Genomic DNA, 65649 nt, shown 5'->3' on the forward strand with positions numbered 1-65649 from the left:
GTCATCCACAAATAAATAAACAAATAAATAAATCTTTGTTACAAGCACAAATTAATGTACCTGTTTTTAAGGTACAGCCTAGAAAAATCCCATAGATAAAACTGATTCCCTATTGCTAAGAATTTTAAAATAAATACTGAATATTTTTCAGAAAAATATTTCTATTAACGACTCAGGTTCCCCACATAAAATGGTATTCGTTCAGAAAATACCTTTCGTTCGTTTACACCTTTCAAAAAGTGAAAGTAAGTCATGATGCTTTTTCCTTTAACTTGAAAAGGAATTTTTAAAACAAGTTAAAGAAAAATGCACCTGTTAGGTTGGTATAGAACTTTTCCTTCTCTTTCCTTCATATTTTTTCACTGTACCATGAGAGAGGCTATGTCATTTCAATTAGAAGTATAATGACCTGTCAGGCCCCTAAGACAGCAAGAACGGAGAAGAAAGGCAAGCAGGCACTGCCTCTTTGCCCTGTATAAAATGGATACTGGTTTTAGAGTTCCTTCTGCAAAGCAGACTTTGGAGTAAAATTTTGTTGTCTTGCTTTTCCCTGTGCAATATAAATGAAAGAGAGATTGATTCTGTCTTTTCCTAACACTTGTGCTTCCACAACCAGAGAGTGAAAGAGCCCCTGCAGGTAAGTATCCTCCTGAAACCACCTTGCTTCTGCTACCAAATTTTTCAGATATCTTTGTGTCAGGCTGCTGTCTTTTGCACTACCCTTATGCAAAAATACATAGATGCCACAGGATGAAGAAAACACTTTAAATTAGCCATACACTTTTATACCTCCTCAATCCTCATTTTCAACTGCAGTTTGACTATTTTTCTGAAAAATTTCCATGAATTTCAGGTAACTATAAAATGCCTGTGTGAACAGTTTTAGATGAATGGTTGAAGTTTAACATCATCAGAAGAAACTAAAACACAAGTCTTCCAATGAAAACTGTTAGAAATAAAATATAATATTGTAAAAAAAAAAACAAACCAAACACTTAAATGCTTCAATGGTTTAAAAGAAAATCAGTTGTCATCATTATGGTTTTTATTCTAAGCCTGAATACAACATCCAAAAACTCAGGATTTGAAAATTCTTTTATGTTTTGGTTTTTGAAATATTTTCTCATTTTCTTCATATGAGCTGGCCTAATTAGTCAATATTCAGTGTCATATATCCATAATAAAGACAACTATGATTACAAGCCAAATGACTCTTTTCTTTGTTAATTATTAGTCTTCAGCATCACAAAACTTATTGCTTATTACTGTTGCAAAAACCACAGCGGATATTCACAAGGCAAAGTGACTAACACAACAGTCACTGACGTGCAGTTAATGCTTCTATTACTGGCAACTGTTCTTGAATAAGATCCTATATCACACCCAAAGAACTGCCAATATTCATGTCCTGCCCACTGAACAGGGGCAGCACCAAGAGAAAATGAGAAAAAAGTTTTGAAATAGAAGCAATGATGATGAGAAAGATGATGTCATACAGGAACAGCAGCAGCAAACTTAGATGCCAGGTCCGTAGCCCTTCCATGTCTAAGAACTCATTTAGCTAAGCTAATTGTTGCTTCGTCATCAGCATACATAATCATTTTACATTTCAGCCTTCTTTACTGGAGTCAAACACCTGTCCAGAACTAATTATTTATTTGTATTATATTCCTGCCTGCAACTTCTGTCACAAGCTATGATGCCACTGTAAGAAAGACTTGAAAAGCACAGAGCATGATGGACCCCTCCTAGAACTTTACAAAAAAGTTTACAAGTTTCACAAGTAGGTGAAGCAGCAGATGGATACAGACTGCCAGGGGACTGCAAGGAAATAATGAGATGGCAATGATTACAGCACTGGGGAGCAGTGTTGTAGAATTCATGGGCGCATTGTAGGAAAGGGAAATTTAAGAAGAAACTTAAAGGAATCAGCTTTCTGATTGTTTCTCCAAGTTCTGTGAAAGGCAGCAGAGAGAATAGCTACTAGTTAAAGACAATCATCTCTTGGTTAATAGGCCTGAGGTTTCGGGCTGATCACAGGGGAGGTTAAATAGTGAGATAAAAGTAGGAGAATGACAAAAGAAATCTGCCATCTAAGGCTTCATGCAAAGGATTACAGGATAGGAAGGAATGACAAAATCAAAGTAGAAAACAAGATAAAATTTGTCAAGTCCTGAGATATGGAAGTACTGGAAATTAAGACACCTACTGATAAGAGTTTTACCTGTAGAACTGTCAAGTCAAGCATTAAAATTAAAGCAGCCTCAGCACAGCAAATGTGTATATAGAAGCCTGAGAAATCAGGTAAACACTTAATAGCATGGAGTCATAAAGAGAAAAATCTCAAAAACAGATTCATTACCCAAATTCACACCTCCAGCAGACCTCAGAATGCTGCCTTACACAATCTTTGCTTCACACAAAGCAGTCCCTGCTTTATGAACTTCTGACATCACTTTCCTCTGGCAACTTTTTGGATAGGGAGTGACATAAATCTGACAGCCTGCCTGGTTCTCTTACCACCTTTTGCAGGTGATGGGTCCCACTTGACTACATTGATTTCTAAGGTCTATAATGTGTTTCTGGATTTACCATCAAAAATTGATTTTATACTCTTAAGCAGTCATACCTTACAAATTACTGGGATAAGGATCCCAAAGAAATTTTCTAGGGTTGCTATCACCTCCCAAGTCTCATAAAACTTTCCACATATCCATGCCTCTTCCACTGCCTGCATTCTCTCAGACTGACCCGAAGAGAAAAGAAATGCAATTACCGCCTTTAAAATAAAGTGATTTGTTATTACATCTCTAAATTTTCTTGATTCTCTGAATTAAGCATAGTTGACTCTGAAATATCCAGGGAACAATATCATGATTTCTGAGAGCATTGGTTTAACTTCTGTATTATATTTGAAGTGGTAACTTTGATGGTAGTGTATAGCATAGCCTGAGGCTGGTAGTTAAATACAGTATACAGTAAGTGAAGAGAGTAAATTCCAATGGCAGTTTAGATTAGGCAACAAGGACTGTGTTGATTTGCAGCTGAAGAGTTTGGACTTCTGCCTTGGGGCTGCAGGCAGTTGCAAAAATCTCATGACTGCATAAATTTATAGGAAATTATTTTGTGATTGTCTCCAGCTGATATAGTAGCTTGGCAATAAATAGAAGGTTTTAGGAGCTTTAACAGCTAATGCAAAGTAGAACAGGAAAAGGCAGAATAATGACTTACATTTGAAAACGATCCTTGCAGCATAAGGCAATGATTCCTCTGACACACCAAAGTGACAGAATTTCAGAAATCTCTCTCAGTTTAGAAGTTTGGGCAGCATATTTTGCAAAATAAAAGTTTAGCTTAGTTTTTAAGAGTTTATTGCCTAATTAAAATTAAGGTTGCACCCCCTTACAGTGGAATCTTTCAGTATTTGTTCTGAAGAGAGAGGGGAGAACTTCCCCATGGTTTATAAGTAAGAGCTGGTTTAATTACTTGTGTAACAGTTCTGTCCCTCTGAGGCAGAGAAGCCACTCCAAACAAAGCAAGCAGCAACATCTCTAATTAGAGGACAGTGACAGTTCACCTTTAGCTGGAGCCAAAGCTTGGGATACTCTGTCAGAAATGTGAAACCACACACACACATGGATGAACACACAGTCTCCCTGGGGTCTGAAGTGGGCACTGCAAAATGCACAGAGCCTGACATCAGTGCCTGCTCAGCAGCAGCATCTGCCAGCAAAACCAACCAGTGAATCTGGGTTTTCTGTTTCGATGAACATGTCTTACTGTCTGTGATCTTAGCTGCATCATATGTGGCTTTGTGTCGGGAGGATCATTATAAAACAAAAGGGTATAAAATGCTGGCAGGTTCTCTGGGCTAATAATGATCTTATTACACATAAGATTTAGCACTTTGTAGCTTGTACTGCTCAGTAGAAGGTTGTGCAATGCTGTTAATCTGCAAATAATTAAGAGAAATTAACTTCATCTTTGTCATAAGATACAGTTTTATTAATATATATCTCCATTAGTAAGCTATCAAATAGTCATATTCACAAGCAAGTCACAAAATTTACACATTCTGGTGGAATTTGTTCACCAAGCCAATCCATATTTTTCTTGCAACACAAGAAGCAGTGAATGGACAAGGCAAGTGCATCAACATAAAAAGAAAATTGAGGACTTTATCAGTCTAAAATCAGTTTGAGAAAGTCTTAAGAAAACCAAAGATAAGTTAATTTCGTATTCCAAATTTTTGACCATCTGTTTTACAGAAAGGTGATGATGCTTTATAAATAAAATCTTAAGAACTACTTCTAAAATAGTTTTTTCTCTTCTTTGGAACAATTTCTAGTAAGGAAAGAATTAGGAAGTAATTTCTACCACTCATCATCATTAACCACATCCTGGATGCAATTTTCAGTGGTTAGAGTCTTTGAAGTTTTGATTTTGCAACAGTTTTTATGAGGGAGTTAATCAGACCTTTGTTACTTTGGTTTTAAAACATTCAATTATCTTTCATTTTTTTCCTACTTATCTCCTTCTGTGGAGGTCTGAATACTTACAGTGATATTGGCTGGGCAACAACAGCTGACAGGGTAAAGAATAATTTTTCTTTGCTTACAGCACTTCGCTGAGAGAGAATGCAAATTATTTTGTTAAAATAAAAATATAAATGGCAAACAGCATTTCAAAAGCTGTTTATTCAATAGCTTTAAAAGTTTGTGTCGTCTGAACTACTGCAGTCACCTGTAGGAAATTTGTGGCCTGGAGACTGAGACAAGAGGAAGGTAACTAGCAAACACTGAGAATGGAGGGACTGAAGGAGTTCTATATTGAAGAATGCCATTTCTGTTTCAGTCATGACAGGACAATAAAAGTCAGTGAAAATCTTTCCCTTGCCATCTGCCATGTTGCTAACCCCTTAGAGTTAACTACCCTTAGAGCAGTACTTCACACTAGTCCTTCGACATTTGGCTCTTTTCCAAGGTTGTGCTGTCATTCCTTCCTGAATCTGCATGAGTCTGCCACAGGATCTGTTTTTATAAATACACAGTTTAAAGCAATCACAGGCATGAGATGTAGTTAATACTTCAACTGTGAGTTAAGAGCTCAAAAAAACCTCAGTCTATACAGGTGTTTTGCAGGGACTATCATGAACTTGGCAGAGAGCAAAGATGATGCTCATAGTGGTACTGTGTTGCACATTCTTAGGGCTCCTAAGCATCAGGAAGCTGCATTCCTCTGCTCAGGGACCCAGTATTCTGTAACTTGGTGTGGAAAAACTTTGTGTGACTTTTGATGAAGCTAATGGAAACAACCTGAAATAAAACAGTGAACAGGACAGCAAGGGAGACGGGCCAGGCCTCGGTCACACAAGACAGACAAAGATAAAAGAGGTTGTAGGAAGAACAATCCAATACAAGGAATATGAACTGTATAAAAAAAAAAAAAAAAAGGAAGTATTAAGCTGTGGCACACTTTCCTGCAGGTCGCAAAAGCAATGCATGATAGCTTCACATTTTCTGATTTCTGGTCAACTTTTGAACTGCTTTTATTCTTCTAACATAGGAATTTAAAAGATTATTTATAGAGTATTGGTAGGCATGAAGTACTGTGGAAATTGATCCCCTGACAAGTAGCCTGCAGCCTGGCTAAGTATGCTACTCCAGGATTCTTTCTACACTGCAGAAATTATTTTGGCAATCCTATTTACAATTTCTGTCCCCATAATCTTTGTTCTAAACAAAGTACTTTTTATTGAACTTGAGTTGCTAATCTTTTTATATTTGTTACAGTAAAAAACAGTCATGAGGTTATTCTATATGAATATTATTCTGAAACCAGCTTCTTAAAAATATAACAATAGTCCCATCAGCTGTAGCATTGGTTCAAGTACATTAATTGCCAAAAAACATAACCAGATGCTTATTAGAGCCTTCTAGTCATTATCAGACATTAATTGCATTGATTCAGAAGCACTTTTCTCTTACGTAACATGACTTACACCATCAGTATAGGTGTGCTGAAACATCAGTTTTGAACAATGTGTTTCATGTTGTTGCTCTAAAAAAAGACCAAAAAAAGACCAAAAAAAGTGAGTCTTCAATAACTAAATGATAGACAGACTCTTAGATTTTTCATGTTCCCAAGTGGCAGAGGTTGAAGTTTCAGGCTACAGATGAAATATACATGATACATTCCTCAGCTAATTATTTGTCAGTATATTAATAAATCACACCAGTCCCTGCAAGGCTATCTAAATTTAGAAGGTTCATGAAATGCAATACATAATTAATACCCTTAGATTGGATGGCTTAAAGGCAAGTGATTTCCTGATCTCATATGAAGTAGAGAACATTTATCATTGTCCAAGTCTCGAATTGCCAGCATGCCTGCTTCTTGGGACTGTGTATAAATGTTTCTGTCATTTATTCTAGTTCATGAGGAGAAAACAGAAAATACATAACAAGCGGAGCTAGATTTTTTCCTTAAACTCATGAAAGTTGTGTTCATGAATGATATAGAAACAAAATTCAATATGTAAGGTAATTGCAATAAGGTTAAGGGTAATGAACTGACATTTGATCAGAATCATCAATGGGACATTTACCACTGATATCACAAGATTGTTGTCAGGTCACAAATATATGTGTGCAAATACCTGCATGCAAAATTCTCCAATCATTCAGGCATGTGTCTTCATGTTCTCCGATCTCTTCTCAAAATGTTCATCCATAGCATTCTGGAAAGATGGTCATCACACTGCACCTTTCTTGCCTTTCTGTGTCTCTCATAGGACTCTTTCCCTGGTCTCATTCCTTCTTCTTGTATGTTTTATTTCTGCATGTCATTAGTCAAGTGGGAGGAACCACAATGTATAGAATTCATTTTTCCCCAGATGTAAAGAAACTCAGTTCTTGCACTGTTTGCTAAATCTTGCTAGAGTGATAACTCTGCTATGGCTTTAACATAGGTAATTTATTCCACAAATATTCGTAGCTAAGTGATCAGAAGAAAACTTGTTCCTGTGCTTTTTTTTCCATTGGATCCTTACTTTTTACCTCATAAACCTAATATATGGGTACAAATAAAACCTAGATTTCAGGTAGGGAAAGACTCCTATTTGCTTGCTCCTTGCTGTCTTTACTTTGAAAGATCTTTTGCCACGTATGTACAAAATGGAATTATTCTTTCTATCACCTTCCTTCTGACATCTTCAATACCTGTTTGTTTCAGGACTTCAGGACTATAGTAAAACAAATGGTGGCTTCACTGTTTTCTGTTACTCGATGCCCCAGGGTGACTTTATGATGCTTGTATGCCCAAAAGTCTCTTGTGCTTAGGCTGGATATTGAGTTCTGTGCTTTTAAAGCTAGAGCTGAGAGCAAAGTGGGGAGAAGTGGTGGATTGTCTGAGGTGGCTGTGTTCAGAAACGTAGAGAGAAAAGCTTCAGCTTCAGCTCTCTCTCTCTCATGGACTGTGGTGTCTGCAGCACGGACAGACAGCAGGACAGAGCTCTCCTTTGCTTTTAGTTAGTTTTTAGCTAGCTGAGGCAGAGAAGTTCCCTGGACCGAGGTTTTTCTTTTTCTTGGAACTGATCAGCCTGCTCTGGACTGAAAACCCAGAGAACACCAGAAGCTCACACCTGAGGCCCACCGGGGCCCGGGACATGGCACTTTCCAGAGAAGGAAGGATTGACAAGAGACCGAGTGAGCCCCACGACAAGGACTTTCTGACTTTCCCATCTCTTCAGAACAGCGAGAGGTTCCATTGTCTAATGCTATTCATTTTTCCATGTTTTTGAGTACTTTGATAGTTAAATACACAGTTTTTTCCTTTTCTTTCAAGGGAGGTTTATGTTGCCCAAATCGGTGGGGTGAGGAGTATCTTGAATTTGCTTTGCACAGGGATCTCATTTGGAGGTTTCCTCCCAGATTTGCTCTAAACAAGCTTAGAAAGTGCTGCTTGAGGAATGTAGAGGCAAAGACTACAGAGGGAAACACTGACATGCTCTGTCAAAGACATCATCTTCAGTATCTCTGCCTGCTAACTTGCCCTTATTATGGGAGAAAAAATTATCATCCTGCCTCTTTTTCTACTCCAAGAAGATCCTTCTTTTACTATAATCTATAAGTCTAGCATTAATATTTAGAAAATAATGTTACCCTTATTTGGTATTGTTATACAAAAAGAATTGTTAGTTTGTTGTTATATTTATTAAATTTCATTAGCTTTATTGAAATGTAAAGGGTTGATTGAATGTGCAAATCTGAGATAAACATATTTGAATGGATTACTTGCTGCTTCCGCATAGATCTGCTAAATGGATATGTGATTTGTACATCCACCACTCCATAATAAACATTGAATAGCTTGTTATTTGAAATAAATGCTTGTAAATCTGGTCAGTATAGAAACAAAGGATAACTTATTAGAAGTGTGAGAATTACTTCTCCTCTTCTGAAAATAGCCATAAGTGTGAAGAAGTCTCTAATGCTGTTGCTTTTTGAGTGCAGAATTTCCTGTTATAATAATATTATAATCAGACGGAAACAATTACAGTAATCAGATCTTGAACTTTACATATTTCATTATAGCAAAAGGAAAAATTTTCCTTATAGAACTTGCAAGCAGATTCAAACGTATGTTTATAAAGTTATTTCATTTTTATAATTTAACAGTTATAAAAAACTCTATGCTCAAACAGGCCAGAAATTTTTTTTTCTATAGGAATATTTTGTATGAATGACATATCTCTTGCTCCAAATTGTTCTTGAACATAAAAGCCCTTGTACACTGATAAAATAGTGAAATTATTTTTTAATGAGTTCTTACATTTTCCAACATATTGAATTCAATTCCTATCTCTCTTCTATGGTTTAACTCTGGAGATTTTACTACAGAACTAAAGAAATGTTAAGAAACTAGATATTCATTAATACTTCCAGAGATATATCCTTAGAGGTATCATCATCTACACATGGAATGTCTTAAAATTACAAAAGTGCTGTATCTGAAGGTGATGGACTGAGTTCATTGATCTCTCCTCCTTTTTTGGCTGAAGGGTAAGAGCAGACACTTCAAATGTTCCAGTTTAAACCCAGGGGAAAAATAGAATGCTTGTTCTGTTATTTCCTTAAAAGTGGAAGATTTATTTTAAGAGAGATTGATGGTTAACACAGTAAGGAAAGGGCAATGATAATACCTAAAAATAATGTGAAAGAAAGGGTAATAGATTAAGATATTTTGTTTCAGATTTTTGTATGGAAGGAAAGCATGACAATCTTTTTAAATTTTTTACCTGTCCTTGTGTTTTCATTTTGTCTTGCTGTATTGCTTAGGATCATTCAGATCAGCACTAATACTCATGTATTGCTTAATAACACCCATAGACTATTTTTCCTATCCAGAACACATCTCCAAAACATGCAAGATCCTCAATCAACACAGAGACAATGCATCACGGAAATGCAGTCTCGACAGTGAACAAGTTCATAGGAAAATAAGATCATCTTTCATTCCAGCTTTATAATCTCTGAATAACAATGGATAATTGAAATTTGTTGTACTGCAGCTCCAACAAGTTTAAATACCTGATTTTTTTTTAAAAAAAAACCTCTGAAATTAAATACTTATATAATTTTTCTCAACACCAAATTTGAAGGACTGCTCTGTAAAAAATACACTACCTTTTAAACACTTGTTCTTTCTGCTGAAAAATCAATCTGACAGAAAGTCATAAGGAAGTCATAGAGGTCTTTTTTTAATCAAAATACACAATTTTTTTGTATCCACATTGTGGTAATAGTCACAGTCACACCCTGAGGCAGGGTTTCTCCTAGGACAGATCCTACATATGAGCTAGCATTTCAGTCATGTGGTGGCTACACTCTTATCAAGGTGGGGCCATACCAGTATGAATTAGCATATTCTGAAATGTTGATTTTGGCATATGTTAAATGGTTATAATTTTTTTTAATGAAATAAAAATATTACACAGGAAAAACATTAGTACCATTTATAAGCTGGAGAACACTTGCTTCCATTCTTCATGGGTAGAAACAGAAAAAGGGTTAGTAACAAAGAATTAAGATTAATTAATTTATTTAGTCACGTAACTCCAATAGGAAAAGAGATATGGACAGGGTGACTACTCTAATGAACATTGCAACTTTGTGAATGGCAAAGGGAATTCTATGTACTACCCCATTAAGTCAAGGTCAGAAAAAAAAATTGCTTCCTGCAAAAACTGGTTACAGACTACGTAAAATAGCTTGAATATTTTTAAGAAGATTTTAAAAAATAAACCAGTATGGAAGGATGCAGCAAATTTATTTTGTATTATTTTAATCCCTCCTTTCATGGTATGATTATTTTGTCATCCTGAGCTATCAATTTACTGAACATTCAGTCTTGAATACGGATTAAAGTATAATAAACTACTCAACACAAGCACCCTGTCTGAGGACCAGATTTGGATTTTGTATTCAGGACTGTGCAGCATAATGAGAAACAGAGATTCCTCCTCTAACCTGCTCCAGTTCTACCATCCTGCATCATATTGCTCAATTTCATCCATGGCTGAGAAAAGATGACAGTTACAAGTGCTTCACTGTGATGATCCTATGATATATTCTAAGTTACACTTGCAATAAAAATGATTATTTACTTTTCTTTCGGTCACTCCATAACTTCGCAATAGTGAAATCATATCCTGAGTTTTACATATAGCCTAAGTGATAGCTAAAATAGCTGAGACACTTAGGGAAATACAACACAATACAATACCTGTGAATGTATAGCTGTAAAATTATTACATTAAAGATACTAATTTTTTTTTAAAATTCAGTTTTTTATTGAATTGTGTGTGATATCTTTTTCTTATTATTTTTTATCTGTTCGATTTAGTTATAGTTTCAGACCCATAATCAATAGCAAGTGCCTTCCTGGAAAAAATGTCCTGCTATTGTTAGAATTTTTTGGAGGAAGAAAATACTCTCTCCCACAAATATTTTATTTAAATTTGTCTGGCTTTTGCTAATCTGAAATCAAGAACCTATTTGAACCTGGAGCCAAAATTAGGATGCGCTCACCAAGCGCGAGACCAAGCGCGGTGGCCCTCACCGCAGAAAACAATTTGTGTGTTTCCTGAGAAGACAGGAGGGAGAGACAGGACCCTCTCACAGCTCTTACCCACACAAGCAGCTAGCAGGGAATTTGTGAGGAAATACAGGTCCATACTAATGCAGTTCACAGGCTGCTGGGAAGGCTCCACACACGGGCTCTTCCAGACTGTGGCCATGGCTGCATCCCTGGCTGCTGCACACCATGTCGGTGAGAAAATCAAAGCTCACAGTAAAAAACACAGAATTTACTTTGTCAGACAGTTAGGAACTTGTCAGCAGAAACAAGTCACAACACATGAGCTGATTCCAGGTGGCCTCATGCCATTTCCAGGCACACGGAATTTTTCCAGATATTTGGACTAATATAGCTAAAAATCATTACCACAATGACAGCATTACTGTAACTAGGCTTTTCTGTATCTCCATTTTTATGGTATCTGTTGGATCAAATACACTGAAAAATCGATTTCTAAATGCCCTCAAGTGATACCAGGCAAATATCCTTATTTTGCTGGGAGAAAGAGAGGTACAACAGGGAACTTGCTTCTTTTATACAGTAATGTGACCAAATATATAAGCCAGAAACCTCACTGTTTGTCTGCCAGTCTGAAATGAGCACTTGAAGTGTTTATATCATGTTAATGGCAACTGAAGTAGCAGATTTTCATCCTTATCAGGGTGATTCCAGAAGAAACTATCCCATATAAACAAAAGTGATTGCTTAATAAATAAGAAAATGCTGTGTTTGCCTACAATTTCCCCTTCTCTATATTCTTAAAACCTTGTCAGAAGCCATACTAATTTTTGTGAAATAAATACTTCAGGGCTAGGCAATGAAGTCTCTCCAACAATGAAACCAAGAGATAAAACAGTAGGGAAATGCTCTACAAACTATTTCAATAATAACAGTTTAAGAATTTGAAATCACTTTTCGTTAAATCTGTCTCTAAGCAAAACTGTTACTCATTCATAGTTTGCAATCCCAAAAAACTGATAATAAAACTGGTGCCTTAGGACATATCAGAGCCAGTGCCAGCTGAGAAGCAACATAGTCTGTTTAATCCAGTACTGAAGCTGAGTTTTCAGCTGACTTGGAATACAAACAGATAAATCCTGTACCTGATTAGGATGTGGGTCATATCTATATAAAGTGCCATGTAAGATTGTCATCCTAGAATCTGTGATATAGACATATTCTTCCTGAGGTGTACTGTCCATCCTCTTACATCTTTTCTCAGATTTCTAATTTTTCCTAAACTTTCTAATCTTCCTCCCTGTTCCTTTCTAAATTCCTCCAAGTAAATGTTATATATGGTACATTATTTCTTTCTTATCACATCACAAAACTTATTTTATCCACACTTTCTCACCTAGTATTCTTTGCTTCAGGCTGAAAATCCTGTGCCCCTCCTGCCAACTGCAGCCTTGAAGCACACGGTCGCTTGCACATGCCTGCAGTGAGGCAGGAGGAAGCTATAAACAAAGAGGTTCATATTCAGACACCTTCAACAAATAAACCAGATATACAGAGACCGAAATTACACAGACAAGTGTTTCATGGGGCATAAATCTGTACCCACACAATAAAAGTTAAGGTTGAGTGCTCTTTAAAAATGTATTCAGAGTAAATCTGAAAGCTGGAAAACAGTAAGTGAATCCTTAATGTGTCATTAGAAATACTTTAAAACCTACAGAAATATGTACTGTTATCAGGAGCACTCAACATAGCTAACTTAATCTTTTTAGAGCTGTATCTTCACACTGTCTTCCTTTTTGCCCACCTATGTCTGCACAGATCTTTCCTGTAGGATTGCAAAAAGCACCACCATTCTGGAAAATGATAGGTGTCACTAAGCCCACACAGGTAGTATGTGTGCATAAATCCTAGAAACAGGTTTTCCCCTCTCATGGATTTAAGAAGTATCATGTACACACAGAATTAGAGACACTGATCACTGTTTAAAATGGAGTCTTAAAAAGCATAGCAAGCTGCTACAGGATAACTTATTAAAATAAATAATTCCATCGACGTTAACAAATTCCTATGTTATTGTCCATGTCTCTTTGAGTCTGGATTTGGTTTTGGGTTTTTTTTTCATTTTTTAAACTATAATTATAGACATTAATTTTAACATACATTTTTAATTAGCTATTAGGAAGACTTGACCATAGATGCAGACAGTTCTGCTACCAGAGCATGCAGGAACTGAATTCTATCTATATTCATATTAGATAGATGTGTACTTCCACATTGCAAAACCATGATTGGAATAACAAATTTAAATTATAGCCATATTTTGAACAAGATATCATCTGTGTTTTCAGATAAGCTGTTATTTCTCATAGTTCATTTCCTGTGATGATACTTAATCTAACCCAAGTACTTTAAAAGTAGCTTTTGTGATGGATACCCACTAGTAATTGAAATAGCAACCATTTAGTTTAAAAATGAGAATTTTAAGTTCATTATCTGTCCCCTGCAGAATATGCATGGATAATTTATTCCTATCCATAATTCACTTCTTGAACAACTCTCATTTGTACTATGAGAGACTATGAGAACCATTTGCCGTGCTTTTACTTAGACTTTGATACAAAATACCTAATTTCTGTCATAATCAATTACAGTCACTCTAGAAATTAGATCCTCCTTCCTTTTCTTTTCATGTGACTTCATTTATTCATGGAAAAAATTATTGTTCAGATCAATATTTGCTGAGTGGCACTTCTGTCTTTTTCAGTTCTCATTTTGAAGCTAAGCTTCTTACAGAATTTTTGTTGTTAAAAAAACACATTTAATGATCCTAATGATATTAATCTGTGTGTACAAGAATAGATGGATATAAAGGTATCTGCCTACAGAATTTAATAGCTTTCAATAAGATTAGGTACCCTGAATTTATGGATACATATTAAATACTCTAGGGTGGGAGAGAACTGTATACTTCTGCAAATCACAGGTGTTTCATTACAGTATGTATGCATAGAGTTGCTATATGTAACTTTTATTTCAAATTCTTGTACTACCAGGTTTTCAAGAACTGATTGAACAAAGCCCCAGGCAAACCAGGTCTCATTCCAGAGCTGGCTCTTTTACAAGCAGGCCTTGGAGACCTCTTGAGCACCCTTCCAGCTGGTACCAACCCCTGAGTGTATGGACTGAAAACAGAAGCTTGGAGCTTGCAGAATTTAGTGGAGGAAATTGCATAACCTCTTTTACACTGGAGGGCAGCATAAAAATTCCCTCCTGAACCTGAACTTTACAAATCTATGAATCTCAAGAGCTGGGTCTAAATTAGCACTTCAGTTCAGAGTACTGCAGTTTTGAACTTCATCTCAAGAACACATCACCTCTTAGAGTGCCTTAGCTTGGTTCACAGGCCAGTTTTAATTTATGCAAACTAGATTCCTTTAGGAGGAAACTGGAGAGGAAAAATCTGTAACAGGCATACACCAAATACAATCTAAGAAATAATGGGATCACTAGTGTTCCAATCAGAGTTCAGTGCTTCAAATGACTTCAAACTGTAGAGGGATGAAGTCATTTGAATCAGGGAATCAGACTAAATCTGCTAAAAATAATGTCCCAGAACAGAGAACAAGACACCACCAGCTAATTTGATCTGATGATATGTTTCTCCTTTGTACTTGCTGATGTAGACATAGCCAGTACAAGAAAAGTTAAGCTGCCTGGCAAATGCACAGCTGGAAATCAGTGCATCAAAAGAAAGAGAAATTAAAGGAATACTAATCACTTAGGTGAAGCCCATAGCAAAACTTCAAATTATTTGCCAAAGTTTAAAACTTCAGTTTTACAGAGTTTTAGGATATTCATTAATCTGCAGATTGGAAATGGGAATTAGTTCTCTATTTTCCCAGAACTGCAGCACAAGCTAATGAAAATTTTGGGTTTAATTTTGGGATCCTTTCTCTTTTGTATTTTCAGAAACTTCTCTAATATAACAAACACTGAAAGCAAACCAGTAAAAAAAATCTCAGTTCTACAGGGATAAAAATATGCAGATAAAAAAAGTCCCAACTATGGTTTCCATGCTATGCTGTTTAGGAGTATACTAGCCATCCATGTGACATTCCACGATAAAAAGAAATACTTAAGCCAGAACATGTACCAAGATTTGCCCTTATGTCTTATTTATTTCATTTTGTGTTAATGGAGAGTATTTCAAATTACTATTAAAGCATATAAGCACAGCATAACATATAAATGCATATAACATACAAATACAGCATGCTAAAAAATGTGAAATAGTAGAAAAGGAGGTGGAGCAGGGGGAAAGAAGATAGTATGTCCAGCTTGTTTCTTAGGAGCAATAAGCGATCTTTATAAAATTTCCAAAATTACGCACGTGCTATTTCAGTAGGTTAAATGGTGTCCCAATCAAATCTAAATCACTTTATATATCATATAAACATATGATACATGGCATATGCTTCTCTACCTTTATCTTGTCTAGAAGCCAACAAAAACACCATTAGTGACTCTGGAGTGGCTTCACTTAAAAGAATTTTTTGCATCTCCCTGTTGAATATTAATCCTCAGCAGAAATATACTTGTACTAGCTCTAGGATCAACTCACTTTCAATGATGTCATGAATGAACAAAAATTATAAAAAATTTTCCTGACCTTAATTTTTTCAGGTGGCTGAGGTTGGACTCAGTGACAGAAAGTGAATGGAACTTCCCATCCATCCCGTGTCTCAAACTAACACAGCCCACAGTCCATGAACAATTAAGCAATTTCTGTCAGTAGTCATTCTAACAGTTTTCACAGCAGCTTTTATAAAAACTGAGTTTTCTTTATTTACCTTAAAGCTAAGGAGAGACTGACACACAACTCAGAAACTTTGAGCAAAATTACAGTTCTCAGAAATTTACTTAATCTCCACTCAGTGATTTTTTTTTAATTCTAGCGTTTTCTATAATAAAAAAAAGCAAAACAACACCCAAAACAATTCCTTTAAAACTGTTTTTAAATATGAATAAAGCTTTTTCCAGTTTTCTGCATAGATTAGAGTTGTACCTAATCAATATAAGTCCCATTTCAGTAAAAATTTTAAGCTTCTGCATAGTCTTAAGCAAATCCTCACTGTCACTGAATTACTCTGCATACTTAAAGTAAAACATGCTGATGGTGTCTTGCTAAATCAAGACTGCTTTTTTTAGGGATTCGGTAGGGTCATGGCAGAGAAATTAGAGGTAGCATCTTATTTCTTGATGTAGACATCAGAAGAGGGAAGATGTGCAACCGAGAATGCAGAAACACATTAAATCATCAATAAATATAAATATTACTGATTTTTCATAATAATAATAATAATAGGAACCATCTTTATAGACCTATTATAAGATTCTTTTGTTCTGCTCTGATGACATAAAATTGTTTTTTAGTTCATTCACATTCCCCTTTCCTTCTACTGATCCATCCACAACACTAATGATGTGAATCATCACCGTACTGTTGATTAGTGGCATTGCATATTTTTGGTTAAGAGACAAATTAATGTAAGCCATCTTTGCTTTCTGCATGTAAATTAGATCCAGTTTGTTAAAAAAATAAGCTTAATATGCAAAAACTTTATGAGTATGCTAAAATTTGTAAGTCACTGCTTTACCATCCATGCACTGCTCCAAGACAACCTGTTTAGCCATTAAAAGACCCTCTGGGCCTGGCTGAAGCACTGTGAACTGAGTGTGTGAGCACTGAGGATAGAGTGAACTTCACACTCTTGAAGCTTATTCATCGTTATCTTCAATGAAAAATTTGTCAGTCAAAAATCCTTCCTCTTTCAGTTTGGTCAGTTTGCACTGACTGAAACATTTTTCAAATCTAGAATAGGCTGGACAGTAATTTCCACTATACAACTAAGTAGACTTTTTTGTTAGTTAAAGAAAAATATCTTTATTGATTTTTTATGATTTGTCAAAAATAATTTTGATAATATTTGTATTAAGAAAAGTTAAAATCAAATAAACAAGTCAAATAACAATCAAATAACAAGTCAAATAAAATAATTTCATTTCACTTCAACATTTTAGCTTATCGTGTTTGAAATCAAGTTTAGAAATTTCTTTAACCTAAACTACATTTTCTTAATTTTTTTAGTTTGATAAAATAACTGAAATCATCATTTGTTCACACAAAGTCCTTTATACATTGTTATGAAAATTTACATCCCATAATAGATATCTTTCATATGTATGTGATAGGTATTAATAGGATTGATAGCTCTGACAAGTTATTCAGCACAGATTTTTTTAACACTTTAAATATAAATATAAATTTATGTTTAATAAATAATATTAAATTAATAATAAATAAATAATATTAATATTTAATATATTTAATTCATTTGATATAAATTAAGGTAGTAAGGATCATGTATATGTAGAGTTTCAAAAATGTAAAGTTAAAGAAACCCAGAGACAGCAGTAAATGTATCTTGACTAAATAATTCCTCCATACTTTTATATTCTGCAGTCCTATAATACTCTACACTTCAAGTACAGATATACCCCAAATCCTCAAAATGCGGGTTGTGGTCTTACTGGACCAGAAGAACTCATTCACTCAGTAAAAAGGAAACAAAAAGAAAGCTTGTATAAAATACTTCATGCATACAGGTTCATCCTAAAATGAAGAAGCCAGTGACCTAATAAGTTCTTATTCACTTCCCCTCCCTTTTTGTTTAATGGATTTTTAATATCTGACATTGGAGAAAAACCTGTCCCAACCATCTTTTTTTCACCTGCAGTTCAGTGTTGGTATTGTTATGAGAGTATTGTATGGTGTTTATCACAAGTAAGTAATATTGTTTCCTTGCCCAGATCATGGCTGGAGTTCATAACACTGCGATATCTTCTTCCTGTTCACTCCTTTGTTTAGTGGCAATATAGAAGTGCAATTGTTTTTCCCTAGAAAATCAAACTAGACTCTACTAGTAATTCAACACAAGCCAAGGAAAAATAAAACCACCAGAATGTGGGTCTCATCAAGCTTCCTTTTCCAATTACAGGGGTTCAGAGCCCCTGGATCACTGCGGTGCCTGACACACCTACAGTAAAATGGACACTGCCAGGGAAGCTCCCAGGCAGACATAACAGCCATGAAATTTGATAATTCCCAATTCCACCAACTATGAAAATAACATGTGTGGTTAGTGTAGGCACATTCCTTTTTGTTCTTGTTTATATTAAATTCCCAGAGAGACTTATCTAAACTGCTAGTATAAAATATGAGATTATAACCAAAATACTTCATACAGATGAACAACATTGTCTACACAGACTGACTACTGAAAAAGAAAGACATTTGTCTCTTTTCTGGTTGTTATTTTTCTTTTTCTTGCACCTCTTTATAGCAAAATTCCCTCCTGAATCACAGTCTTATTAAAATTTATTCTTTTCTTTTCTTTTGTCATAGTGAAATAGAAGTATTACTTTTTACATAAATTATTATCCACAATATTCCCTATACAGTGAAAAAAAAAGTATTTCTATTGATGATTCAGTACAATGCAAATCGCTTTTTACATTTTTTTTTATGTAGCACAAAAGATTTTTTTTAATGTGATAATTTTTTACATAAGCTCAATATTTTGAATTCAGCCAAGGAATCACTTTGCTATTTATTCAATAACATTCTATTTTCTTTAAGGAACAAAAGCTTTCTCCTCTTTGCATGATTTACTACCAAGAAATTCATCTGCTTCTAAGGACAGTAAAATTCATAAAGCCCAATGGTGAAAATATTGACTGTGTCCTGGAGACAGAAGTACACTCTCAAAAAATTGCATTTTTTAGTCTCACAATAAAATCAGTATTTATTTCATCAAGTCGAGATCAGTTCATAACTTCCTAATTAGATATTATCTATTAATAGTATTATATTGGCTCTAGATATATACCATACCATACATAAATTTTAAAAGTTAAACCTTTTGTGGGCAGCACTTGCTTATCAAAATTTCTGTGTAAATCATTGAGATTTAAGACTGCTTATGTCACTGCTCTGTTGCAAATGTAACTCAAACCAGGTAGCAAGAGGATTCTCATGGTCCAAAGAGCATCAAGAAACACACACATGAACTTTCCCACCTCTGGACTTTCAAGATATCTGAGTTTTTCCAAATTTCAACAATAGATATAGTTGATCTCTACAGCTTTTCTACATCTTGATTAGGATAGAAATAGCTCAAATGAAAATGGTGCTGTAACATTTTAGGCTTACTATACCAGCAATCTTTGTACCTTTACAATTCTGTAATAGTGGGAAAGAGTGAAGAATGAAGGAATAAAGCTGTTAAAACCTATATATTCCTTCAGTTTCAGATGAGATGTTTCTCAACTAAATGTTTCCATCAAAATAAATATTCACACCCCATCCCTCCAAATTTTATGCATGTTTTCATTATCTAGGTCAATCATGGAATTTGTGAGAGGAAGCAGTAAAAGTCATGGAGCAGACACCAGCCTACTGTTTAGGGAACCCACTTGGACCACAGAGCAGCTCTTCTAAGAGAAGAGTGTTGCATTATCAGAATCACTGTCATTTCTCAATAACTCACAATCCATCATAATTTTTGCCTTTAGTCTTTAGTTAGATAATTTTTGCTTCAGAAAAGATTCCAAGACTATTAATGCAATGTTTTATTATGTTGCCAATTCTTTAATGGTTGCCCAACCAACAATGGATCTTGTATCTCAAATTGTTTGAGAGGGCTGGGAAAAGCAGCTGAAGCCAGCAAGATCAGTGGAGGGGAAGCAATCCAAGTTAATACAGTTTGTTTATGCTCTTTCATAAAGCCATTCTGCTGCATAGAGCTTGTGAAGAAACATTTAAGTGTACCAGTATATCTGTGGATTTATATGCACTGCCTAACTCAATAGGGAATGTCACTGGATCTGCAGTCCAGAAGATATGTGGTCTGTTTCAAAACACTAAATATAAATGAGCAAATACACAGATACACACATAGATAGCTCAGTGAAGTGGATTGGTACATGGGAAGACATGGGCCTGGCAACAAAGACTCTGGGGAAAAATAGTACTTGACCACTTGGTAGGATGTTCTGTGGGGTTTCTTTGGCCAATGAACCTGACCTGTGCCAGGTCTAGCAAAAGCCAACTCTTCTAAAACATAACTAACTCATGGCCAAGGTCCTTCACACCAAGGAACATCCTTTAAAAATGGCACAGAAACTGTACAGAAAGCAACTGAAAAAGATATGAGACTGCTAATCCAAGAAAAAATCCCTGCTGTCAAAAGAAATGGGGAAAAAAAGCAGTAAGTCACAAGTACTGGTTCAGAATTCAAAAGTATGCCTAAAGATAAAAATTACTCAAATTAAAATTGAATTTGATAATAACATCTTAACTGGAGCATGGTCCAAACCACTGAATTACATCCATCTCCAAAACATCATTCATTTTTCCCTAGAGCAAAATCAGAAAAATATCACAGAAACAGGAAGGCAGAAAGGAAGACTATTATTTGTGTTACATTGTTACTCACTAGTGAGGCTGAAAGAAAAGTTCCAGGTGGAACAAACCCTTACATGAACATAGATTAACTGCATGCTGCACATATGCTTGCATTCATACACATTTGTTCAAATTAGATTTCTCATATTAAATGTTATAGCTGTTTCTAAGAGGCTGCTTTGTTCTTCTGTTGTTTATAAAATTTGTTCCTACTGTGTGCATATCTGCTCTAGTGAGTTCTACTGTATACAGGTTGTTGTTGATTTTCTCTGTATGCTTTATCCTGGAAAATTCCACCATAATACACTAAAATCCAAGACTTTGAGACTTCCCATTTCTTCTGACACTGTAAATTTTCACTTTTTATATGTAATAAAGACTTTAATTTTCTCATTAAAACCTGCTTAATTTATTGTGCACTCAGATTACTCAAACTGACATTTTGCAGTCTGTAGCCATCTTTGTATCTCTTTCCTTTTCACTCCCCAGTATTTCTGCCTCCCAGCATGCCATATTTCATAGGTCACATCTGGAGGCAAGATGGCATTTGAAACTCAAATGAGTAAAACTGGTCTGCTGAGCTCAAAAATGATCTGAAGTCATGTACAGTTTGCAACCGTGAGCAAATATATGATAAAATCATTCAAGATTGTATAGAGCAATAAATCATTGTTATGAGAGCCAGCATCTGCTTGATTTCAATAAATGACTGCATAGAATCTGCTCCTTTATGTGTGAAATTCTTAAAACAGACATTGTGAAGGTTCCACAGATCTAACAGGCTTTAATGCCCTTTAAAACAAGTGTTAAATTCTACTTCTCTGCATTGATCACAGTCTTTTATGGGACATTCTTTCCATTTTCCTGGATTTGATCCTTAAAACATTGTTTAAAGTCTCAAGTGAACTATTTTATTCTCTGACTCCTCCCTTTACTCATCTTTGCCTGTCAGTTGCGTTTGAATAGATCGGCCCTGGATTTTGGTCACAACATCATTGTCTGTTGGGTCGCCTCTTTCTTCTCAGGTTAACATTTAATTTTAACGCTTTACATTTCTCTAACCAGCTTCCTCAGAAGACCTCTTAGGAATTTTCCCCATACTCAGAAAAAAACATACTGAAGAAAGAACTATCTATGGAGAATGCTTCATCTAGTGAGGCAAAATTTGCTCTGATTATGATCTAGGTAACACGAAGAAGAGGGTGAACTCTTTTTATGAGGTACTAGTCTCATTAAAATATGTAAAATATGGGAAAATTATAGTACACAAAGTCCTTTTCCAGTGTTCAACCATGAAAGGCATTTTAATAACCAATAACATGATTTTATATGCCACCTATGGTAGTCTCCGTGGTCCAATCTACTTGAAACTGAAAGTAGTCTAGGACTATTAGACCTCATGCTTCCCACTTTAATTGAACAATGACAATGTATCATTTATTTCCAGTGATATTTCTTTAACCATTTTCATTTAGATTACAATTTCTAGTAATTTTTAAATACCTCATAGAAAGCAGAAAGTTTTACCATCTCAGGGATTTAAACAAGCAGCATACTAGATTATATTATGAGTGGGATGGTTTTAAGAAAGCACTTTACAAGTCTACAAAGAAAAAGCTGTCAGTGTTTTGTAATGTCAAAGCCTGCTCCATAAATTACCAAAATTAATGAGGTAAATATACCCCAGTGCATAAAGAATGCACTTTCTTTCTGCTTCCTTGCAGTACTTTCTTCTCTGTAAGAAGAACAGGAGTATTTCAGGGAAGACTGGTAAATATGACTTCATAATATCAGTGATGAAGCGGTATAATTTTGCTTTCTTATTATAAATAATGGAGATCCCAGAGTCCTTGGATTTATTTAATTAAGAAATTAAGAAAGACAATTGAAAATAATAATGTGTGATCTGATTGCACTGTTCAAGAAAGCACTGGGATATGGGGGAATATTTTCATTTACCTGGGGCACAGATATTCAGGAATTTCTGGATGACACAGGATGGAGAAATTGTTGGGTGAAAGAGTTTAAACTGACATTTTCAAGTAATGCTAGGATGAAAGCTGAAATTTATGTACCGCTCTACCACTTCCTCCTACTCACACACACAATTAATGCAAGTAAATAATGAACTTTTTAAATTAAAATTTATAGTGCCATATTACTTTAATAAGTGCAATCAGTAGCAGGACCACACTATCTGAAGTTATGAACCTACTTCTTGTTCAATTCCTTTGTCTCTGCTTTTTCCCCTCAGTTCAAACTCCAGTTGCCTCCTGAAAACGGTTCTGCATTTTTTTACCATAAGTAAAAAGAAAATAGATCCATTTCAGATGAAGAATCATGTGTGGAAATGGGAAAATAATTTTATCTTAATATCTAAGCAACAGAAATCATACAAAATCTTTTGCCTGATTCCTGCCAACTGACCTACTGAAGTCAATAGAATTAGTTGTGCAAGGAAGGAAAGCAGATTTTTTTGATAGCCTGGATCATCAGAACAGAAGCTTAAGACCAGAACATGGTCCCTCAAACTGAGGGGAAAATATTAAATAAATTCAACATACTGAATATTGACCTAAAAATGCATAACCCGAAGTTAACAGAAATGGTCACATTAAGTTATAATAATTGACCTTTGACATGAAGTTTTTGCTAGGACTTTTATAATCACATTTATCTTTCTACAGCACAAAATAATCGTGCTTTCCTTGTGTCCTAACAAGTTACCATTAATGTCCCAGCTAATAATCCCCACCTACACTGGCTAAAGATTCTGATTCAGACATGGATGATTTCCTTGTGGTGATTTAGTGGTTTTGGATTCTCCTCTAGCTGGTTAACATGAATGCATAAAGCTAAATAACAGTCATATTGCATTTGATAGCAAAAGATTTTAAAATCGTAGAAAATTCAGGAGTTAAAAAGAAACTTGGGCCTGGCAAGTCCTGGAAAAATTTGGCCCTGGGAAATGTTAGGCCTTGTGCTTGCTAAAGATCATGTGAAATTGCACCTGTGTAATCAATATATGATAAATGATACAATTGTTAGATATGATTAGATATAATTATTGTTTAAAAAATCATGAGAAACTATGTTAGGGGTTTGGGGGAATCACAAGAAATCCATGCTTGGGTAAAATCAATGTATACAATAGAACAATGTAAGTTTAATAATTAATACGTAAGTTATATAACAATAGAGTATAAAATATGTTCAGCTCAAAACCAAGTCAGGTCAGATTTGGGTATGTGTACCCCTGACACCCAGAGCTCTTCAATAAAACACTTTCATATAATTATTCTGTGATTATGTGTTCCTGAACACATTCATAGTTGGTGATTCATTCTTACTTTATTTAGATATTTGTAACCACATTGATATCTGAATATCACACAAGCTTCAATGTATTTATATTTACAACAGTCTTAAAACTGAAAAGTGGTTTTTTCCCTCTATTTTCCTTCTGGGAAATGAAGACAAGAAATACTGAAAACTAAATCCACAAAGGGTCTGTATTTCCAGTCAAAACTCACAGCCTGAAGTTAGGCTAATTATCCCTTCTAGAAACACAGGCTTCACAAATGCCAGAGAGGTGACAGGGAACTACTTGTGCTAGCTGAGAAAGAAATGCCTGCAAGTGTTTGATCTTTGTTCGAGCATCCCGGTCATAGAATAGAATCACAGAAGTGCACACTCACCCCATGACCCAGGCAAGAGAGCACTTGAAGATCGTGCCAAGTGCCATCCTCCTGCTCGATGGAAAACATTTGATTTGATCTCTGAACAAGCATTTGATCTCAGTTTTTTTATGTCTGAGGAGAGCACCTCAGCACCAAATCTGACAGGCATTTCTCTGAAAGGAATTCCCACTAAACACATTTCACATAAATAAACAGATGATCTTATTGCTCAAATAGATCTCTTTAATATGAAGCTCTGCAACTATTCTTGTGTCTTTTGGTCTATGTACTCCAGTGAATGATTATTAATATAATGTAAAACATTTTCACCCAAACGGGCTGAGGTAATATTTTTAGAGTCTGGGGCCAAGTAAAATAGAAAATGTCTAAATTAGGTCAATGGAGATTTCTCTGACCAGATAGTCATTGAGTCTCAAAGCTGGTGAGAGGCCTGAAGTGACACAAGATACCTTTTAGATTGACTTTTCCAGATACTATCTCGTCCTTGGAAAAATGCTTTAATTTCAGTGAAAGAGTTAAAACTGATCAGCAGCAGCAGGTTATTCAGTCACTTAGCCATCTAGGAATTCAGATTAATGAAAACATGGAGTATATTTCCCCATAATACAGTATTTCATGTCAGTAACAGCACCACTTCTGCAGCGCAGCTCAGCTCAGGCAGAGCAGTGAACAAGTATGGCTTTTCTCCAAGATTCCGGACAGTTCATTAACAATGAGCTGAAATACCTCTGTATAACCAGTAAGTGCACTTTTTCTCCTGTATTTATCTTCTGGAGAAGACAGTGAGTCACACTCAAGAGCCAACCAACCATGCATCCATTTAACTCAACATCTGAAGAATCATGCTCACCAGAAGAGATCAAGAAGAAACCATAGTTCATTGTGAGATATTAGAAGTGACAATGAACCACACTGATTTGTTATTACAGAATCCCTCTTCACCCTTTAGCCTTCATATTACTGTGATTATCTTAGGTCACTTTATCCAAAACCTCTCAAAAAATCTTTTGTATTCTACCCAAAAGATGTACTTACCATTTGTGTTTTAAATGGAAAGACTGGCTACAAAAATTCAATATTACCAGTTGAACTTATCCTTATTACATCTTTCCTATCCCACAAACCAGCAAACACCTTTTCCTCTTTTAATCAAAACTGCAGTTGGCACTAGAAACTCTTGCTGTTCTAAGATGACCAGTGCCAATAATTCAGCCTTCATAACTGGAGTTAGAAAGGAGGATGTACACTTTAATAAGTCTTCACCATGGAAAAGATTCCAAAGCAGCTGATTCTCTTGCAAATTAGGTAGCCAGCCAAATAAAAATAAAGTGGTCAATCTGAGGTAGCAGGCAACAATGGAAGTGTTCCTTTCTTCTATAACCAAGCAGCTGCTGAACAGTTTTTTGTACATATATTTCTTACCAAGCTTATAACTAGGAATAGAAAGACTCAGGATCTGCCAGTGTATGTTCACACTTTTGGAAATGAATATATATAAAATAATAAAAAATTTAAACATGCTGTTAAAGTAAATATTTCTGGTTTTGACACTCCACCTGGAATGCACTGTTTCACTTGACTACCATCATTACTGAAATACTTCATATTTTTTCTTACCATTCCTCTTACCATTTTCCATTTTCCAATGGAAAAATTTAATTGCAATTCAAAGTAGTGTTTATTGATAAAATGAAAAGACACTAATCAAGGAATTAGATTATTATATTATGCAGAATAAATAAAACCCCTAACCAATTCAAATCCTTATAAAGATTCACTAGCAGAAAGGGAATTAAGAAACAGCTCTGCTTAGTCTTAGCAGTCAAGACTGAAGATGCATGCTCATGATTTATTAAGGCTTTGTAAAAACTTCTCCCAGAGGGCACAAACATGGAGACCCTTTTGACTAAATTCACTAGATGATCCATAAAAGTCACACATTTCTTCATTCTGAGCTTTATCTGAAAGGGAGTGTCTGTCATCACGAGCATAAAGAAAAAACTTGTATACAAACCCTTTGCCTTTGTCCCCTCCGTAGATCTGTCATTCAAAACCATACAACTCATTGGAAAAATAGTTGAAAGAAGAAAGATTAGCCACAATTTCCTCTCTCTGTTAAAATTTATGAGAAATATTTTTATTTCAAAGGATCCTCAGCACTCTGCATGCAAATATTTTTGTACGAAGGATTATTTTTTTTTTATTTTTTTTTTATTTCAAGATATTCCAAAACAATGGTGCTTTATGAACGAGCTCATCTGTTCTATCTTGACAAAAAAAAAATACCAATTGCAAGAGCAGCCTGAAGAATTTATGACTTATTGCGGTAATCTGAGCAGACAGCTTACTGGTCTAAGTAGGAAAGGACCCTCGTGAAAAAGAATCCGACAGTAGGGTATTACACAAAGTACTGATTAGATCCTCAATTTGAAATATTCAGCACTTATCCCCCTCCCATGAGTGCAGGCCAATCTAGAACACAGCAGGCACAGCCTTTTGAGTAAATTTGCCAGTGCCAGCCACATGTCAGAGATGATTAGTGAGACAGAGATGCCAGCCACCTTCTCTGACATCAGAGGTCAGACAAAGGAGAGTGCGACAAAAGCTAAAAAGCATCAACCCTGTAATGATGATGTGGCTGACCTGGCTCTCCCACTATTCCCATCACTTCTCAGTACTCCTTTTATTGGCATTACCTGCTGTGAGAAGAGTGTCTCTGGAACTAGCAGCTTGATTTTGGTCTTAGGAAAGTGATCATAATATGGAAAGAGTCAATCACACTGCCAACTCCTGCCTTTTAAGTAGTGAATTGCATGAACTGCAAAAAGGCAGATAATATTCCACTCAAGTTTCTCAGATGGAGCAAACAATTCAGATTGGTGTGAACCAGGCAGGTTCAGCCTGCTCTATTAAAAGCATGCATGTTTTACCCCTTTTTGTGAGAAACAGTCTGCAAAACAGTAAAGGAAAAATGATATCATCTTGGGAGGCTAAGAATTAAGAAAAAAGAAGGTGGAGCTTCTAGGCTACCAACCATTGCCAATAAATGAGGTTATTTCATTTTATGCTGTGAGAAAGCTGTTTCTTCTACCTTGGAAACCATCTTGTATATATGTGTTGTATAGGTAATGTGCACATAATTTATAATATCTTTCCTAGAGGTCCTTTTTCCTGGGTAGTTTTTCCTTTATTTCCTTTTCCATTAAAAGTCAATTATTAGGCATCACAGGGTGGTGTTTTATCAGTAACTGTGGTATATCTGAGCCTTTTTTCCTAAGGGGATGATAAGCAGGTGTAGAGTCTTGCAGCTAACTCCCTTCAGAAGGTCTGAACACACTGGTCCAAATGTCATTCTTGTGTACAAATCTGAACAGGCTTGTTTGCAAATCTGCAGTCTCAGGAAACACTGAATAGATATTCCAAAGGCCAGCATTACAGGTCATAAGACATTTTCAAACTTTGCAATGATTAGAGAGGGGAGAAAGAGAAGGTCATTCCCTCTTGAATTTTTTTGTGTGTGGGAAGTAATATGGTGACAACTTCCTGAAATGTCCTTTTCTACTTGTTTTTGAAAACTTAGACTCAAGAGAAGTACCAAAAATGAAGTCACCTTAGGTGTCCCTTTACTTTTCATATTCTTCAAAACTCACAAAATAAAAGTATCTTATTTGCAAAGAGAACTCTAAGCAGAGATCATCACAAGCAATTGTTGAAATTCATCATTAATATATAATTTTCTTAAATCCATATTCATACCAGTTAGATTCCATCAGCAGTATAAACCATTTCATCAACACATTTATATAAAGATATTGGTAATTTCAATATTATTTTGAAGTTACTAGAGAATGAAAGGGAAGGAATTGGCTGGATATTTGGTATCTATTTTTAATTAACCCACTGCAGAGGTTATTTAAACTGACTAAGCCTTTCTTGTATATATTGTTGAGCTCAGAGAAACAAGAAGTGCTTTGTGCTCTTTGCTGCCTCTGCAGAATTAGTCCATTAGCAAGCACTATTTCTTCAGATTGTGCCAACCTCACTGGTGCTGTTGGTCAAAAATACCTTTTCACCATATGTCTGTGCTGCTGTTTATGAAGGCAAATATTTTCATATCAGCTCCATTCAGATTAAAGAAAATAGCTTACAAATTAGTATCTCTTAAGTAGGTAAAGTGGTTTTTCTTGTACATTAACTTAGCTGTCTCTGGGTTAAAAAAATAAAAATAAAAGAATCTGTAAAGTCTAAACTTTACTGCTTCTAAGATGCAGTAAGTCCTCATAGTGACTCTGTATTGCAGTAAGTAAATACAGGATGCATAAGACAATTTTAATTAAGTTATTTTTCATATTTCAAAATAACTTGGTTTGCAGACCATAGGCATATGCCCTGGATTTTGTTCTCATGGCTAATCTTTCTTTTAAAAGCTTTTCTCTGGAATCATCTCAAAACACTGTGCTCATAATTACATGTTAATTAGTTATCCTATCACTTCCTTTCTCCATTCTGTCCTTTAGCAGTTTCAAAACTCCCTGAGGATGCACATAACATCTAGCATGAAGAACATTCATAGAACCTCAGTAGTGCCTTTCAAATACCTAATCACACTTTTACTTTAAGGTGAATTCTGAAAAGTCAGTTTTCCATGTGCATACTGGCTCAAGTTCCTTAATGCCACTGGCTGAGACAGATACAGCTTTATTTGAATTGTAAACATGAAACACACTGGCATAGGAAATAAAATTATGTTGATTGCACATGCTCAGCAAGAAGTGCCATAAAAACTCAGCTAAATTGCTTATGTTTGCTTATATAAAAGAAGGATGATAGCAGGTAAGATTGCCACAAAATGTTCAGCAGGTGACTTCTTCAGGAGACATGATTATATTCTTAAAATACATTGTAACTGCACGTATAATGATGGGTAACTACAACAATAAGTATCTCATGGTCAAACTCCTAATCATCACTGATTATAAAATATTTTTAAATCTCTTAATTTAGCTGCCTTTTTCCTTTGATTAAATTTATTTCAAAGAAAATGGTACTGACACAATAAAACTAAGAGCACACAGACAGAATAACCATAAGTTATCATGATGTTATTATAATGTGGAATCTAGAGGTTATCTTGAAGGAAATGCTAAATTGCAGTTTATTTTCCCAACACTATTTATAAGCATCAGTGCCTTGTTATGTTTTTCACTCCTGAGTGTCCGTAGACACAATTAACCTATTGAGAATGGCTTTGTGCAGGTTTCTTTTTTTCAGCATACATGATTGTGTATTTTCCCGTATGCACCATTTATTTAATACACTTGCAGAAAAAATACTTAAAAAATTAAAAAATGTTTTAAAAGCAAACAAAGTTAGGAAACAATCAAAGAGCATGTAAGTGTGAAAAATTCATAACTGAAACAAAATAGGAGGTATTTTGAAGTCAAACTGGGTTTGTTTGTTTTGGAAACAACTGGAAAAATATATTCTTCCCTTAATCTTATCTTCTAACGTAGATGAAGAATTTTGCAGCAGTGCAAATTATAGAGAACATAATAACCACAGACAGATAAAAGAACTTTGTTTGGAAAATTCTTATTCAAGTGTTAAAGATGGAAAAGCTCTAGACCATTAAAATGGAATTTCATAATTCTCACTGTATATCTAATTAGATTTTGTATTACAACTGGCACCTGTAGTAATAAACACAGGGAACTATTTCTTGTCTCTTCATCCAAAACTTTTCAGGCTGCCCAGATGATTTCTGGATGCACCATCACTAGAATTGTTCAAGGGCAGGCTGGGCAGGGATTTGAGCAACCTGATCTAGTGGAAGACATCCCTGTCCATGACCAGGAGGGAGGATTGGAAGGGAGTGGGGTGGAGAGGGAAGGGGATTTGGACTAGGTGACCTGTGAAAGTCCCTTCCAATCCAAACCATTCTGTAAATCTATTTATGTTTGTTTACCTGTGGCTCCTTTTAGTGGAAAAGATGTATTGAACACATGGAGCTCCTAGGTAAGATAAATTATAAACTTCCTGTTTGATATCCTATTGACATCTCGTAGCAGTGCCATAATTCACAACAAGGAATTCTTGGCTGTTATTACAATCTCTGCAAAGAATTCTGATGTCTGCAAATGGAAAGAGCCCTATAACAGTTGTACAATCAAATGTCAAATAAGGCCCAGCAGCAGCACAAAACTTACCTTTTCTCTTCTTGTATAAGAGAACAGAATTTTGGCTCTGGTTTTATAAATTTAAATATTTCATCCTAAATTATGGCCTGAAAGTATTTTACAATGTTACTCCTCCTCTGTATCCAATTCTAAATTTAATGTTGGACAGTAAAGATTATCACTTATAAATCTATTTATTCCTCAGTGTGGCCACATTTCAAATCCACAGGAAAACTGATTTTGTGCTGTTTTCCTAGCCTTGCTTCCACATCCATATAATTTTATAATTATGATGCTCCCTCAACAAACCTCATCACTCCTTGTTTCTGCTTACACAGATGCTGTGGATGTCTATTTTTATAGTCATTCTTACTTGGAGATTTGCCCACAATTAACTTTGGGTCTCTGTTAGAAACTGAAGGCATTTTCCATGTCAAACTCCACACTTCTGAGTCCATAGCACATGCCAGCTTGAGAAGGTCTTAAACTGTGAACTTTAATGGTGAAATTCAACACTGTAGTAAAAATTTTTTTGTAGTAGATATGTGAGGGGTCAAAGTGAAACTCCATGCAGCTTACACAAAGTTTCCAGAGAATGCAACTTACTTTTGAGAAAACTTGAAATACCAAGTGTCAGATAATCAATGTTACACTGGAAAGAGATTCATCAGAGAGATAGCATGGCCTAACAAACTGAAGGCTTTATAAATCAATGCAAGAATCCTGCTGTAGACCTGGTAGTGCAAAGGGAATTAACAGCTCACCAGATAATGATGTAAGAGACTCTGCATGGGACACACTAAACCAGCATTCAGGTACATTGGCTGAATGAGATCAGCCAAACAGCATTTCCCTGAAGGGCAGGGAAATGTCAAGTTCAAAGATGAAATGCTCTGCCAAGAGCTCAATGGCTTCACACAAAATCAGCAAGCATAGAGAGAGAAGCTTTTGTCTCTCTCAGCAAATGAGAAGATGAGGATGTATATCACCATCTGGAATGGGGAAAAGGAGCAACTTCACTGTGGAGGGTTGACTTTGGCTGAATGCCAGGTGCTCACCAAGCCATTTTATCGCTCCCTCTCATCAACTAAACAGGGGAAAATATGTCAAAAGCCTTATGGCAGTTGCTGTCAGTTCATCATACATTTTCTCTGCCACTCCTTCCCCCTCACTGTCTTCCACTTTTCCAGCGTGGGATTCCTCCCATGGGAGAGAGCACATCATGAACTTCTCCAATATGAGTCCATCCCCTGGGCTGCAGGTCTTCATTAACTGCTCCATCTGTCCCTTCCACAAGGTCCAGTCCTCCAGGGCTAGGCTGCTCCAGTGTGGATCCCCCAGGGGGTCACAAGCCCTGCCAGCAAACCTGCTCCAGTGTGAGCTCCTCCCTCCACAGGGCCACAGGTCCTGCAAGGAGCCTGCTCCAGTCCAAGCTTCCCCTAGGCTCACAACCTCCTTTCAGGCATCCACATGCTCCAGTGTAGGGTCTTCCACCAGCTGAAGGTGAATCTCTGCTCTACCATGGATCTCCATCAGCTGCAGGGGCACAGCTGCCACACCATGGTCTGCACAATAGCCTGTGGGGAAATCTCTGCTCTGGAGCCTGGAGATCTCCTCCCCTCTCCATTCTAGTCTGACCCTGATGGGCTATTTCTCACACTTGTTCTCACTTTTCTCTCCTGGCTGCTGCTGGATTACATTTTTTTTTCTCTTCTCAAAAATCCCTCTCCCAGAGACTCTATCACCATCACAGATGGGCTCAGCTATGGCCAGCAGCAGGTTCATCTTGGAGCCAACTGGCATTGACTCTGTTGGAGAAGGGGGAATCTTCTGGCATCTTCTCAAAAAGTCACCCCTGTAGACCCCCCATGACTGAAACCTTGACACACAAACCCAATACATTCATCTACCTTGCAACTACATCCAGTTATAAAAAAAATAAGAAATTGATAGGGAAGTGTGAAAAGGAAGAACTTTGCTGTTGTTGCCATGGCCAAGCAGTAAGATATACACTCATGCTGGCATCTAAATCTAAACTACTCTGAATCGTATTTTCCATTCTCATAATTGAATTTTATAACAGAAATAAGGAGATCGTTTCTTTAAAAGTATTCATTATTTTCACACAGCTCTGCTAATCATAATAGAACAGTAATTGCTTGACATAGGATAAAGCTCTATGTCTCCCTCGTGTGTAGATAATAAATAATGAACTGTTCCACTAAGACTTTACACTCCATCTCAGCTACTTGTCTAACAGCTGCTCAGTTTAGAGAGTACCACAAAACACCCATTCCACACCTATATCATTATACAGGACATAAAATAATTTCTTATTACCTGGTGACAAATTTAAGATGGGTCATGTGCAAGCTGCTGTGTCCTGTACTATACTTCTTCAAGAGAAATCTTTAGAAGAAATGATCTAAAATATACTATTGATACCAAAGATAGATTAAAACCTATGTAAAGAGGTGGGGATGGGGGGAGGGGGGTGGAGGAAAGCTCTACTGATAGATATGTTTAAATTTAAAAGATGCAACAGAGAAGGCCAAGGACAAAGAAAATAAACTTGAGAAAACAGATTCTAAAATCTCCTCCATCATATAATATCTGTGTAATTTTGGGCAAGTTCAATATCTTACCAATACCTCCAATTCTTAAATGAAATAGCACAACAATTCTTGTACCATGTTGTTCAGAAATCGAGAAAAACTAGGAAATAAGACAGATAGGCAGATTTGTAAGCATGGATAGATATTTAACATGAATGAGTCTAATAAGGTGTTATATTTATAGGTGTTTATAAATCAAATTACTAATTTGCCTAGAACTAAATTTGAGCCTGCAGGAATTAGTGGTGATCTCTCATTAATACTTTTAATATATGCAAGAGAACTTGAACTCTCAGAGACTATGAGCTGGAGACACTACATGAAACATCTGAATCTATCTCCAAGCAACTTCAGATGAGCTGTAAGGATGACAAGGAAAAAAATCCATGGTTTTTTAAATCACAGTCGCAGATTTATTACAAAAATAATATTTAATAAGGACTTAAAATACCATTTAGATTATGGAAACACCTACTTTGTATGCATTCAGAAGAGAGAATATGGCTTAACAACCGTAATTACCCATGATGAATCCTTCTCCTCTTGCTGTAATTTCTTCAGAGGATTATAATGCACCTGTTGGCCTTTTCCTTTGCAATAAACCTTTTCTGAGGAAACTTGTAGTTACAGTGGATTTGTAATACTAAAATAAGCTTTGTTATCCAGCCCCTTTGGCCCCACTAAACTATCTAAAGTATCTGGATTGATCTCTTAGTAAAATAATAACTGTGGCATTCTCTGGAATCTGTTCCCTGCAGCAAACTCTTGGCTGTATCTCAAAGTCATTTCTCCTCTCATCCTTCCTTGACTGGGAGGTCACTTTTTCTTCAGATTCACTTGAGAAACTACTATAAGACATTGTTTAGTCAACAATCTGTATTGGCACATAGATCAAAGGTGGAGTTCAATCCTTGTGCAAAAGGTTCTAAACTTAAGTTTTCAGAGCTTGCAACTTTGTCACTATGAAATAGATGGCATTAAATATTTCTAGAAGAGTAAATATTTTATGAGAAGAGAAAAGGAAAGATAAAGAATGGGTAGATCTAAACTGTTCTTCCACCTAAATGGTATCCTCTAATACCAAGGACATTTTTTAAATATAGAAAAATTATTTATTCTCATATTTAAAAACATTAAAAGAAGCTAATTTTAAATATAGGACAAAACTGACCTCAATACTTGAAAAAATTAGTGCAAACTGAGCCACTACTCTCATTTTAACTACATCACAAATTAAGATATCCTAAGAATACTGCATAATAAGAAGCCTTAATATGCATGAACTTTTGAACAACTATTTTTATTACTGATTATATTTTTTAATCCTGTTCCTGAATTATTTGAGAATTAAGTTTAAATGAAATTAAAAATTCCTATTCAAAGAACATGTCCCATCAAAGAAACATAACTAATCTCTCAGCAAAAAATATGCTTTCATACTACTGGTATTAAAAGTGTGCTTTTAATTTTATGTAAACTAAGTTTGGTTTTAGTACATCATAAAATTAACTGATACATATTTTTAGAGTAGTAATTAAATGCATGGGTTTCTTTTATTGAGTCTAAATCTATTGAGAAATTATATAACACATTCAAAAATAATCAACAATATTATAATTATAAATTAAGTTCTGCAGGGATAGTAGCTGGGTTATTTGGTTCATGCAGTGTGCAAAGACCACCTGGCAGGAACTGAAGCATGTGTATTTTTAAATATCTAACACACTTCAGAATTAGTGGCACTGTTTTCCCCCAGCCTACTCTCTGTAATTTCCATGTTTAGATATAAATTGTCAGGGAAGGAGCCTTTGTGTTCACTAAGATGAAGTTTACTGTACTGAAAAATTAGTATGTTCACTTCTTCTGTGTTAAAACTTTATTTAAATAGACATTATGAGGAAATGTCCTCAGATGAAAGAAATTCTGCCTACCTCAGGAACATCATGAAGACTGCTACAGCCTAAAGGTTAAAAAACAGTGACTCTAAAGAGTAACTTCCCAAGTTCAAACTCATGAAAAATTATTTTGTTCAGGGTTATCTTCATCGCAGCTGATTTTCAGCTGCTCCATTCTATTTCCCCATATAAGTCAACACTTAGAAAATGAGAGGTCTTCTTCAAAACTTTTTAGCTGTCTCCATTTCATTCTTAAATTGAACACAACTAGTCTCTTCTTTACTGCACCTGGGTTTTCTTTTTTCACTCAATTTTAAATAAAAATCAGGCATTTTAGCACACACTGCTTACCTTCTCCTGAATCTCTGAAGTCTTTGCGCAGTGTTATGTGGCTCTATTTATTCTGCACACTGCTTTCAAATGACCTCTAAAAAGAGTGCACTGGACAGCCTGATGGAAAAGGCTAAAACACACATCATTATCTTTTTCTCTAACATATTTTGATGTAACGAGCCTGTAGAGAACACCTGACCCATGAGCAGCTACGTGGGATCAAGCGATCCCAAGGTGTCAAGCTGAGGAACAGCACAAATGTCAGCTCTCCAGCTGTTGTCACAAAACAGCCTCATGGACAGATTTTACAGTTTCTAACTCTGTGCCAAGGCAGAGAGTAATTTGAGAGCCTGCTTTTCCATTTAAATGATGAAAATATCAATAGTAATCTTGGTATTCTCACAAGTCCATCTAGTCCCTCAAAGATGTTTCCCTGCTTCAGGTTGCCCAGGGAGGTGGTGCAGCCGTTGTCTCTGGAAGTGTTGGAGAGGTGTCTGGCTGGGGCACTTGGGGATGTGGTACAGAGGTAATTATGGTGGTGCTGGGTTGATGCTTGGACTGGATGATCTTGAAGGACTCTTTCAGCCTTGATGATTCTGGGATTCAGTGACTTGATGCTAAGCATCTGAACAGAACACAAAGAAATCTAAGAAAACCCTTTATAGAAATGCACCCTGCTAGGGTTTTCATTAGAGTAATATGTTCCACTGCAAAGGAAATTACAGAAATTTGTAGTTTTCAGGATATGAAAATCAAGAATGGTTTTCCCTTAGGACACATGGGGAAAATAAAAAATCATTTAAAAATAAAGTTAAAGTGACAACAGCAAAAAAAAATAACAAAACCACTTTTACAGCTAGATTAAAAAAAATAATAATAAAGCTTAATAATTTTCAAGCTAATTTTCAAGCTTAGACATCTACATTACTATTTTAATTCTGTAATGAGAAATGTACTCACAATGGGACCTTAATTACATGTGTGTCTTACTCCTAATTCCCTTTCATTTCACCCTGCACTTTAAAGAGAGTTGAAGGGCATTACAGAATTCCAGGGAACTGGAGATAATTCAACAAATGGCAGTAAATTGGATTTTTACCTTGAAAAAGCTGAGCTTAATCCAACTTCATAACAATTACTGTAAGATACTCAGTGTGATGTAAGAAAATATATCTGTCCTGCTCCTCAGGGAAATAATTTTTAGACGTTAACAGTCTAGATGGCAAATACAACAGGAAAATCGGTGACTTAATTGGCTTGTCAATTGAACAATATCTTCAGCATTGTGGTTTACATACACAGCAAGTGAGCAGAAAGAAGCTTTCACTATGCTCATCTGTGCTGTTTGCACTCTGCAAAATCACTGAAAATTTAGCCTCAAGTACTGTCTATTTTCATTTCTATACATCCTAATCTGTTGAAAAGGCAGATATTAACAATGGGAAGAAAATAATATTACTGCTCTTTTTCAACTTTTATTAATATCTGTGCCTATAGCCAGAGTGAAGGTCAGTGTATTACCAGGAGAGATTTTGTTTGAGGAACACAGACACACTACAGCCTGGCAATGAAAAAAAAAAAAAAATCCAAATGTTAGGGTGGCAAAGTGCATGGGGTAAAAGCACTGCATTATTCTCAATTTACTTTTAAAAAAGGTACAGCAATGAATGATGCTTCATTTCCACAGGAAAGAATACAAATGCCAAACTATACAACTGGTAAAGCAAGTAAAGGAAAAATTAAATTGATGACAAAAGCAACACAGAAATTTTTTTTTGTGAAAAATGCTAAATCACGCTCAGGCTTTTGGGAGCCTAAACACTGAAATTAAAAACTTTGCTTGAGATACATCAGTGTTGGTTTTACAGGGAATATACCACACTTACTCAACAGGTGGAATGTCTGATTACCATAATAGTCTTAGACATTTTTTTAATTCTGCTGTTCCATTTGGAAGAATAGGAGCACCTAGCTTCATTAGTACTTAGATAAAAAACTACTACATGGGTGGGTTCAGTAAAAGTAAGGAAGCACTAGAAGCCTATTGCCATTTTTTCCCATTGTCTCCTTTCTCCTCTTATGAGTACTATAAAATCCAGATGAATTAGAGAAATGGGACTCTTACCATTTGTGAAAAAAAAACCAAAATATTTGGAGTTAGAAAAGTTAGAAGTGGTAGCCTCAGTGTTCTTTTAAAATTACATTTCAAGTTGCTACATTCTGCTTAACTAAGATCCTATAATAATAGTTTCAGTCAGGTAAGCTGCTCCTTGTTTTACATTACAAGGCAGAGCTTATAGCAATGACCACAGATGAAGCCATTCACACATGCATAAACCATTTTTTCACTGACCTGTAAACAAAATAGGCATATTGATCTTATTTGGGTAATTATATTTAAAAGCTGAAATTCACAGCAGCTGTTTTACCTTTGGCAGAAGGGGTTGCAGGACTGTCTGTGTGAGAAGAGGATAGATGTCTGCCAGACATTACCTGTTCCACAAGAAAACCATGGCAGGACACAGACAAGGCCATTGACAGAGCTAGTGGCACCTCTAGGAAAACACATTTAAGATCAAAAAAAGTTCCAGAGAGAAAAGTGAGTGAGAAAAAAGTATGAGAAATCACCCTGAAAACACCAGTAGTGGGAAGAAGGGAATGAGGTGTCCCAGGCATCAGAGAAGTTATTTATGTGCAGCCCATGGAGGAGACCAGAGTGGGGAAGGCATTTCCCACCACTGGGCAGAGAGGATCCATGCTGGTGCAGATATCCACACTGGAGCTCATGAAGTATCTCATACCCCATACCAGAACATGTGGATATTGCCTCATGGAGCTGGGGCCTGTAACGAGCACACACTAGAGCGGGTTCATCCTAAAAAAATCCAGCTTTTGTGAAGTATCCAAACACTTCAGGGTTATCTTCAAGAATTGTGGTGCATAAAGCCCAAAACAAAGCTGGGCAAGTGTTAGGAGAAAAGAACAGCAGAGAGAAACTGCTAGAAACTGAAGACATGGCCCACATTCTTCATCTTCCCCTGCACAGCTCATCAAGGGGAAGGGTAGAAGAGTCAGAAATGAGGGAGGAGTTTCAGCCTGGAACAAAATGGGGTTGGGGTGAAAGTTTTAATTTTTGCCTTTGTCCCTCACTATTTAAATCTATTTTCATTGGGAATGCATTAAACATAATTTCCCCAAATTGTCTCTTGGACCTACCAGTTACCACCAAAGGCACCTCCTTGTCTTCTTCCCTACCCACAGTTAATTCACCTCAATTTCTACCCCTGTCCTGTTGAAGAGAGGGAGTGATTGATTTGGCAGCTGGCCAAAGTCAACCCTCCACAGCCTTAAAACTTTTGCTTCCAATTCAGTAGTGATTCAATCATCTTAATGTTTAATTACACTTTTATTAAGCAACATTTGCATTCATGTGTATAGGAATTTACACTGTGAATGCTGGTCTTTTTTTATTGAATGAAATCTGTCACAGTAGCTTTATTTATATGAACCATTCTGTTTGAAGTTAAAATCATTAGCAATGTCTTGAATATTTTTCCCTTCCATGTTTTTCAGGCCACGGTTGTGCTTTCAGTATGAAAAGTGCTTCTCACAGATGTTTTTCATTTTAGGCTTTAAATATATTCTAGTTAGGTAAATAGATACATACTCAGACCAGAAACGTAAAAAATGAAGGTATCTACCAATTTACACGTGAACAAAAGCACCACATTTTTGCAAGTAAATTTATAACACGTGCATGTGCAGAAAATCTTCATATTTTGTGAAAGATTACTATGTGTGCATCATCAATTTTGCCCAGTGTTCAGAAGGCATAACTTAAAATTTCCAGAAATTCAAGGAGCAAAGCATTATTTACCTCTTCTGCTTGGTTATGAAGCAAATAAGGTTTCCATGTGGCTTAATGTACAGGCTACCTATTTCTCTTGGAGTCATCATAAGTATGCACAGATTGTGACCTTGGAAAGAAGCATTTCAAAGGGTAGGGAAGGGAAAAAACCATCACCAAAACAACAAGAAAATTGCTCCACTAAGATGGTAAGAAGACAGTGTCTTCCTGTGACATGAGAGAAGCAACAGTAATTACTGGATATAGCTTGACTATTTGGAATCTACTATTTGGCTGTGAGGGGTGATGTTGAGTGGGTGAGATGCAGCCAGTCAAGGAACTAATGGCTACATCTGGAATACTTCTCACTGAACACAGAACAAGGTATTAAATTTTTGATTTCATGAAAACACTTCATTTATTGCAGTCTGTGTTTTTCCATGTTTTCAGTCACAATCCTTTCCCCAGATACGTTCTTCATTCCTGCACAGTCTATGAAAGGAAAATTCAAAGGAGCAGCATTTAGGATTTCCCAGTTTATGGAGAGCATTTAAACTAAGCTCTTGTTTTTCAAGAAGCAGCATGACAACATTGTTCTCAGCTCTTGCTGTGAAACAACTACCTGAAAGGTTACCAATAGCAAATACTTTGTATAGCAAGTCCTAAACAAGGTCTCTTTCAATGTGTATTAAAAACATCCTGGAAATCTTGCGCTTTTTGTAGGTATGATGTTTATAGAAGCAATTAATTTTTGGTGACCCTGGGGATGTAATTTCATCAAGAATGCTGAAGAACACACTGAAGAAAATGCAGCCAAAAGCAAGACAATCCCCTGCATTCCATGAAACAATTATTAAAGAAACTCTTGCAGACCATTGCCTGCATGTTAGTTCTTCACATTTCCAAGTTTTTCAAGGAAGCTGACAATTGAGATGTAAAAAAATACCAAAAAGGCCTACATTTCTTGGAACTTTTCTCCCTACAGTTCCTTGCTTTTGATGAAAATGAAGAATACCAACAAACTTTCAGAATCAAGCTTCTTTGTCCTCTTTATTTAACTTATTTTCTTTTTTCACAAAGAGACCTGTAGACTCTAAGTTATCTTATTTACACTTAAAAAAAAAAAAAAGCTAAAAGAAACTTACATGAAGCAGAGTCATGACAAACCTTAGAGTAAAAATAAATTGCTTCATTGCAATGATAAGCTCCTCTTGTATGTAATTTATGAAAAGTCAACTGTCATCAAAATTCTTAATTTATAGTGTTCAACAAAATGCTACTAACTGAAAAGCATTAATCAACATCACCAACTTAATGTGCTTTGTCAAACTTCTCAGTCTCTTCTGCCAAAGAACAACATTTTTGACAAGTAGATTGATTGGTGAGCTAACAGTGTTTGACTGAGGGGAGAGTACAACAAGAACCTTAAAAAAAGATGTTAGCAGTAATTCTATTTGCTCATACAGAACCTGTGTACAATACTATCATTTTGCAAAATATGTGCCAATAAGACTGATAAATTATTATGTGGTTATAAGAAATTCTGTTTCAAATTGGATTTCATTCTCCTAGTGAAATAATTCATAAAGAGTGAAAATGTGCAACTGATATAAAAGATGCCCTTTAGATCTGAATCATAATCAACTACAGAGTGTTTTTCTAGCTCAAGTAGTTAAAAAATGTTATTGAGATTCTGGCTTTCAGCCTTAAGTAAACAAAATGAAAAACAATATACTTGCTTCTACTTTGTTAAGTGCAATAGACGCTGCAGATTTAAGACAGAAAGCAGCTCCTTTTAAAATGAAGTCTTAACTGGGAATCCCATGCTTTCTCAGAAAACAAACCACCATTATGACTTTTTTTTCCTAATTTTCAGGTATTCCATCTGTTTCAAGAAGATTTTTTAATCTGAAAATATGTGGCAGGAAGGAACTGAAATTTTAACACAAGAGTTTTATAAACAAGATCATTCACCTGTCTCCTCATGTAATGCCCATGCTGTTTGGAACAAAGACTTGCCCACAAGCATTTTCCAAGACTGAGTGGAAGTAAGTAGTTTGACATAGATTTTGTGCCAGACACATATATTTGTGTGAGTAAGCATGGGAGAGTGTGGCACTGAAATGTGTTTTATCCTGTTGATCCTGAGGCAAAAGGGTAGTACATGAGGGAAAGTATTACTCCACTGAAGTTTTCAAGTATCTCCCAAGTCAAAAGTACAACCTTTCTGGATCAGACCCAGGGATTTATCTAGCCATTTTTTCCTTCAATAGTAGCCATATGGGGAGGAGGAGAAAAAAAAAAATAAAAAAAAGAGGGGAAAAAAAAGAGCAAAGCAAAACTATGTGATGCTTTAGCCTATTTATTTGTGTCCTCTGAACCAGTTTTGGTTGAAATTTCCTGAGAATGTTGTAGTTTTTTTACTTAGTAACTCCCAACAATGTCTCATTCCAAGTCTTTTCAGATGCACATTTTTGAGACCACATGGTATTTCACATCTCCCTGACATCTCTTGGGAAGGTGTTGAACAGGTAAAGAATCACTGTAGGAAGTCCTACAACACTTTTCAGGTATCATCCCCCAGTGACAGTGAACAGTTCTAGCCACACTACTTATATGCAGGGGGTTTTGTAATGTAGCTATACCAAATAAAAGTTTGTAGGCATTTATTTATCTGTCCCTCTACCAGAACACCATTATAGTTTTCTGTTTGATTAATATTTACTCTTTTTTTTTTTGGCTTTTGATCCTTGACTCATTATTAAAACTCAACTATCAATGAACTTATTGAAAATCTATTTTTGGTATTTAAAATTCCTCCAAAAATTGATTCCATTTGTTTTTAGCTCTCATACTCAGTATATTAAAATTAAGAAAATAGCATCTTCCCACATTTTAACTACAGCACCTAGCACATGCTCCTGCATGGTCTCAGTACTATTAATTTTGGTATAATTTTCAATACCAAAACACAAGAGACCACTCTTTTCAGCTGGTAGCAGCCTAACTCTCCCAGTAAAGTACAAGAGGCACTGGGAGACAAGGTTCTCAGGAGGGAGGCTGGTTTAGGCAGAGCCCCTTAAGTACAGTACTTCATCAACTTCAGCAAAGCAAATATTCCTAGCACTGCACATACTTTTGCAACTGAAGTCACAGTGAAGAGATTTTCTACGTTTAGTCATTCTGGAAGGAGAACATAAGACTTAAAATCAAACACAGATGATTTCACACAGTTAAATGAGCCAACCATGGGAAATAGTCCATAATCCATACCCCTGTGCACAGCTTATCAAGGTAGTCTTTCATAATAACATCTGTATTATTCTGTGTTAGCCCTGGACTAATAGCTTTGGTATTCCCAATTACAGTGATCTAATTGACTCGTGTAACTTTGTTAACCTCTAATGAGTTGTTTATATGCCCCAGCCCCATGACAAGGTCAGCAAAACTTCCCAGGAAGAGATCACAGTCCACCTCTAGCCTCAGCCTCTCACTCCTCCAAATTACAGAAGCCTGCTGCTGATAATGGAAACCTCAAAGTTACCCAAGAGGAGCAGAAACATCTCTCATAGAAGACAATATTAGGCAACTTAGTGGCTATTAGGAGGCTTAGAATACTGTGAAAAAAATAAAGGAGATCATTATATTATAGCAAGTGATAAATGTTAGTGTTCTGTCTTTTTTTTTTAAGTTCTGCTGTCAACAATTATTGCAAGCCTTACACAATTATGAAAATTTGAAATCTCTCATTCCTAAAACCAATGCCTAAGGACATTCTCAGAAGAAAAGTTAAGAAAACCATTCAAGTTAACAAGAAGTAGAAAAGATTAGAGAACAAATCTTCTCCCAAGTGTTTAAAATCAAATATTTTCAGTTGATTTTGGAAAGGAAGAGAATAATTTGAATTACTATTTATGAAAACTAGAGGTTTGTTATTTTTTTACATTCGTGCGTGGTTTTAATCAGCAGTCTTTCAGATAAATTGAACCCTTCTTTATTCTCTAGCAGTATTTAAACTTATTTGCTCTTTCAGTGGGAGAAAAGATCAAATAATGCATTTCAACTTTCTGTGGAAATTGCTTCTAAAAACTACCACTTTTTATTATCTTTCAATGGAAAATATATCCCAGTATTTTTCTGAGTAAGAAGCAATGACAGGACAAGACCTCAAATATTTGGATATGCCAATAAGTCATACTGCTTTCTTTAAGATAATAATTTTCTTAGCTTCAATATGATAATTGCAAAAAGTACTTGCAGTCTAGGAGAGATAGCTACATGAGTCATAAGGAACACATGTGCTTGACATCCACTCAGCATTTTTGTTGTGTCTTCTGAGCTGCACCTAGAGGCATTACAGCAGCTCGAGGGAGGTAGGTGATCCTCCCCCCTACTCCACTCTTATGAGACCTTTCCTGGAGTGCTGCATACAGCCCTGGGGGCCCCAACATAAGGTCATGGACCTGTTGGAGCAAGTCCAGAGGACAGCTGTGATGTCCAGATGATCAGAGGGTTGGAACATCTCTCCTGGGAAGACAAGCTGAAGATATTCAGCCTGGAGAAGCAAGGGCTTCAAGGTGACCTTTAGAACACCTTCCTGTACCTAAAGGGTGACTACAGGAAAGCTGGGGAGGGACTTTTTACATGGGCCTGGAGTGAAGAGGGAATGGCTTTAAACTGAAAGAGGGTGGGTTTAGATTAGATATTGGAAAGAAATTCTTTATTGCGAGGCACTGGAATAGGTTGTCCAGAGAAGTTGTGGATATCCCGTCCCTGGAATTGCTTAAGGTCAGGTTGGATGAGCAACCTGGTCCAGTAATAAGTATCTCTGTCCATGGAGGGTAAGTTGGAACTTTAAAGTCCCTTCTAGCTAAAACCATTCTACAATTCTGTGATATAAAAACATACTGGAAAAATATGGCAATGACAGTAAATACAGGAATTACTATTTTACTTCACATTAGTCTACCTGAAGCTCTTTAAAAAGAAAATTTATTGAACTATTTTTCCCATACTGCTACATATATCTTATTATTCTACACATTTTATGTTTCATATAATAATTCAGGGAACTTACTAACTATGAAAAGCACATTATGTTTAAAAAAAATAGTTATGAAGTACTGAACATGTACAACTAAATATGGAGTTAAAAGTAGCAGCAAAGACTTCCTTCTTCAATCTCATATTTAAATAAGAACACCAAGTGGGCAGCAAGGAAGGATCCTGCAATATCTTTAAAAGGGTAGAGCTACAAAATTTTCGTGACTCACAACTCACAAAATTACAGTATAGAAAAAAAAGTAACCTTATGATTCAGACTGTAATTAGCAGCTTAGAAAATGCAGAAGAGAAAATGAGTCAAATACCACAGCCATTCAGGGCCTTAAAAATAAGGACAAGAACTTTAAAATCACTGCACTAAATTTACAGTAAGCCTCCAGTGAAAAGAATTTTTTTAAGATATTTATAGAAAATAAATCATATAGAAGTTAGAGATAAGAGAGTTTACACTGAAAAAAAAATTATTTTCCTACAAATAATACAATCAGGAAATTCAGAAAATAAAGCAATCTTTTCACTGGTCAACAGTTTCAATTCATTTACATTAAGACAGCAAAATCAGGTACCAATAGTTTTTCCAGAATCAGCATTTCTTATGGCAAGCAAATACCATCAAGCTGCACAGAAAGTATGACACAAGAGTTTTATTTTTGAACTAAAAGAAACAATTGTCTATTAAGGAGTGTATCTGTCATTAAAAGTCTGCCCCACTAGCAAAATAAGGATGGAAAGCTAAAGCAGATCATTGAATTGTGCAACTGAAGACATGCTCAGCTCTGCATCTGAGTCTGAGAAGATACACAGAAAATTCACTTTTCACAAAAAACACTTGAATACTGCTTCCAAATCCTCAGCACTGTGAGGAGATAGGAAATCAAGACCTGATTCTTACCTCATTTAAGAGTAGCATTCTTTCTTCATCACAAGGGAGCTCTTCCCTCGAGGCCTTTCACAGCCAAGACACAGGAAAGCCACAGAGACAGAAAGAGATTGTCAGCAAACAAACTAATAAAAAAGTATCCTGCGAGCTATTTCCCACTGCTTTCTAGGGCAAACCTAGACTTTTCTTTATAAGTAATTCAAACAATACACTTCTATGCCTGCAGAACTTTACACAGTCTTTCTATACAGCTAATTTGTCTGTCCCTGAGGTCGTCTCCCAAAGCTTTACTCTCCAACTTGCTTTTAGGGGGCATGAAAACCATTAATTGCATCAAATAAACAAGGGATGGTGTTAACTATGTAGTCACTTAACATACATAAATTCATACTGGTATTTTCAGGAACATGTGGGTGTCTATAGGATAGGAAAAAAGCATTTTCCACTAAGTCCTGATTCTCTACACTTACTTATTCTTTAATCTGTTTCATGCATCATCTTGAGTACTAGAACGTGCACATGTGCAGAAAAACTCTTCCCCTGGTTGACTACGAGTCACTACCCTCTGCAACCAAAACCAGCCATCAGTGACTACAAAAAAAAGAAAAACATAATACACTTTTTATTTTCTTTTCTCTTTTTTTTAGATGTCTCCATGTTATTATGTGATGTCCACTGAGCTAGGGGCAGCTGGTGATACTCTTGTGATGCATTCCCTATAATGATGGATTTCACCAAACATTTCGCAAAAATCTTAGTAGGTTTTTTGTATGGATTTTTCCCAAACATGACAATACAAATTTAACATAGCATCATTATATCAAAGAGAAATAAGAAATGGTGTTTTTTTTCAATCCAACATTAGGCCTAGAAAATATTTCAAGAGAAGGAAGCTCATATATACACAAACTGCTCTGATTTTCAGTGGGGATTTCTGAAGATATAATACAAGATAAACCTAATTAGCTTCAAGGAAATGACAATAAGAGATCAGAGGAGTGAGTAGACTGGTTAGTCTACATAGACTTCAAAAGATTCTCAACAGAAAAATGCAAGAAAAAGACTAATGAAGGAAATTAGGAACTGTGATATAGATAGCAAAATTCAAATTGGATTTCAGAATACCACTGTTAGGCTAATGATTTGTTGTATAGCACATGCAGGGAACAAGGATTTCTGAATATAAAAGGTCTAACATTTAGCTCAAAGCTTTTGAAATCACATCATGTGTATGCTGCTTTCTCCCCTTCTGTTCTAGTGGAACAGGGTTGTGAATTTACCTGATCTTGGTTCCTGCATCTGCTTATTAGCTGTATGCTAGTAATTATTGGATCAAAACTGGAGCATGGCATTTACAAATAATATCCCAAGGAACATGGAGAGCTCCAAGTTTAAACAGTGATGTGATGGCAATTCTGAAAATCTGTCAGAGGTGAATGGCCATGAACTCTACAGATTAGGGTAGAATGGAAGTTTGAGCACAGCCAACCAGGGAAGGAGTCCATAGAAAAGACAGAAGGATATAAAGGAAAGAAAAAAAATAAAATTTCTGCAAGTTCTGCATAAAGCAAAATTAAAATTACTTCAAAACAGGTAACCAATAAAAATAGCAAGAAAAGGAGATAGTACAAAATGGGAAAACAAAAAGATTATTTAACAAATCTTACTTCAAAATTTAAGAAAAACACAGCTGTTTCATTACAAAAGCTATTATGGTGACTACAGCTCTACAGCTATTATTTTGAGACATAAAGCCATTAATGTAGGTCATTCCATATAAGTCCATAGCCATGCACTAAAATATCATCACTGTTTCTGTCAGAATAAAATAAAAATCTGGTCTTTCAAGTTTACAATTCATATGATCTTCAGCTCAAGGTACTTTAGTCCAACCAGTGCCTGCAGAAAATTATTCAGTTGCCTGAATCTGAATTTACATACAAGAGTTTCAAAGTGCTAAATAAGGAAGTAGAGTTTTATTAACATCAGCATTAATCAACTCAAATTATGTTTGAAAATGGTCTTACATTTTTGATAGTGATCTGCAAACAATATTAAATTATGTGCATTTTTCATATTCTGGACCTATCACATGCCCAGTTTTCCAAGAAGTTGCTGTATGCAGAGGCAACATGATTTAAGCAAAGGGCACCACAGTGGAAAAAGGATTGGCAAGGTGAGAGGAAAATGGACCCAAAGTCCTACATGGTGATCCTTATCTTCAGCTCCTGGACAGGTTACAGCAGTAATAAGTCAAATGAATTTTTGATACCTGAAATCAAGCCAATTTTTTTTTTTTTTTATGTTAAAGGTAAAAGTTGTCTGCTTATGACATAATTTTGACAAATTCTCTTTCAGGTGCAACCAAACAGTAAACACAATGTGATTATCGAAATCAGTTGTAATTGAATCATTCAAGCTGAACACTTGAATGGAAATTTTCATCTTTCACTGGTGGCACGGAGAGGCATAATGCAACATCTTATCCTGGAGAATGTCTCCTCTTAGCACCACAAAAGAGAAACCAGCTCATCAGATGTACATCAGAAAAATGCATGGATAATAGAGATTTTAAACCCTCTTAAAAACTCTAAATAAATATGTAATGCCAATTCTCAACTGTTCTAGAAGACCAGAATGGGAACAAAGAATGAAATTTAAAACTTTCTAGAGTAAGAAACAATTAATCTTTGATATATAGAGAGAGCTCATTTTTCCCCTACCAAACTTTCTCATATAAAGACAGAAAAACCTAAAATAAAGATTTAAATAAATAAATAAACCTAAAGACTCAAATATATGCTTAATTTTGATGGTATGATATTTAACATCAGATACAGAGAATACTGACTCAGTGCATGAACCATGAAGTATGCCATAAAGCCATAGCATAATTGTAGGTGAGCTCTGTAGAAATGTCAGTCAGCTGAATTCTGTGGAAGTCAACAGAGAAACTCTCTCAAATGTGCTATTAGAAGTCCTCAAGCACTAAAATGCTTCTAAACCCCTCAGCTGAAAAGTTGTCATGCTTGAATGACTATAACAAGTGCAATAATAGGTGTATAGTCTCTGAGGCTGTTTGGAAAACTACAAGATACTTTGTTTTTCTTTTCTGTAAATGATAAACCTCAAGTAATAAGTTGTAGGCCATTATAGACAAAAGGAATAAATCAGTTTAGGAAACCATGTTTTCCACATAACTCCATTAGCAAAGAATAAATGGGGAAAGACACAATGGACTCTTTATGACACTTTAACTGGAGAAAAAAGTTATCTGAGGACAAGCAGCTGTATTAAGCATTGAATAAGATACAGACAGCCTTTTATTGCATTGTTTTGCATTTTCAGAACACCACACACCCTGACCTAATTAAGCTTAACAGTTACTTCTTCAATATCTTTGGGGGTCTAATAATTTTTTTATAAACACAGAACAGAGATATAAAGAGGACAATATCAGTTTAGGAGCAGGTTTCAAAAATTTTCAAGACATCATAAAGGATTCAGAAACACAAATCTCATTGAAAGCCAACCCCTTTCAGTGACAAGCCACCATACTGTGGGGTGTCTAGCTCAGATATTTTACTGACATACTCTAGGCATGTCTTTTTGGATGCTGAAAGGTTTACAAGAAAAGAAAGTCAATTTACTCTTTTGACTACATGGTGTATTTCATTTTCAGGTACTACATTAGTTATAATAATGGACTTAAGAAATCACACACACAGAATCACAGAATGACTAGGTTGGAAGAGACCTTCAAGACCATCAAGTCCAACCCAGCCCTAACACCACAATTAAGCCATGGCACCGAGTGCCACATCCAGTCTTTTTTAAAACACAATCAGGGATGGTGACTTCACCACCTCCCTGGGCAGATCAGTCCTGTACTTTATCACTCTTTCCATAAAAACCCTTAATATCCAACCTATATTTCCTTTGGCACAGCTTAAGACCGTGTCCTCTCATTCTGTCTGCTGCTGCCTGGAGAAAGAGACAAACCCCACCTGAGTACAGCCACCTTTCAGGAACTTATAGAGAGTGATGAGGTCACCCCTGAGTCTCCTTTTCTCCAGGCTAAACAACCCCAGCTCCAACAGCTGCTCCTCACAGGGCTCCTGTTCCAAGCCCCTCACCAGCCTCGTTGTCTCCTCTGGATATGTTCAAACATCTCAACATCCTCCCCAAACTAAGGGATCAGAACTGGACACAGCACTCACCTATGTCACAAAACACAATTCAATTGAACAAACATCTTTTATAGCCTCAGTCAACACTGTGAATTAATTTAGAGGTTACTAAAATCTGTCTTAAATCTGTCTTCCTTTAACCAAGTTAAAGCACCACATCTAATAAGCACTGCTTGTGTGTGTGAAGAGTGCTACAGAAGATATACAATCAAACTAGAATCTGTGATTTTTCAGTTTATTGTTCCTCTTCCCATTATGTCAGCTGCTCTGCAATCACAGAAGTGAATCACGTCTGTCAGTGCAAGTGAAGTCTGAGCAATCATCTTAAAGCATCTGCCTGAAGCATTGCTTAAAGGTTGTTTATATATTTATGCATATGATACCAAGATTAAAATTAGATTTTTGTCCTTTACAGATATTTCCTACTGCATAACTACTTTCTCTCTCAGTATATTTCCCAGGATATAGTGTGATGTGTTAGAGCAACCAGCTGTAGAAACCAGAAGTTTCCACTACTCCCATCCCTAATGTATTTTGTTCTGTAAATGAGAAAATTAACATTTCAGTAACAGTAATTTGACAAAGCTTTTTATTACTTCTGTTAGTTATTCATGTAGTCTGGAACTGTAGATATGGATTATTTACATATTTTGGAGAAGCCAGATGCAGATATATAACCTCCCATAAATGAACACCCCACTATAAAAGTTTTACATGAGACATCCTTGTTCATAGTCAGTTTTTTACCTTAGGATTACAATTCTGATATTTCACCAACCTTCACTATTTTTTTTTTGGTCTTTTTCAGACTGTGGGTCACACCTAATAAATAAAATAGTCAATTGGGAATAATCCCATATTGGATGACGGGCTGTCAGCAAGAGGTGCTGATTCCAAGTAACTTACATCTCAATGTTTTCATGCCTACATAAGCACTAAAATCAGTAAAAGAAAATCTGTCCTTGCATAACTGAGAGTAGTTTAAATACTCAGTATTATTATTTTACAGTATGCTTAGTTTCTTACAGTTAAATATTTTCTTTTAGCATAAATATTTAGGTTTTTTGAATAAAATTTTACATATTAGGCTTTTACATATTTACATATAGACCTCATATTAGTGTCATGAGGGATGGAAAAGATATAAAACTTTACTCAGCTTAATTTCTACAATTTAAAAGTCCAACAAGAAGCTAATAGCTTGTTAGCACAACATTTAATGGGAGAGTAACATATCTCATCCTTACAAGTGGTTTTATTCAGGTAGTACAGGGAATTTAGTCTGTATCTCCCATGCCCCATAAAGACTTTCAAATTACTGTATTTCCTCTTAATATGATTAATGGAAAGTGTTTTCTTCTAACAGAAGTACCCCAAGATATAAGTTAGTGTGTTAACATTTTAATTACTATTCCCAAGCAAATGGTTAGGCCTATTTGGACTCATTAAGTACATCAATTTCAGATTAGTTCAAACCCAATACATTAAAAACATTTCATCTGCTCAAAGCTACCACAGACAACTGTAGCATTATAATACAATGGACTCAATCCTACATTATTTTCTGCTCTGCATATCCATGGCTTTTCAAGCTGAATAAACAAATCTCTATTGACTTGAATAATTTTCAGGTTACCAGTGGCAAACCCCTTGTGTTTGATAACAATACTAACATTGTATCTAATCCTGTTTTCCTTGAATCATCATCATCAAAGACATATTTCAGCTGAAGTTCATTCATAAGTTTTTAAACTTTTAGAGATTAGCACTGATATTTCACTTGCTCAGCCTTTATCCTATATAGTTCTTGCAAGCTTTAATCTACAACATGATATGCCCTTATTTCTACTCTAGCAACTCTAACTCTTAGCAACTTAACATTACTGTGACAAGAAGCAAAGAGGAAGGAAAAGAGCTACAAGCCCTGAATTATACTTCACAAAGTTTTAGAATGAAGAAAAGACAGTAAAGTTTCCATATCACATTAAAGCTCATCTGGGAAGTTTTGCAAGTCTGAGCTCACTCATTTCACACACATTCCAACAGTTTAGCACTTTCCTCTCATACATTTATCTTTCATCAGAGTTTTTGCATGTACAAAAGTCAGGGATGTATCCCAGTAATGAACTGTACTCTAGACTAATGTGGAAGTTTATGGGCTAAGGAAAGTCTGCTGGGAATCTACCTACTGTATAATACATTCCTCACCCTGAAAAATCAAAAATTATTTCTATTTCCTCAGATCTGTGAAGCATTAATAATAGATAACTAATAGCTACAAAATTTCAAAAGAATTTATGCAGAAAGACAAATAATAATATTAAATATGGGCTATAGGAGTTTCAAAACATTTGCATAGTTCTGATTATATTAAACCATAACTTAGAAAATTAAATTATATGAAATAAACATAGAGGACTTAGAAGCAAATTTTGGTGTAATTGAAGAATCCTGCATTTCTTTGACAGTCATATTCTCACTTTGAATGGCATTCAGAACACATCTATGTTGGCACACTTGCTTTGCTCTTTACTGCTATTTACTTTAAAAGAACAAAAATTTGTTTCCACAGTATGTTCTATTCCTTTCCTACTTCTTTTCTTTTTTTCAAAACCTTTTTACAGAATTTCACTACTTCATGGTCATTTTTTTTTTTTGATGCTCAAAATTATCCACTGATATTTTATTTTTTTATTATATGTACAAGCGTTTTGCATTTTAAAATTATTCTTTGTAATGCACCCAAAAGTATCAAGACTGAGCCATTTCCACATAAAGTTTCTCATAATATCAAACTAGGAAACATTACTATTCCCTGTTTATTGTGGCCCTCCAGCAACTCTCATGGGAGGTCATACAGAACTGACAGCCATGAATTTATGGTGTATCATTAATAAATAACTTACTATAAATGTCATAATCCCTCAGCTTCTAAAGACTGCTTTAGTAATTTTGTTACACTAATCTTAAAGCAGTGACATTCTGCCCTTCCTTTCTTCTTTCCAGTACCTCCCTTTGGTGGAATATCTCCTACTTATCAGCAATTTATTATGAATGAGACTACAGAGGTTTAAAATTGTTAATGCAAATCAAGTCACTTGATAGCTTCAGAGTGAACAAACACTAATATTTTTTTCTAATTGACTAATACTTTCTCTTGAATAACTTGCAAACATTTGAAACACATTTCTATCATTAGCATAATATAATCATAATGTTCCCATTTAATTACAATTTATTTGAATGACTAATCATCAGTTTCATGTTTTAAAATAATGGAAACATTTTACAAACTGCAGTGTACTATCCGCCTATCAAAGCATTAGTATAAAGACAAGTTGGAATATACATGGCCTTTATTAGCCATTTTCTTTAAAAATATTTTCTACTTCTTTTGCAACCTCTGTGACAGACTTAAAAAAAAAAGTCAGTTTGATGCATGTCCATGAATGATGCAAAGAGAACTGTCTCCCAAGAACAATTTATCCAAACTGTTGGGTTTTTTCCAGCCTATGCCACTAATAACCTCAGTTACTGGCATCATCCCAGTAAGAATGAGTCATCTTAAATTTGAAGGATATCAACTGCATTTTTATAGCCATGTTAAAAATGAAGGACTCTATAGTCAAACACAGCATTTTTCAATTGCATCTTTGCTAATTTATTTAAATGATAGAAGAGCAGAACATAGAATTTCAGCTAGGAGAAATGAAGGAAAACTGTCAGGGTAAAACCTTCCATACTTTTCATTCAAGCTGTCATTTCTGTCTCAGCTTCGATGTGTGTGCATCAATGCTTGTTATTTGCTATTTGCCACATATTCCATATGCCAATGTTCACACGTGCAAGTGAGAAAGAGCATTGCAGGTCAGCACTTTTCCCCCTACTCCCCCCTTCTGTCACATCCTTCTCTCTTCTACATGCTCATCCTCTTCATGATCACATCTGTGGTGGGACATGCACCAAGAAACTGTAAGCAAGCTTCTTGCTAAGAGAAAATGCTGCCTGTAGCCTTGTTGTGAAAGCCAGACACAAAGCCTATTCATAGGAAGTTTACCACAGTGACTAAGGAAGTAAAGGATCACTCTTTTCTTATTAATCCAAAGAGTTTTGCATGTGAGAGAGAATATTAAAAGGTGGTGAAAAAAACTTTCAGTAAGAGAGTTTCAAGCCCAAATCTAAAATCTCAGTCAAATTATTCGCTAAAAGTGAATCTCCTTGAACAGAATACAAGCCAGAAGCCTGACTGTCATTCAAGAAACTTCCAAAACCTACAGGTGAAAAAAGGCATGTATCTACTATATGTTTTAAAACTACTTAACCAGTTAGTTTGTAATAAAAACTGTCCCTGCTGCTGGAAAAATATAATTTTAATGTACAACCTCTCAGCAACTTTTGCTGCAAGAATGTCTTTCCTACTAAAAATAAAAATTTGAAATTAATAAAGTGTGAACAGATGGAAACAGATGGAAAGTTAAAGCAATTTATATATCTGAATTATATAGGTCCTTAATCACTTTATATTATCTTTTTGTGAATTGCTCATTCATACAACAAAGGCTGTAGAATTGCAAGATAGTTTGTCCTAATGTATTCTCCACAGTAATTCAGACTATGTTCAAGTTGCAGCCCTTAGCATAAAGTCTTTTTATAAATCTGCCAGTTCTGTATGGCTTCTGCAGAGGAATAACAGTCTCCCCTTAAACACTACCAAAAAGCTTTAATCAATTTCAGAAAGTTATCACATATTTATTCCTCTTACTCTTCCTATTAGAAGCAAGATTCCTCCCATCATCTTTTTCTTTTTTTTTTTTTTTCTTTATTTCTGTGGGCAGGAAAATTCTTCATAGACAATTTCTTTCCAAGGTTAAATTTTCTTATTATGCCTGCGTGATAAGTAAGGACAAACAGAATAGGTTTTTTTGGTATTGATCTTTGTTCTGTTTCACCAATATAATTTATTAGTTTTTTTTCCCCATGCATATTCATATCCAAGCAAAAGTTGTTCTGGAATTCTCACTCACATTCTCCCTGCCTCTACTCCCTCTTTTGGTATATTATTATTTTAAAGGCAAAATACTAATAGTTCAGTAACATAAAATGATAGCAATGGAACAAGCAACTCCTCTAAAAGACTGGAAATATTATTGTATCTGTCAGAATATATGGAGCCATTGTCCATGTTCAAAGATATAAAACTTGAAGGAAAGATAAGCTAAAACATGACAGCAAATGACTGATGTGTTAGAAAGAGCAAAACAAGCCACTCAATTCCTCCAGATTCTTCAGTCTCATTTACATAGATTCTAGCAGAGAAAATCTTCCCATTTACATCTGATTGCAGCCAATACAACTCTCTTCTTTATGATTTTTATGGCAATCTAGAACAAGTTCTGGACTAAAACAATATTTTTTGCTGAAGGTATATCTGGATGTTAGCTTCCTGCTCAAAGTAAGATTGAAATTAAAAGATCAAAATTGGATCAGGTTGCTTGAGGCTTTGTGCTGTCAACTTTTGAAGATCTCCAAACATAGAGGTGCAAGAATCTTTATAAGAAATTGTCTACCTATAATCAGTGTCAATAAAAAATAAAGGTAGGGATGATTTAGCTAATTCTGGGCATAGCTTCTGAAGTCTAATGGTGGTGTTCAAACAGTGCCTACTTTGGCTCAGATATTTTGGTACTTACTATTTTTGTGGATAAATAAGAGTGTGAAGCTGGTAGCAGCTGGAAATAAACATCTGTAATAGAGAAAACTGTTAGAGAAGGATACAGAAAATGATACACAAAAGAGATAGAAGAATAGAAAAACAAAAGCAACAAGGAACAGAAATACCATTGCTCTGATAGGATAAACACGTACAGAAAAATATTTTTATTTGTGGGAGAGAAAGTAACAGCTGAAATACACAATACTACTCTGTAGCAAAATTGTATATTTTATTTCTTGTGGAAACTTCCTAGAGCTTCATTTTATATTCAGGACATTTTAAATATGTTGGAACAACCATTTGCAGCCACATTTTTTTCTGATCCATTACAGATCCTTCCCCTGGTCAGTGCTGTCACTGTCCCCACCAACCCAGTCAATACTCAACACTTATTTCCTAAAAGCCTGATTTTGAACTGGACTTTTTGCAAACTCATTTGGTTCCAGTATTTATCCTTAACCTCCAGGAAGCCTTAGCCTGACACACTGCCCTTAAAATTCAACTGTAATGCATGGCAGCCAAAGTAGCCAAATAGTGACTTCTCTTTCTTAGTACATATAGCACCTGTCCGAGCTGAGTATCTCTTTTGATGGCTTTGACAACTCTGACTTTTCCCTGCTGGCTGTTCAGAGATGCAAAAGCAAATCCATCTGATCACATTCTCCTTTGTAGTGCCACTGACTCTAGTACCTTGTACCTATGTTTCTGCCATATTTGACTTCAAAAGACAATGATGATGTACACATGAAAAGCTTCTACAAAGCTTGCCTCATCTGTCTTTTTTGAAGATCAAATCAAACTCTAGACATTAGTATTACAATTTTGATATATGCTACTTGCAAGAAATAATGGAAGAAAATCACTACCTCACTGTAACATTTTTTTTCGATTTAAGAAAAAAATAGCAGGTCTTTTGTTCAAATTAACATGGTTTCTTTTAAGACTGAAATGCCAAAAAAACCCCTAAAAAAAATGTATACACATCATGACAGGCCTCAGCATTAGCAGAAACTCACAGATTCCAGCCAATTTCACTTTTTGTAGAATCTGCCATTCATGTAGTCACTATACTGACTGTATTTCCATAGCTTATCTATGCAACCTGTGGTCCTGCCTATTTTTTCAGATCAAGGAACAGCAGTTTACATATTATTTTTCTCCTCCTGAATTCAGTCACAGCCATAAATTACTAAGAGTAGGGTAAAAAGAGTGAAGATTGTAGGTATTTGGATTCCTAGAAAGAAAGGATTAATTTGATTTTTGGTTAAAAAAAAGTTGCTTTTATTTTTTCTCATGACTGTGTTTAGCTTCCCACTCATCAGTCCTCACTTCTAATCTGCAACATTACTGCTGCAACAGGGAGGAGCTAACCACAACATACATATACATTTCACTTGGTAAACTATCCAAGTTGCAAGTATGAACCAGTTTGTTAGTGGTGACATTTGAGGTAGAATCTTACTTCTGTGGATAGAAAATACTTGTCACAATCATTAGATACAATGCAACGTATAAAAGTTTCTAATATATCTATGTGTGACATCCTTAAGGGGCAAGGAGTACCCAAGATTCATAGATGCTCATGGTTGACAGGAACATAAGTCAAAGAGTCTGCAAAAGCTTGAAAGTTTTAGAAGTTAATTACACACATGGCATAGAAATTGGGATATTAGTCCCTGAACTCCTAGTATAAGCACACTAGAGTGGGCTGTGGATAAAAGGGTAGGGTGAAAGAGAAAAAAGAAAGAAAATATTAATTAAAGGTGGGGAGAGAGAGAGTCACTGTATGAGGGATGGGGAGCTCTGGAAAAGAGTATTGTCCATACAGCTGTAAACCTACACAAGCAGAAGGGCTATTCAAAGATTTTTGTTTCTGTCCATTCAGACATTGAGATTACTGAAATAATATTAAGTGGAAAAGAACACTGGATGTGCCATTTCCCTCACAAAATATAAAACAGCAATGATTTCAAATAATCCTGATCAAAAATAAACAGGCAATAATTGAGATCTATAATTGCCTTTAGTGATTTACCTTGCAACAATATGAAAGCAGGAAGAGTCCCTCAAGAACAAGTAATGGGCTAAAAAATTGGGCTAAAAACTTTAGAAAGAGTAAAAGCCTTCCCAGCAATGAAATATTTAGAAATTCATGAAGAAAAAAAGAGATAAGTACAAACTTAGAAGTCAGATTTACATTCTCAAGCCATTAGCACAAAGATCTTGCTTCCTGCCATGTGATTCCACCACTGAAAATAGAAAACTGCATTAGTCTATTCTGTTCAGTTGAAGAAAAACAAAATATCGCAGGAATCAGATACCCTGTTTCAGAAGAAGTCCAGTCAAAAAAAAAAAAAAAAATGTTCTATAATTATCAACAGACTGCTTTCTTGAAGAAAACAGTCATCATATTTTGGTGCCTTAAAAAAACACTTCTGTAGCATAGTCTCTTTCTAAGAGCTCATCTGTGGGGCACAAACCAATCCTCCTTTCAAAACCTTATTTTGTTCTAACAATTTTGAGAAGAAACCAAGAGAGCTCATCTGCCAGCAGACTTCCATCCTTGAAATTCTTGCCAAAGAAAACCAACAGTGACACTTCCTGTTACTATCAATGACAAAGTCAAGGGTCCTGCTATAAGACGACTGCAGGTCATGCACCTTATTACAGAATGACAATTCTTGCAGAACCCTGCTGCACATTGTAATAAATTCTGGATTTTTGCAAGTTGCTCCTCCTTTGTCAGTGTTAATTTCAGCTGAAGTAGCATTAGACCAGTGTGAAAAGCTTTTATAACTCATGCACATCAATACCTCACAGTTCATCGTGCTCTTGGCTCTGATGAACCCTGCAGAACTTTTGCACTTGGCTTTTGTTTTTTTCTTGTTCACTTTTCCTTCCATACACACTCTTAATTTCAACCAACAGTACAAAACTGCTCTGAAATTGGAGGTATAATTGTAGAAATGTCCAAGTTGACTCTATTCTCGTGACCTGATCTGTATAATAAAATAGTAATGAAATGTGCAGTTTTTGTTCAGATATGTTTATATGCAGCAGGATATGCTGAATTGTGTTCCATATACTTCCTGTTTACTATGAGCAAAGTAGCTGGATTAAAACTCGATTTAAGTTGCCCAGACAACTGCAGCACATACCTGTCCATGGTGAAAACAAAAAGTAGTTGTTCCTGGAAGCTGTTGAAAGAGTGGAAAAGAAATCCACCCATATCCAGTCCTCTGGTAACATTGTGAAAAAAGAATTCTTATACTGTGAAAAAAGATTCAGATTTTCTTGGCTGTCATGTCATCCATGACAATTTCCTATACCCTTCTTAAGATTAAAAACTTGCCCGTTCCCATCAGCCTCCTTTCAGTCAAAACATTTTACCAAATCTTCATACTTCAGAAGTATCTCTCTCAGAAATATAACAACAGCATAAACGTAGGGAGAAAAAAGCAGAAATTTGGTGTCAGTATAAATAAATGTAATGAAAAAATAGACCCTTTTTGAATAAATAAATTTTAATTGCCTTATGTTGAAGGGACATTGCATAATGCAATTTTCTCAGTGTTCACACTCTGAATTATTTTATGAACACATTAATATCTCTTTATGTTTGTTGAGGCATAAGCTGTTTAATATTAGGAACATTTTATTTTAATTAGACTCCACCCCCAATAACAGATTTTTTCTATCATATATTCCATAGTGTATTTCCAGTCTCTTTCAATTAAATATTTTTGAAGAAATCAGTGCTCAGATTTGTCATTATGAAGGATATAATGCTGTTTGTAAAAGGCATATATCAGATTTATCTGTAGCTTTATACATTTTGTCTTTTAAAACTCAGATAATTGCTGCTCATATATGACAAAAAGATTGGTCTCAGCCACCAAAGTGCATGCATCTTTCCCCTAGTCCAACCCCTCTGTGTTCCCAGAGAGTAGAAACAAGTTTCAAATTACACTGGTGACCAGTACTAAAACCTCTTCTACAGATCACTGGAAAATCCTCTCCAAATAACCACTTCATTTCAGATACAATACCAATAGAATGACCAAACATGACTCCTGAATAACCCAGAGAAATTAAATTTGAATGATCTCCACCTCCTTCATGTACAAGCTGCTTTCTATATCATTTGAGTAGCAGAGCTGAAACTTTTCAGACAAAGGCTGGGATGTATACCACATTTCCTACCCTATGGAGTAAACTGCAACTCCATAGGAATCTACTGCCATCTTCCTCTCCTTCAGCTGACTGCAATCACTCTGTCTGATCCTGCTGTTCATGTCATGATGGCCATGTTTTGCATCCCATGAAGAAATTAAAAGAAAACCAGAGTTTTTGGAACACAATTAGACTAAGGCATTAAGCCAGAAGCTTAACTATGCATCACTGCTAAGATTTGAGCTGCTCTGCAAATGTTTACAGAAACAGCACTTGGAATCTGGGAAACTACTTATGTCCAGCATTAAATGCCAGCTGAGAAAACTCTTTCTAAAACTTGGCTTAAGGCACAGACATTTACATCCAATAAAAATTCTAGCCATTTTTATGCTATTGCAGAAGACTGACTTGAAAAGCATGAATTTGTGTTATACACATGACAATGTATTTGGGAGAATATGGCAAACTAGTGGACAAGAAGTGTGCAAAGCCTGTAAGGCAGCATGGCATGGAGCAGGCTTTCTACTAACACTAAAGAACAAACCTTCTTCATCAGGCAGTATTTACAAGATACAGTAAATAGGACCTAATATATCCTTATAGGCAGCCCTTTCCTAAAGAACATATATGTTTACATCATCTAATAAGTAGATTAAGATGCACATTTTAAAATGTTGAGGCTGAAACATCACTGCAAAAAAAAAAAAACATTTTAAATTAAATATACATGATTGTTCAAGCAATGTGTTTAGAATTATGCATATTTACAACCATTACCATTTGCATATATTTAGTGAATATTTATGGTCTAATTAGTTGCATAACAATAATGAGCATTTAACAGCATTTACATGATCACCAAGCTGTAAAAATATGGACTCCTTTTTATCAAGTAGATCCTAATGAATGACAAGAAAATTGTTACATTTGTTGTGAATATCTGCTTAGGAGACCTGATATAACACCACCCGTCCATATTTATCTGATTTATACAAAGATTCTGATACCTGGAACTATGAAGCAAAACCAGAGCATTGTAAAAGAAAAGTTTATGATGCATTACAAAAATTCCATTCCTACCAGTGTCTGTCATCCATAAATAAGTTGCTGGTTCAGTTGTGTTCAATTGTGAATCGCTTCATCCACCAAAGGTACATAGTAAAATAGATATAACTAGGAGGACAGCTGCAGATACTCTTAGTCTTATTCTTTAATTTTAATTTGCATACATAAGTTTCCCCCTCATCACAAAAGAACTTTTAAAATACTATTAACACGAGAAAGAGAAGTAATATTATGGTCCGCATATACATTGCTAGGAATGCCAAACAAAAATAAACTAATGTGCTGGGAAAAAATGTGGAAAACCACATTTACAGGAATACTTTTTTTTATATATGATGTCCTCATTTTCAAGTAATATTCTTCATTTTTCTTGGAGGGTGGAGAAGGATATAGAAAGGAGAGGTTCACATTTATGTGCTTCATTTTAAATACCATCATCCAAGGCCTCTTTAAAAGATATTAATTTTCTTCACAGCATGTTATTTGGTATCCTCATTTATATCCTGCCACTGTGACCACATTCATACTTACTTTGCTTTAAGGATGGGACTAATGCAATTTTTTAGCTATTTAAGTAACTAAAAAAAAATAAAGGATGAAAGACTGGGTCTTAATAGGTAGTCATGAGAAAGGTAATACTAGTAATGGTGCTGAAAAATATACAGTTAATACCTAATATTAATTATTAGAGCAGAGTTCAGGCTTCAAATCTCATTGTAATATTACTTAGTCTTTGTCTTTGCCCGCATGGCCTGGGCAGGGACAGGAGGCCTGGAGCTCCGCCACCCTTCACAGCCAGGAAACAAAGAGAACCAAGAGAGCTCTGCTTTTACACTTTAAGGTAGGGTTCACAAGTTTATCCCACTTTTCAATGGCCTAAACTGCTGTCAGTTCTCAGCAATGACCGATAATTGGTCAGGAGAAAAGACTCCAGGCAGTTCCCAGCAACTTCAACTTCCTTAAAGGTAAAGTAACTCCATGACAGTCTTAAAGCAAAATAAATAAAATGGGTAAAAACTTGAGTCATGCGAATAACCAAGTAACAAAGACATTGCAAAAAAAGCATGGTGCTGGTACTAGAGCTGATCTCCCACAAACAACCCATTCCCCCCTCCCACTATTCATGTGCAAGTTCAAAGGAAGGGCATTTCCAGGAAGCTTAGTTAGAGTTCAGCAAGTGCAGTATTCTGAGTATTTTGTAGTAATGTGGCACTAGCACAGTACCTAATATCACTTCAGTTTTGTGCTGCCTCAGAGCTTATTATATAATCTGGTCCTCTTCCTTTCTCTACCAAGAAACAGGGTGATTTGTTCAAGCAGCAATAGCAGCTATGTTACTTCCACAATGCAGCTAAAGGTAAGGTCTCAATTACCCAGCAATCGTATAATTCTGCCCCGAGTGATGTCAGTACCTTGCTTTTCCTGGAACTGCCAGAACAAATGTGTTGCATGCCCGATATAAACCTAATTCATAGATATCAACTCTGGAAACAACCCTCAAACAGAATGTAACTCTACATAAATCTAATGAGTTTTCCTACAGAGAACAAAAATTACCTGCAGTTGCCAAAATGACGTCTGTGAATTCAGAACGCCCAATAAAATTGTATGTGCAAGACTTAGTATGCAATCTTTGCATGTGTCAAAATGCAAAGAACATATCTAATCCTATCATAGCCAATCCTAATGAAATTAATTGGTAACTTGTCTCAAATATATTAGGTCACAAAGAAAAGCTCAGGCTATACATAAAATGTTTGAGACATTCATACAACAGACCATTTTTCATTGTTTTTTGCAATCCCTAAGTGGCTTAAGAAATTGGTGACACATACAAAAATGCCACTGAAATCACTGCTTCATTGCTATTAATTGTGCCTAAAGTGTGATCAAATGATTTTTAAAATTATATAGACAGTGAAACTGTTCCATAATCCTGGGATACAGCTTTACACAGACCAATTAGGAGGGACTCTCTGTTCACAGTTCAGCCGTGTTCATATATCATATGCATGAGAAAAATCAACAGAAGGAGGAAATAAACATTTGAATTTGTGCACTGAAGTGAATATGTAAATAATTTCACTATTGGACAATACAGGAAATGTTATTCCTAACAAAAGTATAATAAATCTGTTACATCTGGGAAAATCTACTTTAAATATCATTCCATTTCATAATTTAAATATAATTTCCCATTATATTTTTGGCCTGTCATTTGAAAAATTGAATTGACCATCCAGTAAAGCATTCATGGGACTATTCTATCACTGCTTAAGTGTCTTTACTGATATAAAATGAAGTTAGTACTGGATGAATAAACCTTAACTGAAAAGATTGGCAAAGATCTCAAACAATTAAATGGTCCAGACTTCATATAACATGTCTGGCATGCTTTCAGTGAATCCTGTTTTGTTGTGCAGAGTGATACATTTATCAAACACCAGACACGCATTTTTCATCAGTTCTGTAAAAACTGATGTTGTCTCTTTGTTTTTGCTTCTAAACATCTTCAGTGTATGCAGAATTAACAGTTGGGAGAATCCAACTATAAAGACATATGCCTTGGAACTGAAAAGTAAAAGGACAAATTGATTCTAATACAAAATTTAATAAAAAAAAACTCCAGAAGACTGTTATGTACTGTGCTTTTTAATATAACGAGCTTAAGTTATCAACCATGGGAAGAAAAAGATGGAGAACTACAAAAGCAGAACACACCATTCACAAAACTTTTATGCCAGACATACATAGCTGCTGAAATTTTGATGTTTACACTGGAGGCAAATGTAAATCATATTACCTCTACAAAGCCTATTAAAAAATTACTTTTTTCACCAGTGTCTTTAAAACTCCTACAAATTATAGGCATCTGGAGAAGTTAATATATCATCCCAAAATATCTTTATAGTTAGTGAATTTCAGTAACAGAATGCTGGAATGCTCAGACACCCACTAAATGCTCTTTAGGCTGTCTCTGAGCCTCTCTAGGCTGTCAGTTCAGAAAGAAGAGAAGAGAGAGGAGAATCGAGGAAGAAGGTGCAGGAAGGGAAGGTGTGGGAAGGGAGGGGAGGGGAGGGGAGGGGAGGAAGAGGAAGAGGAAGAGGAAGAGGAAGAGGAAGAGGAAGAGGAAGAGGAAAGCTTTTAGTTGAACAGGTTATACAGTGTCATTTAGTTCAACTGTCTGACCATTTCAGATCTGACCAAAAGTTATAGCATTTTGTTAAGGGCTTTTGTTCAAATGCCTCTTAAACACCAACAGGCTTGGGGCATCAACCACCATTCTAAGAAGTCTGATCCAGCATTTCAACTTCCCCTCAGTAAAGGGGCAAAAAAACCCAGTTCTGCAGAGTTTTTTAAAAAATGAAAGAACTTCTTGTGTAAAACTGAAAGCGGAATAGTGCATGATTGATTCTGAGTTACTGAGCTTGAAGCAATATAAAAGGTTTCACTTCAAGTGCCAGTGATGAATCATGCCAGCCTGGCCTGGGCTCCCCATCTGCATGCAGGGGAGAGTGTGTGTTCCTTGTTCTGCAGAGCTCTTGTGTTGTTTCAGCAGAGATCTGGCCTCAGAGATGGAGGAAAGACAGAGTTGTGAACCATGTCAGATTTGTATCTCCTGATGCTGCACTCAGACACCACGTACTGTCTTGAGGCAGACAAGGCTTGTTGTTACACAAGAGGTATCTGTCAGAGGACAGGAATGTCAGAACACAAAACTGGCTCAGGAAAGTATCTCATTTCCTCTGATGTACTACAGTAACCTCTGATTTTCATTCAGTGTTTCCATGTACATGCAGGAAAAACACATGTTCTGGGCTTTGGGTGTATTACATTTGTGTGGCAAGGTTTTGGTAGCAGGGGGAGCTATAGAGGTGGCTTCTGTGAGAAGCTGCCAGAAGCTTCTGCTATGCCCAACACAGCCAATGCCAGCCATCTTCAGGGCTGACCTGCCCCTGGCCAAGGCTGAGCCCAGGAGCAGCAGTGGCAACACCTCTGGGATAACACGACTAAGGAGGGGCAAAACTGCTGTGCAGCAGCAATCACAGCTGCAGAGAGAGTATGTGAGAGAAGCAGATTCCCCTGCAGGCCGTGCTGCAGACCATGGTGAGGCAGCTGTGCCCCTGCAGCCCATGGAGGCCCACAGTAGAGCAAAGAGCCACCCGCAGCCCATGGAGGATCCATACTGGAGAACATGAATGCCCAAAGGAGCCTGTGACCCTGTGGGGGAGCACATGTTGCTGCTGCCTCCAGGCAGGAGGCAGAATAAATAAATAAGTATGGGGAATAAAGTTGAGTCTGGAAAGAAGGGGGAACTTGTTTTTAAGACGGGCTTTTTTCTCATTACTCTGATTTGATAGGTAATAAGTTAAATTATTTTTTTTCTCCAAATCTGTTTTGCGCGTGACAGTAATTGATAAGTGATCTCTCCCTGTCCTTATCTCAGCCCCCATAAGGCTTTCATGATATTTTAGTCCCCATGGTGTTGAGAAGAGGGAGTGATAGAGCAGCTTTGGTGGGCAGCTGGCATTCAGCCAGCATCAGCCCACCACAGCCCTGTTAGTTAAAGTAGCAACAGTAGCACAGAATTAGTATACAATGCATTTTTTTGAAAACACACATACGAAAACAATACAGTCCCTGTCCCTGCAAGACTGCAATCAAAGGTGCTAACCCTGCACTTAGCTTTACTGAGACAAATCTTAAAAAAAAACAAAACAAAAAAAGTAGAACATCTTGAAATCAGCATAGCTCCTTGCATCTGTGCAATTCCAGCCACTTGAAAATTGCTGCAGGTTTAAGGGGGTAGGCTGAACAGGCTTCACAAGTCACTGAAACATCACAAAAGGGATGATATTTACAGATGTGACAAGGAACAACAGAATAGGATTGGAATAAGAGAGAAGACTGAGAATAATATTAGGTCTTAGAAGCCAAATAAATAGTGAACATAAGCAAAATGTAATGATTCCAGCCAGAAAAGACATAAGGTAGAAACCTCAGGGCACAGGAGATTATCATGATAAAGTGAACATGTCAAACATGCACTGAGATACTACAGCACTATGATGTCTGGAGTAGAAAGAGAAATGCAAAGCTCAAGTTGACTGGTGAAGCTGTAAAAGGCCCAGAGCGGGTTGAGAAGAGCTACCAGTCTAGGCAGCAGGGGAATAAGTGATTGAGAAGGACTGCTAGGCACCCTTTACCTAAGGATACTGCTGTGGTAACCTGTGGGAAAGGGGAGCCTGCAGGGAAACCCTGGCAGCCCACATCAGGCTGTGATGATGTTTCTAATGTTTCCTTCATCTCTATGATAAAGCAGCAGCAACAGAGTCAGAACTGCTGAGAATGAACATGAAGAACAATAGCG

The 65649-nt window shown here is 35.9% G+C and overlaps 1 long non-coding RNA gene across 1 annotated transcript; it reads right to left on the minus strand.

Moving 5' to 3' along the window:
- Positions 1-33508: 33508 nt before the first annotated feature.
- On the minus strand, positions 33509-60484 carry LOC111925398 (uncharacterized). Its single transcript, XR_015288292.1, has 4 exons — positions 60294-60484; positions 45608-45728; positions 45150-45203; positions 33509-35971 (listed from the first exon to the last, which is right to left on the minus strand). It is a non-coding gene; the product is annotated as an uncharacterized LOC111925398 (long non-coding RNA).
- Positions 60485-65649: the final 5165 nt, after the last annotated feature.

This window comes from Cyanistes caeruleus, chromosome 1, assembly GCF_971803275.1.
Source record: "Cyanistes caeruleus chromosome 1, bCyaCae1.hap1.1, whole genome shotgun sequence".
Taxonomy (NCBI): Eukaryota; Metazoa; Chordata; class Aves; order Passeriformes; family Paridae; genus Cyanistes; species Cyanistes caeruleus.